The following is a 71926-nucleotide window of genomic DNA, read 5'->3' as shown; positions in this document are numbered from 1 at the left end:
AAGACAGAATGTTTTACATAACACTCAAGAATGGTCCTCCACAACCCGTGAAATACTGGAAAGCGTAGCAAGCAACGGCAAATAAAATGATACCAAACATAAAAAAAACGAACTGCACGAATCCTGAAGCACTTACTTCTGCAGCAAGTAATCCAACATTCAATGATTGCGTCAATTCCTGACCCTGACCCCTTTGGTACGAGTCCAAAACCCTTTCGCGAAAGCCATTGTCCTGCACGGGATGGGAGCCTTTCGTGCTGCAAGAGTTGCATGAATTTATGTTTATGTTGACGCAAGAATGGGCACGAAATGGCATGAGACAATGCTGGTGCCATTCATGAGCCCGGCAGGGCAAACAAAACCCACGCACGCGTTTGGATGACTCTGGATAGTTGTTCTGGAGTAACTTTTGCCAACAAAAAAAAAGTAATTCAATCCGAATGAGTTCACTGGAACAAAAGGATGGTCAGTTTACGTAACAATATAAATGATGGTAGGTCATGCAACTGCTTTTGCGGACTACATGGATTATTGACAGGAAAGTTCTACTGATTCGCTGAAATGTTCAATAAGTTGGTGAATATTTTGAACAGGTTTTCGCGTAAAAAAATTAAAGGATTCTAAAGAAAGGCTCAATATTATGAACCAAATTGCAGATGACAGCCGAACCTATTATGAACCAATTTTGCAAAAACTGTCAGGTAGATGTCTTAGTTAAACGCGCGATACACGATTCAACAACCTGACTCAGACACATCCACCAGCTGATTATAGTAATTTAATGCTTGCTTGCGGCCCTGAACAAGGTCCGTCCCCCTTCTATCCCCCCTTTTTTGCCCGCCCCTGTCAATCAGTCAATCAATCTGTGGCGACCACCAAGCAGTTCACTGACTTTAGCAATTGCTGACGGAACGGAACATTAGCGCTTGTCGTGTAGCCTGTCAATCGACTGATCGCAGGCTTGACGTCCAGCGTAAGCAGTTCCGAATCCGGTGGGCTAAACAATTAAGACGCCAAAGACGCACTTTTGTCTCGCTACCGCTCAGATCTAGATCCATACTATTTGATTTTGAAGCACCAAATAAACATCAAACAATGCCACGTGTAGCACGCTGGCTAGTGGTCGCCCCTATCTGGCTTTCGTTTCGAGGTTATGTGTATATATTTTGCGCCAAGTCTTTGGTCATCGTTTCAGCTGCATTCAAAACCATTTTCACAAAGCTGCAGCTGATGAAACAGCGATCCCAGGCTGCGGAATCTTTTTGCGTAAAGCAGGCCAACGCTGATAAGACTCTTTTCGTCGCCGTTGGCGGCCATCGCGTCATCGCGACCCCAGAGCTGCGGGAGGTTGGGTTCGATGGACCTAAAACACGAAGACTATGAACTGTCCCTTGCCTTTTCTCGATGCTCTAATCTGTGGTGGGTCCGTTGCACACAATAAGTACACGCCACTCGGGAAAAAGTCATGTAATGAAGAGCTGCTGCTTTCTTTTTTGTCTGAAGTGGTCTGAGACAATGTTCTAAAGTGGAACTGCTTCAGATGTTTAACAATTCTACAAAACGAAAGATTATTGCTTTGATTATGCTAGCTGAAGTGGATGGCTGTGGTTATCGTTTGCATAATATTATGCCAATAAAAACAAACCACATTACTGCAAACAAGGAAGTTATTGCAGAGAAGCATTACACAGAAGTAATAATCAGTACTTATGTTTACATTACATCTCCTATCAGCTACCGAACACATTAAAAATCCCGGTCCACGAGGGAAATGCGTACGTGCTAATAATATTGTTTTTAAAACATAGCTTGACTCGAGTAATTTGCAGTCGTCAATCGAGAGGTGCGATTCTGGTGTAATTTGTATTCTAAATCATACGTTTTTTTGAATAAGATGCGCTTTCTAGCAATAGAAATTCGAGTATCAATCACAAGCGATTAAAAAAAAGCTAGTGACAAGCTTTATCACTGTGTACTGCACTCCAAATCTACAAGGAAATTGAAACACTGAGCTTCAAGGGCGTGCAGGAGCTCAAATACATAAATATAATTCATTTATCAATTCCAAAGTTCTTCAACTTCCTCAGTTGATGGTTTATCACAACTTTTATAATTATGTGCTTTGAGATATTTGGATAAATGTAGCAACAACTTAAATGTTAAAGGAAACGATTGGATGTTGAGGGTATAATTAAAGACAATAATTTCTACTGCCTTGCATCAGAACCCTCCAAGCTCTAGAAACCGTACAAGGCAAACCTGTCCTCCAGGGAGTAGATTCAACAAGCCAAGAGCGCTCAACTCATCCTTGTCAAAGTTCGGATCCGATCCTCTCTTCTGCATTAACAAGTGCATATAACCGTAACAATATTTAATGCTTTAATTTGAGAATTAAACGTTACATGGAGCAAGTTTAGTTTCATAGCACAAATCACACTGTAAATTAATCTTTAATTCAACCTGACGGAGGTCACACAGAGTCGTGGATCCTAAAGTTTACGACACACAAGAAAAAAAGCATGGCAATCCGCATGCATGGGTGTGGAATAAGAAATGAGAGACACATAAATTCATTATCCAACCTGCAGATGTCCCTTACCGAGACTACCATTCGGAATCGTGACATTTTGCAAAAATCGATCGATTTCTGCGCAGGGTTTCATTTTTCATTCTTCCAAGAACCGCAACGGCCATGTCTCACGTTTCAATCGTACACCCTTCCTCTGCCCGACTGTCGCCAGACCTTGCCTCTTACATACGCCAGCCTAAAAAGCCCATAATTCACTTTCAATCGCGACACATCTTGCCACCACCGCAAGCTTTGCATTTCAAGTGCCCGTAGAAGAAGGTAACCGGAACGAAATGATGTCCCATTCCCCTCCGTCGTTTCTTATCATTTGTGGCCTCCTGCACGGAAGGAGGCACCATGCAAGCCATGAATGAATTTACGATTTCGAAACACGAACTTCCAATCAGTCGTCGTTTAAATTACCGATTACCGAGGCTGGACACAAGGACGCGTATTTAAAAAAAAAAAAAACAGGAACGAATCAAGATAGTACAGAGATCTACAATTTATTGATCAATTGCGAAGGATATGGACGAATCCTATGGGGCCACATAAATGCACTCTTGGGAATCTCTTGGGGGCTTTTTGGTGACGTGGAAGAAATTTGCATTCGTCCATCAGGTTAGCATCTGTGTCACACGTTTACGCCGAAAGGATGAATCATACTGACCGATGCACACGATTTTATGACATCCGAGGTTGATTCACTTTGGGAAAGTGATCGGTGCGGATTATTACATGGAATATTTGCGGTTTTAAACTGAAGTTGCGAGCGAAAGTGTAGATGATATGCGGGCTTTCGGATTGAATTTCCATTCGGCGTCATTCGCTCAATCATAGCTAGTAGAAGGTGGTGATCATCACAAATATCACCACTCATAGCGCCGTAACCACAGCCGTAAAGCAAAGCTGACTGTGGTTAGACAGTTTAGGGACCAATTACTGATATTAGAATCACCGCATGATCTTTAAACTCTGGCAATGTACGAACGGCAAAAATAAAACCAATTCAAACGCATAACACAGAATTGATGTACAGTGTTTAAAAATAAGTGCATCGATTCGCATTAACCTGCCCTTGAAGAATCGAAGAAACATGGCTGATAACATAATTGTGATGGATTAACCTTCCACGGACAATCGAAGCACATGCGAGCAGGATGCACTGCTTCTACTATATCAGCAATAACATTGCCTTGTTCTTAAAGGAAAAAAAGGAACTTCCTTTCGTACTTCTTTCTTTCTGAGACTTTTACAAAGCGCCTGCAAGAATTTGCCTTGTTTTCTTTTATTTAAAGTTCAATTTGCGTCTCGGTATGGCTGCACGATAAGCCATTCCACGGACAAGTTTACATTCTTGCTTCCTTTATTATCGTCATAACCGTTCGTTCGTCGTCATAATAATCAGTTATTTTGCGAGACGAGTAACATTTTGTGGTAAATTCCGTACACTGTATTTTTTTTTACAACCCTCATACGCCTCCGGCACCCATTGCCTGGTACACAATCCTAGCAAAGAGATTGGGAAGGATTTTATCTTCGGTCGGCGGTATACTTTGTTTTTTTTTTCCCGCACATCAGTGCTTTAAACATTCACTTGTTCTTCATTCGTGCTTCCTCGTTGTTGGTGAGTAATTTGCGGAGGAAAAAAAAACCAAAAGTTAGCTTCAGGCTGATTAATTAAATGAGCTAAAGAGTTACAAATCTCACACCATCTTACGCCACTGTCAAGAAGCAACAAGCTCTCCCGGTCAGATAATCAGAGCTAGTGCGCGATGCGAAAGCAAAAACCATTGCTCCAATGGGCAGTGGATTGACGATTGAAGGACAGCAGTTTTGCTGTGCACGTCTCGTCACCACCAATGCTGTACGCCGGATGTCCCTTGACAAGCCTTTAATGTCCAGCATCAAACAGCGATAAGAAGTATGGGATAAATCCGACTGACCGACCACATGGGGTGTCTCAACCACGGCAACAGATTCTGATTTTGCTGAGGCGCAAAAAAGATTTCCAGGGTATGGAAGTGTTTCGAAGAAACCTAGCACGAATGGTGAGGCGCCAGCCAGTACCAAATATGATAAGTAGAATGCTAATGCCAAGTGATTAGCGCGCAAAATAATAATAACAGTCATCAGTTCTAGCGCGAGAAAATAAAAATAAACTGATGACTTTATTCGAGGAGCTGTTAAAACGATAGCCGAACCATTGTGACGACTTGCATTGCAGAATGGCTTTGCAGGAGTGCTTTAAGTTACATTATAGAAGCTCATTGGAAAATAAGGAGCATAAAATACGAATATCCAAATAGATCTTAAAAAACACGAGTTTTACCCTTCTTTCATCGCACACGTGGCCAAGGACCCAACTGAACGAATGAATGCAAATTGTGCATTCAACCGTTGAACCTAAATGTGTGCTACCTATCCCAACCAGCCTCCCTCCCCTCATCGATTTTCCTTTCCACAAAACCACCTACCTAACGGCAAGTTTTGTGCACAACTTTTTATAACTTAATTTATAGAACAAATTATCAGCACCTCTGCATCTCCCAGAACGCAAAGGAGGCAGGGCGCTGGCAACCCCCCGAAGCAAACGAGCTGCAACATTCTCATTGCCTATTCCACGCACCTTTTTTGCTTACCAACCCGTTCCGTTATCGTCGATCAAACGTGAACACTAGGCTCGGGTGGAAAGGGAAAGACGACAACAAAAACTAGAGCCCGTTGACAAACGAGCGTTAACATGATTTATGCATGTGTGCGCATCTCAGATCGATCGAGAAAAACGGGGCTCGAAGGTGGTGAAAATTGGAACGAAACAGCTCATTGAGGGTGTGTTAAAAAGTGGGTTTCTATTCTTGCTTGCCCTTAGGACCCTAGTTTCCAGCTACATTGGGAGTAGTTGCGATGGGTCAGGTGTGATAAGGTTTAACATCATTCCTCTTTTTTCGTATTCTCCTTTATTTGGAGTTGTTTTCTGAAGCTTGCAAACAATGCTAAAATTGGCTCCAAATGAAAGAAAAGCGTCCAGAGCTAAGAATTAAATAGGATTAAGTGTTTAAAAATGTTTGGAGGATTGTATTTAATTAATGTAAATACAAAATAAAAGCAGAAGAGTACAGAAAAGCCTTCATATTCTACTCTGAGGTTCGCGTGAACTCTCGGAAAATAAGGCAATTTCATAACGAACACTGAAATGAAAATACCACATCGATTAAAAATCTACCACATGACAGAAGATGGATGACACACATACGTACTTTTAAGCCACAAGGATACGAAACAGATGGGACGGCCCGGTGGTGTAGGCGACATCAGCGTCGGTCTTCAATTGGCAGGACCGGGGTTCAAATCACATCCGGAAAGTCCCCTCCTTGTAAGGGCTGACTATCCAACTACGTGGTATCGGTAGTCTAGTTAGCCATTTGATTTGGCCAGCGTGAACTTAGAGGTCATTAAGCCAAGAAGAAGAATATACGAAACAATTGCACATGCAGTTCTCAAAAGATTAAGGATAAAACCCCCAAAGGAGCCAATTGATAAACTCTAGTGCAACATGTGGTTTTTGATCCTTTTTTTTCCATTGTTATCTCAAACATGGAAATGTCAATCCTGTCATAACGTAAGCCAGTAATGGCAAAAGGCTATCTCCCACCGTACGCGATAATGCCTGAGTTATGTCGTGTTAAAAGGATCCCGTGCGCTATTAACCTTCCCAGTTAAAACAAAGCCTTCCCGGTTCGATGTCAATGTGTCTGGACCATAAAGGAACGAGCTCTACATTTTACAATGCACAACCACGTACACACCATAAGCCGCAATCCTCTAGCTGAATGAGGTTTTATGCTTCGCTGCCATCCATTCTAGACCACCAGAGATCGGCCACCATCTGCTGTTCCGGGTGTCCTTCGTGGATTATTTTATCGCACAAAACATATTGAACCCTCGGCTGTCTATGTGCCTGTACGTTGTGCTAACATTTCACTGCACGGTTGAAAAATAACGCAAAAAGGACAAGCGTGAAAAGAAACGGGGAATGGCTCAGAAGAAGAAAAAAACCTCCACTAAGACATAACCCGATCCTGATGCGGTCCGGATCAAATCAGGATGCCCCATTTGCGCGACAGGCTTTGGGTCGGTCCCACACCCAGTTCTGCCGGCGAAACCAAAACGAAGTGTGCAACTTAAGCGACCGTGGATAGAGATCGCTAGATGGCACCGGCAGGCAGAGATATCGAAAACGATGACAACGTTCAATTAACAGTAATTGGATATCGTTCGCACGATAATCATCCGAATGCGTTTTTTGCCCTCGCGCGCACAACGCGGCGAGCCTGTGACTTTACAAACGGGTTACAAACATTAAAGTATCGGAGAACAAGCGAAAACAAAACAAAAAATCGCTCACACCACACAACGACGCTCCCGTTTGTTGCATTCATTGGCACAAAGCTGCAGCAAGACAAGCTTGTGTCCCGATAATCCCCGTCCGTAACGAAAAGGATCAGACTCGGAGCTCCGACGTAGCTCAGCGAATCGATTCGTAACGGTGGAAGGATTGTTTCTTTTAAGAAGCAAACTAACATCGATCGGGCTATCGATACTGTCCGTTGATCAGTCACCAAATATTGAACCCAACAACTTCCAAGACTGATCATTTTGGAGCGAGATAACGAAACGCTTCATTGCATAATCATTTCTTGTAAAGCACATTTAAGTAATTGCGCTTGTGCGATATGAATCATGCGCTCGTAACTGACCAAAATGAATATTCAAATTATCACTTCCACTTTAAAGCTTCCGGCAATAAATAATAACCATTTCCTGGGTTGCTCTCCACAGCTCCACACCATACTCTACAGTTTCGGCAATTCTCTGCGAACGCAATAAGACCACTCCATCTTTTCCTCAACTCGGCGAAGGAAACCTTTTCCAGATCGGAGCCTCCCCGGGTATTATTTTTCAATCAACAACAACCATCATTATCGAACGATTATCTACACGGGCTTCCTCCTCTGCCAGCTTCGGTACGAGGTATGAGCGATGCAGAAGCAGAAGAACTACCAACAAAAATGGGCTTCTTAATTTCCGTCTCCCGTCAGGCTCTAATGGTTGACCGCTACTGGTGCCTCGCGATACAAGTGCGGGTGCGGCTGCATATGTGTTTCGTCCGTTCTGTAGACCAACCAAAGCTGATCGCCCCACCCGGATGACTTCTAAACTTTGAAACGGGAGGATCGAATTTCGCACTGGGCGCCGGCACCAGCCCGAATCGGATCCTTTTTCCACACCGTCACTTCCTGATTCAGTAATCCAGAATTATCAAACTGGCAACGACACGCCTCAAAAATCCCTCACCAGTTTTGCTCTTTTCCTTCCCGCAAACTTCAGGACTCCGTTTCACTTAATTTGATTAGTAGAGGGCTCTCGCGCTTTTCAATTTTTTTTTTTCCCCGTAACAAATCAATGTTTTTATGTGCATCAAAATGTGCATCCAGCTAATGGTACTGGAAAGAGCGAACGATTCGATTGATCGTCTATTAAACCAGTATATGCTGTACATGGTCCACAGTTAATCGAACCCCAAACAGGAAGAATTCCACCCAGAAAAACTCGAAAACCATGCCAGCAGATATCACAACTCGCGGGGCAAGCAAAAAAAAAAGAAGAAAAAGCACACTAATCCAATTTCCCTATGTTTGTTGCAGCTGAACCACTGCAATGCATCTCTCGCTCGGCAACCTGGTAAAGATGGCCGCTATGTCTGCATTGATTGAACGTGTGCCCGGCGCTACGTGCTACGTGGTTAATTAAATTGAACTCAAACGGCACGAGCACGGCCAGTGCCATCATGTTTGGCCCAGTTCTTCCATCAAATGATGATGATTAGCAATAATTGTGCGATGGGAAATTGTTATGGGAAATCTGCTCGATTCCCCTTCGTACAGAGACACGGCTGATGTGTTTAGGAACGGTTCGACAGCAAACATTTTTAACTTCCTACTCGGCTATCATAAATTAGCGAGCTCTCGAGTGTGCTCAACTAGTTTCTAACAAGAACTTGGGAAATTAAGCCTTGGAAAACAACAACACAAGCCATTTATTAAAGACATTGTCTCAAGCAGGCCCGTTGCAAGTATCAAACTGGAACAATTCATTTCATTGTTGCCTGGCTGAGAACTAGAGCTTAAGTAGCCTCTCATCTAGTCAACGCTTAATGAAAATTAGCTTAATACGAAAACAAAGATATCAGATTATGACGCAAAGGTTAAATAGTTAGCATAATTTCTTCATTTTAAGTTTGTTTCCAAATAAATGCAATTCTCTCAACGCTTTCGCCGCGGCTCAATACGCCTCGCAAGGATTACAAACGAATTTCTCTTCTTTAAATTAACATTTTTGCTGCATTAGCATGCTCTTTACCTTCAGCTTTCCAACTTTCATTAGCAGAATTTGCTGTGTTTATCCTTCAACTCTTCGCGAACCATTATTTATTTGCTGAATCTGGTGATGCATCAACCCTCACTAGTATCACACTTTTCAGGCTCTGCACATCAATTTGCGATGAAACGTTGTCGACGGGACTGCAATTTATGTGCAATTTATAATCAAAATTGCCTCACTCACTCGGTAAACGAACTTCACAACTCCACAAAAGGCTCACTCAATAAAACTGCTGACTGTGCTGTAACCTTTTTGTTTTCGTAAAGGTTTCATCATTCGTTAAACTTCGACACACTGAACACAACAACGACAACAGTATTCCGATCACTTCGGCTTCTTTAGCTTCTTTTTCCGGCAAGGGAAATAATTCCTTCTCTCGGAAAATCTGCCACTCTGGGGGACAAAACTGGCACACACTGACACACGAAAAAAAAAAGGATGACGCACGTGTCGCTACCTCCTTTGCGTATGATATCAAACCGCACACAGACACAATAACTTTTGGGTGGTTTTTCGTAGCTTTCGGGGTTGGTAAAACGATGACACACGCGAAACACTAAAAAGCCCTAAACTGCCGACGACTGTGACGATAAAGCACACGCGCAAAAGAGGGGCTCAATCCCGCGGCGAGGGGTGGGTTGCTTTTAGAAAATCCTCACCGAACCCGGAACGCACGCACGCACGTGTGTGTGTCCCCGAGGTGTGTGAAGTTGGTTAGTTTGTGTTCACTTGATCGAAGCTCACGTTGCACTATAGCGGCCCGTTCGACTGCGCCATCGTCGAACCTACCAATTCGTAACGGTGCGCGAGCGTACGAACGAACGAACGCCAGCGTGAGCTCTCAGAGCGCGGAGTGCACAAGAGGCGTTGCAATCAACCCTGCCTGGTATATGTTGCCCGATCGCTCATGTTTATGTTTTTCAACCGAACGCCACGCTCACGCATTCGTCTTTATTTTCGCTGTCCATTGCCCCGGACTTGCCGTCCTGCTGGGCGTTATTGGGTGAGCTGTGGCTGGCTCGCGGTCACGGTCGACGGAACGGAGCTCACGGAGCAGCAGAGAGCTTACCATCCTCGAGCGGTGAGTTCTGTGTTGTTATGCTTTTACTTTTGGGCCCTGCATAAAACCAGCCGCATAAAATAGCGGCCGGTGTTTTTCAGAGCTCACTCTCACTCTCTCTCTTTCTCTCTCTCTCCATCGAATAACTCTTTTTGTGAGTGAACCCGGTTACGATCTATTAGGCTGCAGAGAGTTATGCTACGGTAAACATAAAGTTGGCCGACATAGATTTTGTTTTCTAATAGATTTTTTTGTCAAAAGTTGGATTTTTAAAGTAGGATTTGAGAGATAAAAACTTTGTACGCTATTGAACGTAAAAAATACAACTCCTAATTTCAAGATTCTAAGTCGTTTTCCACCGAAAAGAAAAATCAAACGCAATGCGGTACGTTCCTTCCCGTTTCTCATGCCTAGGAATTTCTGCACCAACATGTCGCTCCCCATTTGTGATTTGAAACAATCTCGACTCATATAAAATATTGTTCAACAGTAATACCTGGAACAATGAAATTCTCAACAGTTGTGGAAAATTCTTGTCAAGGATTTAATAACTGATTTTTTTAAAGACCCGAAATACACCTTCATATACATCAACGAGGATAAACGAAACAAAGAAGTCACCCTGAAAGAACAACCTTTTCCAATTCCAAAGACGCTCATTATTAACTGCATCCACTCTTCTGACGGTCATCTAAAATTACCTTTGAAGTAGACAAAGATGTGAACTTGAAACCAAGAAGACACACGTACCGAATAGAGTGGAACATACCGCATTGAATTAGAATCCAACCGACGAGGTTATTACAAGGAAGACTAATATCCTTTGACACCGAACGACGATTACCTCAGGCTAAGGCTGAACGGAACATTTCTCTTATTTGCACTGCACACTGTCCACCGAACTGCATCTTTGTGCAAATGTGTGCGCATAGAAGAACACGAAAAAATAAGTCTGTCCACCAACTGCATCAAGCTGCTGCAAGAGAAATGCACATACACCGGAGAGGACAGGTTAGGATGAATCTGTCAAAACAGGAAAAACAAACCGTAACAACTCGTCAGCCGCACCTCGTCGTCCGCAGCTTCCTTCGAGCTACACACCATCGGAACAGGGAGTGGATAAAAATAGTTCAACAGCGTGTAGTGTGGCTAGGTCAATGCACACAACCGACACTATTGCCGACTCACACCCGACACTCTAATGGCAACACCGTTTCGGTTCCTATATAGCAATCGTCATCATAGCCAGAGCTTCACTCCAACAACGTGTGTGCGCTAGATTAGCCAGTGTGCTGTTCCCTTACCCTATCCGTATGCCGGAAAATCGACTCGGCGAAGTACCGCGAAACGTCAGAGATGACGCAGATTCTTTGGGAGATTGGATTGTAGGGCCGGGTGACGATGAGTCATTGGATGAACATAAACTCGGATGCACTGTGCCTGGTTAGTAGCAACATTCGCAGGTCAACAGAGGCAAATTGTCAAGCAGCTCTAAGTGGCTCAACTCAGTTGGGAAGCTTGGAAACAGGAGACGCACTGCAAGCTGTAAATTGCATCTAAAGGTGCTGACTAACAATGCTACTACATGGTAGAGAGAGAGTATTAGATTTAATGATGATCTTCTTGAGATATGTTCAATATCGCCAACTAAATTTCAATTTCACATAAGGAATGGTCTCAAAAACTTCAATGTTTGAACGAGTTAGATTTGAAAATGGGGTTAGGCAAAAGCGGCGCTGGTTTTCACAGCAGGAGTTCAAATGTCATCCGGATCATCCCTCCGCAATGGTGACCAAACAGGACGTTAAACTAGGAAGGAAGATTTTAGGATCCATGTCTTCTTGAGATATCTTCAATATCTTCAAATAATCTTCGAAATTGTTTCATAAGGACCAAAGCCATTTCTTATCCAAGCCAAACCAAACATATATAATTTTCCATTTCATTTAAAAACACTCCCTTTAAAAGGATTACATCAATTTCAATCTTCTCTAATCTCACCCTAATGTCAAATATACGATTATTAATCTTCTAAGACCATCCATATCTTCACCAACAGTTTGTTGGTGACTACCGGAGTCATATGGCAAACTCAACACTGTCAAACTGTGAACACGATACTCTTTAACTCTCCCCATAACCGTTAAACCTAAAATAATCGACCGTATCGACCGTACAGGGATTGTTCTGTCGCAAACACACACACACACCCTCTTCTCATATTCTGCAATTTTTCTGCATCCGATCGATTGGCGACCCCTTTGCCAATATAAGCCGAGGATAAAAACTCGGCAGGCAAAACACATATTGCACATGACGCTTTTAAGCGCCCATTACGCCAAACATCCCACACGACACACCTCAGCCAGCTCACTCTCGAGGCTCCTGGGAACGGAACATGGGAAAATATAAGGATGAATGTTTCGGGTTCACAAGTTGCTGCTAAAACCGAAAGACACACAACAGCCTTGGCATTTGCGCAAACAAAATGCAATCAGAAGACCACACGCCCGGTGATGTGGACGGTGTGGCAGCATACGGTTTAATAAATAAATGGATTGTGACCCTTCGTGTGGACATCCGGTTTTCCGTATGCGGTCTTTGCGTTATTCTATAAATGCATCTAGCAGGAAAACTTAATAACGTATTCTGTCTTTCTCTCGCTCGCTCGGACTGTCAATGCATGAAGCATTAAGCTCAAGCTAATACAATTGTGCCTTATGAACTAGGAAAACACGGAAATGACTAGGGAAAGTTTATTAAATTCTTCATTTGTGCCGTGCGGAAGATATCGGATCTTTAATAAAGTTTTATTAGATGACTGAAAGATACATTAACTCATTATAATGCCATGGTTTGATAAGTAAAAAATCAATAGAAAAAAAGGCGTTTACCACTTACCGTAACGTTTCATGTGACTATTCCGTAATCAGCTTTAATGCGCACACACGATGGACTGAAGCGCAACCCTGTAAGAAGAAGAAGGGAATTATATATTTTTTTATTTACTCATGCAGGATACACGGTGATCAATGATAAGAATGCTTTCTTTCAGATTGCATGGACCGTTCATAAAGCGCAGCAAGCAGGCAAGCAAATGGCGACGGTCCATCCGTCAACGAATTGCCTTCGCATTGTCTCTCTTGCTCGTCTTTCTGGCGTCTGGCGAATAAAATTCCAATACCATTATCTTGTCACTGGGCAACCAATCGTTGATAGTGGCATAAAGACGACCGGATGTCCTTCCGGCAGGGTCTGAGGTACATGCGCAGCACGAGCAGCTTATGAAACCCTATCGTAAGTCTTGGTTTTGGTTTACTGGAAACCAAAAAACAAGGGGAGTCACGCGGTGCTCTTTCTCTTTTATGAGCATTAAATTTGACATCGATTCTTCTCAATACGAGATTATTTAACAGATTGCAACACCAAATGCAAGTAGATTAATGTCTTCTTAAATTCGCATTTGATTGCCCAAGAAACTTTCCGTATCGTTTCGTCCTATTTTCTACAAAATCATTTAAGTTATCTTATTATAAAAGTAACACTATCTATGTACATCCATACGAAGTTTGCGCCATCAATAGTTCGTCCAAGAGGAAGCCACTATTCATCATCGCATAGACAGCAGGAGAATCATTAGCATTGGCGGAACGCATTTCACGTTTGTCATACTAATCAATTTCTGGATTGTGTCGGTTTCATTTTTTCTGTCATTCGGCTAGTGTGGTACTGCAGCAACAGTACTGCATTGATGCATTTTGCAAACCCGTTAATGCGAACGAGCTGTTTGCTTTCACATTTGGACGTGTAAATGCAGAAATGCAAATGGGAAACGTGTCACTCGTCGTGCAGACGATTTCCTATGTGTTGGTCCATCTTACGGCTATTTCAATAACCACCAGAAGCATCACAATTCACCCTACACACTGACCTATACCACCTAATCAAAAACCTTATTACCTATCCGAATTTTTGTAACTTTTTCAAACCATCACGAACATCAGTACAACCAATATTTCACACGCTCCAATAAAGCCAGAACCAGTTTTATAGCTGCTTCCTGTGCTAATCTTATCGCACATATACGCCTTCTTCCTTGCCACGATTAATAAGCAGCAGACCCGCCCGACTGGGACGACTGGTGGAATTAAGTATGCAAATTCAGTGCGACCAGTGCCGTCTAGTGTATGCCGACGGTTGGTCACCGTAGTGCGTGGGTGCCATAGAATCTGTCTATCCACCTTTATAAGGATGGAATTGCGTACGCTGAAAGGCAATGGCCTCTGAGAGCCACACGATAAACAGCAGACAGTATGCCGTTTTTGACGCAGTAAAACTCCGTGATCTATATGGAAACGTGCCTTCCGTGGGACATTTATTACTAAAACTCGATTAGTTTTATGTTCGATAATAGCGCATATTAGTGTAAAACTGTGGGTAATGGCAATAATTTAAATATTTAATTTTCGGAGCATCCAGCTTTGAAGGTTATCTTAATCTGAGCAATGGAAGTATTCTTATAAAAGATTTATAATATAAAACTAACTTTAATAATAACGACGTTGCAATGTCGAATACCTTCCAGACTATCAGTTTGGTCGCTTAACACGACAGGCACGTTATAACAATTGCTGACGGGCGTAATTCTAACCATTCGTTCTGAGTGGGCTTTCTTTTGCGTTCGCACACCATAACGTGCCCCTGAACGAAAACAATTAGGTCAGCAAAATCTTCCCAGCCAGGGGAGACAAAAAACAACGAAAATCCCCGTTGCCGACTGTCTAGGGCGTAAGATTAAAACCTGTCACCTCGTAGCGTAATTGTGCGCTTTTTTCGTTTTCTCCTTCCCTTACGCAAGCTAGCAAAATGGGTTTTTCTACACTCACAGCGAGATGGTTGTGAATTTTCACGGTCAACCCACCGATGGTAGGTGTGTTATATGCCGGAATGAGCATGAACCAATTATCCAGCGCCCATGCACCCCGTACTAGCATGATAAGAGGTGACAACAACCAAAAAAAAGCATCCCCCTTTCTTGTCCGCCGAGAGCCTGTGGCCTGTGACAGCATCCTTAAATCCATGAAATATTCTCTCCTGCTGCTTTTGCTCAACGACTCCCTTCTTTCGCTCTCTTCAGAATGGTCCTTTTTTTGATCCCGTTTTGCGAAATAACGCTCTCCCAAGCGGACAAGCTGTCAGGCTTCGCGGAGTAAAGAGGGAAAACGCTTGGCAACTGTCAGACGAGCCAACAAAAAGGAGATCTGCGCGTTGTTATCCTTGCGAAAATTTTCGGGGTGGATGCTGTGTTCCTCCATGTTCTCTGCTTGTCGCTTTACCCTTTGTCCTTCTTCTCTCCTAGATATTCTTTTCCCTTCTGCTTGCTTTTGCTCATTGTACGAGTCAAAAAGGGACTAAGGACATCGCTTCATCTTGTGCTTCATCGATCGAAGTAGCGAATAGGAACTAAAAGATGCCGTTCGTTCGATGTTTGCATTTTACACAAGCTTGTCCTCTAAGGTGCGGAGCTACTAGCGTACGATTTTGCACTTCCTTTTCGATTCATTACGGTTTGCGGAAATAGGAAACATCCGGAGGGAACTAAAATAAACAATGATTTGATTCAATTCAATTGCCCGATGGTAAACTGGGACTCAGGGACGAGTACCACAATTGATGGCGTGATTAACCCACCTTACTCTTTGCGTTGTCTACGTGCTCTGCTGGCGCGGAACCCTTAAGCTGAGGCTGATAAACGGCTCGATGACGAACTGTTGGAGGTGTAAATTGGTGTCGGAATTCGGCAAACCGCGACGGAACCACGGTAGCCAGCACTGCGCATTAAATAAAGATTCGAAAGCTCTTCCACTCGAAGCCTATCGAAGCAAAACCACTCACACATACACTGCTCACACACAGAAAAACACACCGGGAGGACACTAAACACTAAGCAATTACGGGGCAAATGGAACTTTTTATCTTGTTATCTGCTAGCCCTCACTAGACTACCGACTTTCCCAACCGTGTACACCTTGCACACCACACTCAGACCACCGCCCGGACGCACCGAAAAGAGCCACCACAACGGTTTGGTTGGAGAAAAACGGCTTTCCCCCTACGGAAGGGGTGCGTCTTCCTCTGCACGCTCACACCGGATTCTGGAATTTTACACACCGTGCCAGACCAGAAAACAATGCACCTGTTAGTGGTCCGACCTTAAATTTGTTGATTTTGCAAGCGCACCACAAACAAAACACAGAGCCAACAGCGGAGCGAATACGCTTTGGCCGAAACGGACAAAACCTTCGCTGCCGTCTCGATTCTCTCACTACGCACACGAACGACACTTTCTCTCACACAGACGCAGCCTTTGGCTTTGCTTTTTATGCTGTTTTTTGAGCACCGATTTGACAGCTTTTTTCAGCTCGGCGACACTTTGCTCACAGTTGATTCGCATAAAATCACTTTAAATGTGCAATTTGTTCGTTTTTGCATGCTTTTCCGATTAGATAACACGGACAAAATCGTATATTATTGAGCAAAACTAATATAATACCACCCTACCATACCGTCGATGCTGTACGGTTTTTGTTTACGTTTACGTTACGTCATACCGAACGTCAAACTTACAATTGCAGGGTTCCTCGCTTAATACTAGCTACATGACGGGCTGCTGTTTGCTTTTTGAAAATGTATGTTTAAAAAAATCATTTCTTTTTTATTCATATGCTAGTTCTACACTAAATTAAATCAATTTCAATTGTTAGTGTGATTTCGTTACAAAACTTATCTTAAACTTAACGAGTCTAGTTTCTACCTTTGCAACCTTTGACCGAACAATAAATCAAATTCTGTAAGCGCAGTTTACACACAACTCCCTGCCCCGTTCGGTACAGTAACCGCCAAACCAACATACATTTTTTTGCAATACTTTGTTTCATGTGAAGCGGTCCAATGGTAGTTTTGGAAATTCCAATTACCAAAGACACAGAGACTGATTTAAAATCCTATCTAGACCGTCTCTTTAATTGAATGAATTGAAGCTGAAAATGGCAGACCACGACTCCTCTAGATACCATTTATAGTCGAATTTGTTTCTTTTTGTCGGATATTATAAAATAATGACCATCTAAATAGTCAAACACACATTCGCACACACACTGTTTGGGTTTGAATTTAAAGTTAAATAACTGTTATTTATTCGGACACCTATAATGTTGCTCTTAAATACATTAATTGCAATAAGTACAATAGAGATTATTGTATAGTGGAACATTCAATACTTTAAACAAAGCCATAACCAACTAAAAACACACCTTATCTTTCTCTCTGTCACTCTTGCATCTGCCATATATATGCACTGCCGTTAACTACTAATAGAATAAAATCACTGCCACCAGACTCTGCTGTAACGAGATAATATTGTACCTAGTAATGACACACTTTGTGAGATCTGGCAGCAACAACTAAAGGGTCGCATGCTTTGCAAATTTCTTTAAACAAATACTTTTTAAAATAATACAAAAAATTTGTCCGATCTCGCCCTATTTGGAAGACATTTGTCGTGGGACACCCAGGTGTATGGTAAATAGATTTAATAAGTACTTTAAAATTACTTCACATTGCTAATATTCTGTTTGGAAGACGTTGGTATAGCTTTCACGTGTTGTATAGGAGTATATCATTCATTACTTTGCCACGAGGCGCACGTTTGTATAATTAGCTTGATAATGTTGTAACAAAAACGATGCTCCGTGTAATCCGGTTCCCCATTTTGGAAGTAATCTGCCATAATTCTCCCCCCCCCCCCCTCCCCCCTCTCTCTTGCTATCGTAATGTCGTGTGGAATCTTGTGGAACACTTAATTTTGAATTTTGAATAGAATGCAAGCGAGAATCGGCAAAACTCTGGAAATAGAAGTAAATGCACCATCATCTGTCCCCAAAAATCTCCCATGGCATTCAGTAGTGGCCGCGTTGGCTTATTGTCGTTAGCACTATATAATTGATTCGATTGAAGTATTCACTACCGGATGTTCACGAGTACTTCTCGAACTTAACAGAACTTTACCGGCAATATTTTCCATTATCTCTTTTTTTAACTCTAGTGTAACTTAGCTGTTTTTTTTTCTCATTAATATCCTAGCAGATACGTTATGCTTAGCTCACTAGCTTTAAATATGTTGTGATTTTTTTTACTTTGTTCCTTCTATATAATATTTGTGTTCAATTTTGTGACTCCATCGTATGTATATTTGTATATAGGTGTATATGTCTGGAAGACTGACTGACTGTACTGCTTTTAATGCTTGCTTTAGTTTTTTTTTTTTTTTTGCATACTGCTCAACGTCCTACAACCCGCCCACCGGTGGATCTTTGATACTGTGTATATTTGCTTGCTAAGTTGTTAATACCACTAACAATGTACTATTTTGTTATAAGTTGCCTCCTCCAATCGTCTCAACACATTCTAACGCCCCTCACTTACATTAAGGAAGACATCAGATTAACGATTCAGTTTTCAATCCTAGCCCACACATACGAACCTCCCCCTTTCCCGCGCTTTCCGATATGTCGAAATTATGATGATGATGCTCGATGTTGATTTTGGAGGAATCGGTACAAGTTCACTATCTGGCCCGGCTGTCCAAAGCCAAGGCTACGTCCAATTTTGCTGCCTGTTCTAAACTTCTTTGTCACATCCGCGCGTTCGCCCTTCGTCGCAAGCCTCTTAGCTTAGCGTGTATCTTTTGTGCTTAACGGAAAGGTGAGTGAAACAGGTTTAACAACGTTTCGCGAGAGAAAATGGCCGATGAAATGTTACATGTAATTTTGTAATGGGTATACACTCTGTACAAACATCTCCTCGGGGACCTTAGAACGGTAACCCGATCTCGAACGCATGTATCAAAGCCGTACCCGAATCGTAGATGCCAACCACACAAAACAGCACACCGAGAAAGATGATGAAGTAATTGTAGGCCCGCTGCTTCTGATCCAACAGATGACCCTTCAGCTTCAGATGGAAGTAGCAGGGCCAAATAAAGCTTAACATCGTACCGGTGAAGCTGCCAATGAATCCCATCAGTATGGAAAAGTGTGGTATGAAAATGGCCATCATGATTGTGCCGAGAATGACGGCCAAACGCCATGCCAGGCCCCATACCTTCAGCTCCCCATCTAGTTCCCAAACGACCGGAAAGATCGTTTTCGGCTTGCCACGGAAAAACGCCCGCTCGAGCAACTCGCAGGCGGCAAAGAATGGCAACGGGTAGCTGAGGATGGCCTTAATCACCAGACAAAAGTTCACCAGACCCTTGAACCCGGGCGAGTGCAGATTGTTCGTGATGACCTGCTGCGTATCGTTCTGAAACGTCAGGAAGCAGATGTACCCGAACAGAGCCTTAAAGGCGGCCGCCGCTATATGCGACCAGTCGAGCATCCAGTTAAACTTGGACCGATCCTCCATGTTGCCCTCGAGCGTGGGCAGGAAGATTTGCGACGTGTAGGAGAAGACAATAACACCAAGTGAGATTGGAAAGTTCTCAAAGTCCATTCGCCACTTGACCTTACTCCAGCCCCAGTCGCCGATCTCCAGCAGGCAGTACCCGACGATGATTGCGTTGATCAGCAGATGGGCCATAGTGCACCAGAACGACAGCAGCGACACGTGATGTAGCGATTTCAGGAAGGCGAGCGGTAGCAGGAAGATACCGCACAGCATCATCCAGGACCGGGTGTCCAGGGCACCATCCGGGAACGAACCGGCCATCAGATCACCGCACACCACCACGTACAGGATGCAGGTCATGAGCAGTTCGATGATCTGCGCTATGCTAACGACCCGTGCTCCAATCTTCTTGCCGAAGCACACCTTCGCGATCGACACGTAGCTGTCCCGGACCCGTACCGGTTCACCCGTTTGTGGGTCCGGTTCGTACAGACACTGGACAAGAATCTTACCGGTGTAGCAGCAAATATGTGCAATTCCAACCATCGCGATAATCGCCCAGTAACCTCCACGAAGTACGGCAAACGGGAGTGACACGATGAACATTCCCTGGAATTGTTGGACATAGCTGTATGTTAGTGACTGCGTTATTGGTAATGTTTTATTGGGGTTGTGCGGAACCAACAGGATTCTTGTGCATAGAGTATTAGAATTGAAGTCCCAAAAAATCTGCTAAGAATCGTATTGCTTGTAAGGGGGAGATTAGAGAGATCAGCGTCATTCCATAGTATACTTACCACGCTCAAATATTGTCTAGAACAATAGCTTATTAAGATAGGTGGAAATTGAGGACATGCAATGGGAAGAACTAAAGAAAGCAGTGGCTAGCTTGCATAAAACATGGGATCCCTAGCATGATAAGGATCATTCCTACGGATCTTAGTATCACAATACCTGAATTGCATTGGTCACGTTCCAAGCCGCCTGATACTCATTTATCTTAGCCCCTCCGGGTGCTTCTCCTTCGCAACCTCCAGCAAAAGTACTGTCCGAACCAAACGACTGCACACTGCCCTGTCTGGAAAGGATGAAGATTGTTAACAACTGGTACAAATCTTCTTCTTCCGAGTTGGACAAACCTTGGAGGGTAGCCGCCCGCTTGGTAGCCATTTTCGAAATCACCCTGATTGAAACCCGTCTCCTGGTACTGGTTCGTACCGGGCTGTTCCGTTCCGTCCTCCTGGTAGTAGGCTTTCGGATTCGTGAACGGATTCAAGGGGTTCATCTCCGTCGTTCCACCAGTATCACCCGCGGCTAAAAAGGAGAAGCAAAATGGAAACTCCATTTAGATATGTCCTGAAGAGATGATGTGCCTACCACCTACCGTCCGTATCGGCGAAATGCACATTCTGTGGTCTTGAGGGGACTTGCGGTGGCGATCGCATACCACTAGAACCTCCGGGAGGTCCTCCAAAGCTATCCCCGGCCGGTTCTTCGTAGCCGTTCTGTTTCTGCTTGGCCGGAATCGTTTGACGCGCTGTTTGGAGGGCCACATTGAGCATGTTTTTCACCGGAGGCAATGGCACCGAGCGCAGATTATTGAGGAACGCCATAATTCGTTATTTTTCGCCAAAAATGGTTTTTTTTGGTTTAACAATGAACAATCGATTCTGGCTAGTGTCGGAACACAGGCACTCACACACTATATTCACACTAGAAAAAAAACACACACACACACACACTGTTGGGTTTTACACAGGCTGGAAGCCGGTGTATGGAAGACTTTTCAGTGATTTTGTAAACTTTCGGAACAATTACATCAATTTCTGTTCATCGTTAAACCTGTAGAAAGAAATCGCGAAAAACAATGAGAAAAACAATTTAATGTAATTTCATTACAGGCAGACAGCATCACTAGCTTGGCGCTTAAAAGAAACCTCGTGTCATTCGGAGAGAAAATCGGATGGTGGATGCTCATTTACGACGAGAGCAAATCACGCCTGGAGGCAGATATTGATTTTTTTACACCACCCAACCCGTCGCTCTAACGACGCTCCTTTCATGCTCCTGAGGAATAGTAATGGGAAGGGACAGAAAAGAGGACAAGAACTAATGCAAGGAAAAAAGGACTATGAGGACCTAGGACATCATGTGGTGCGAAAATTCAACTACGATAAAACGACCGTTGGGAAGTGAAGGCAAATTAAGGATTGATCGAATTGCTTGCCACCTTTGCCTTCGCTCCGTATACGTAATCACAGGACATGGGACATTCGAATGATTCCTTTCTATTTCTACCACTTACCATTACTCCGTTGGCGTTCGAAAATGGTTCTGCAAATCCTTCGGTGCACACTTTTATATCCCCCCGGAAACGTACCGGGTCTGGAACGGACTGGTGGAAAAACGGACACTTTCCCACTTTTCGGGCGGGTTTCAACTGGTTTCGCTAGCTTACTGGGTGATTTCTGTACGGGCGCTTTTTCACTCTCACTACCCTCGACCGATCAGTGTGCCATTTTGATGGAAAGTGAGGCACATTTGCTCTACTTCGGGGGCAGATAACTGGCCACACAGAGCGAGAGAGAGTGGGTGAGATAATGAGAGCATACAAGCAAGGATATGAAGCTGACAAGCCTGAAGAGAGTTGTGAGAATTTGTGCACCCCCGTTGGCGACCCGATTGGGGGTGGAAATGGTCCACGGATTATTATGACAGATAAACATTGGAGTGTCCTGTTTATTGGCGAGAGAAGTCTTAACACTGAGGACTAGTATGGGGACATTACAAGAGACATGCAATTGCATGCTTTCATTTTTCAAATTACATTTTTGAACCGTCTGTTTATAACGTTCGCTCAAGCTGCGGGAACCACGTGGACCCTTCGAAAAAAAAAAGCAAATTTACATAAACCAGAAAAATCCCCCAAAATCTCTAAAGGAGCATTTTAATTATCCTCCACCACTTCTTATGCTTTGTTTGCTTTGAACAAGATTGTTTGTTTAATTGCTATAACAAAAACATTTGAAGAAAAAAAAAACCACTCATGACACAATAAAATATGCTGCGATATTTCTGTCCTAAACACCCCTTACGAAGGTTACGCGTGTGTGTACTGATGGAGATGTTTGAAAACAAACTTCGATTCGATTCCTCGCCATCCCAAAACCTCGACCAATAACCGGTCGAACCGGTCGGTAGTAGTGTTTATTTGAAGTTCTTTTGAAATATGAACAGAGTATAACGAGACACTCTAATTAGTAAACAAAACGATGCGCCACTTTATATATATAAGCCCGGTTCGTCATCCGAACGCCATCAGATGATCAGTGGCTTCGGTGCGTTCAAGTGGTACGGAATTTTATCAACTGGGCAAAAATGAATCGTGTAATTTTAGTGAGTTTTGTGATCGTGTGCGTGTGTGGATATATATCGTCGGTCGATGGGATGCCTGCACGGAGGAAACACAACTCTTCGGAAGAGTCGAGTGAGGTGGAACCGATGGGTAGGGAGCGAGCAATGAGCAGGAAGGGTCCTGGGAATCGTCGTAAAGGGCATTCGTCTGAGGAACGGGGAGAGATGAAAATGAGCCGGCCACGACCACCTCCACGTAGGAGAAATAAGAATAAGAATAGGAACAGGAATCAAATGTCTTCCACGTCGACTAGTACCTCTACTACAACGGCTGTACCTGCTAGATCTACTACCACACTAACGGCATCTACTACACCAGCAACTTCTAGTCCCTCTAGTCCAGTAACATCATCTACTGCTCCTGCAACTTCAAGTTCTACTACTCCAGCAACTCCTAGTTCTACTAGTCCAGTAACATCATCTACTGCTCCATCAAGTTCAAGTTCTACTACCCCAGCGACATCGATAAGTACTACTTCCACTTCTACTACAACACCGGCTTCAACGTCAACTGTGTCTAGTACCTCCTCGTCGACTACTTCTTCATCTACTACATCAGCCACCAGTTCGACGACTTCCAGTTCTTCCTCAACGATATTGAACTCCGCCTCTACCACATCTCGCCCAGCAGCAGCAACGCCTTCAACCCGTCCACCTCGTGATAGTTTAATAATTCAATAAAGGACAACTACTCCAAGTACTAGTTCTGATACGTCAGTATCAACAGCCTCGGCAACTGGCCAAGCTGACCATCTTTTTTCATTACATCCAGCCTTAAAGTTCGACGACTTCCAGTCCCGCTCTTCTATCGATGGTGTGATAATTGACTACGCAAACTACGTTCTCACCTTGCATGCACAGCTGCATTGAGATATTTTCGCCAATAAATTGATAATAAAATATGGTTCACTTTATTAGTCGTTTAATGTGACTCGAACGTTCGAACAATTCAGGGGCACACTGTATCGTTGTTTCTTCTCCAAACTTCACTGTGTCACAATCACGTGCTAGCCAGCAGGTTGCCAACTTATACAAAACTAAACACAAAACGATCGTTTTAACTAGATCAAAGTGTAGAGTAGAATTTCCATTCCCGTTTTTCTGTACGCTTTGACCGTGGAAAGAGTAGGTTTATTTACATCTCGGACAGGACGAAATTTGCCCGGAAAATGCTACCTAATCTTACTTTTTCCTTCCAGCGGACCAATAAAGAAAAATAGGAACGAAATGCTACCCTTCTAAGGGAGATGACGTAAAAGACAGAAACACAGACAGTACACGCGTATTGGTCTAGATAATATATATATAGAGTTATAATAAAAATTAAACAATTTGCATCTACTAAACTGCAGTAAAGTGCAGCTGTTTTGGGGACGTTGTATGGGGCAACACTCTATCTCCTTCCTGGAAAACTGTCCATCCATTTTTGTGAGGAGTCGACGACTTAACGAATAAGCTAACAATAGTAAACTAGTAAAATAAATCAATAAAGATTACAGTTAAACGTTGCACGCCTTGTTTTCTGGGCGTGCGCCCTGTCCCTCTTGCACAGACCCTGTATGGCCAACCGCTCATCGCGTCTAGTATAGGGGGCATCCGTCACTCGGTATGTCTGTATAGAAACAATCGTATAATCAAGCGGTAATGTGTCCATCATCGGAAGGTCGTCAATGCCAGAGCAACCTAGGGAAAACGAAAAGACGACCAATCGGCGCACTCGGACAATTCGCGGCGCAGATCGATCGGTTCGCCTCATTCCAGCTCGAACTCTTTCTCCCAGCTTTCGTCCGAATTGGACGACGATGCTTCCGCTTCCTTCGAGAAGTGGTTCTTGTCCATCTTGAGCTGTTCCTTCTTTTTACCACCCGTTTGCTGCTGCTGCTGCTGTTGTGCTGTTCCTTTCTTACCCGTTTGTGTCTGTTGCTGCTGTTGCTGGTTCTTGTTATTTACATTCTTACCAGCATTCTGCACTTTGCCACCCTGAGGACCGGATTTGTTTGGCTGCTGTGTGGTTGCTTTTTGGTTGGTCGACGCTTTAGGATCTTTCTTTGCTGCTACTGTGGCCGTTGACTTGGCACCTTTTGCGTCACCAGCTTGAGCGGACACTTTCTTCTGCGTTTTTTGAGGTGTGCCTTCAATGTCGGATTGTATCAGCAACGATTCATCCACAATATCGAGCTTACCGATACTGGTCGTAAGCGATTTTTCACGTTCACGGATTTCCTGTTCGTATTCTTCCAGCAATCGCAGCTGTTCCTCTTCGGACAGCTCTATGTTCGTTGCGTCAAATTCAGGCACTTCCGCCCAAGCGAGATCATCCGCAATGGGGTACGATGGCGATGCTTCTTCCGGTTCGGTTGCTAGAGTGTGGCAACGAAAGCAGCGGTAAGTTAACTGTGCTGTAAGGGCTCTGAAAAGTACTTCTTTTCTAGCTGCATATTTGACGCCAAAGTACGGGCTTAGATGGGCGGTATCTATACCCTTTATCACTATGAATAGCATTTTCTTTTCTTCCCTCGAGCATATACTTCCGATATTGACTGTCCCGAATCTCAGAATCTTCACACTGGGGTGTGATATTTTGCAGCTTTGTTCTTCGATATGTCTGCCCAAATAGGAAACTAACGGATCCAGATTACTGGGAGACAGTGGAACAAAATATCCAATATTATTTTTTATAAACCATATCATTGTATCCGGTTTTACCTGGCGCACCAGCAAGGTGTAAGCCTGCGATTTTGAACTTCACTTGTTTAGTCGACTTTTACCCAAGGCAATATATGGTCGTTCTGGATTCTGCTTCTTCTTGGCTTAACGACCTATTAGGTCATGCCGGCCATCTAATGGTTTATGAGACTGGCTGATACCACGTAGTTAGATAGACAGTCCTCACTACGGGAGAACGGTCCGGATGGAATGGCCCCACCGCACCGATTCTATACACTTCCATATTCATGTTAACACCAGCATCAATGAAAACCAACGACATTTTACAATCAGTTTGGTTTATAACTTCAACCAAATTTTTTCAAAACCATTCTCAAGTTGACAACAGGGTTTTCAATTTTTCAAAACCATTCTCAAATGTTCAACTAAATGTATTACAGGATGCCATATTCCTGACGGAAGAACGTGCTGAGATGCAGGAAAATACCCCATAGACCGATTATATTGCAATTTTCACATGCGGTTCTTGGGCTTCCACTCAGCGGGTTTCATTCATTCATATCCATGTTCATTACCAAAAGACTTTTAAAATCGGACGGTACTTCGGCAATGATTGGACTAATATATATTACAGATCATTCTGAAGAGCGTAAAAAAATTGCCAGGTCGCCAATCCATTTCCAGAAAATTCGGTCCAGGGCTGCATTTCTCCATCCAGGGTTGCATTCAATATCCGCCGATTTCAACTCCACATTTACTTCACACCAATTATTGAGGATGGTTTGCACAGACTGTCCCTCAAAGGACCTTAGCATCCTAGTTAAAAATGTATCCCGCAGTTGTGGTTTTTGTTTGTGTTACTTAGAGCAAATTTGTCCTCTGCGGAAATCTGTCGTCTCTTGAAAAGCCCACAATTAACAGGATACGTTTTGCACGCCGTGGACGTATTGAGTAGAATTAGTAGGGTATGGAGAGCCAATATTATGCTTCGGATCCCGTATCATTTAAAAAAATAAAATAATTTTCTTACTATAGTAAGAAGATCTGTAATCTTCTAGTTATGAAAATTACCGTTACGTGTGATGGAAATTTGTCCAATTTTTCCGTCAAGCTGACACTACAATCTCAAGAGGCGTTACTGGCTTTCTGGACTTAGTGTGTCCATAGCCATATTATAAATCTCTTACAGGGCTCTTACATAGAGCCCTGTGTTAGTGCTTTGAGTTACTTCAACATGCCGTACATCGCACTTGGAACTAGCAGAGTCAAGAGCTCTATTTTTGCATGCCTCTATTATACTCCAAACCCGTCCGTTAGTGAAAAGAAAACATTCTTACCTTCTTCGATCGTCGCCCGCCGTGGTTGATCGGTTTGCACGATCGTTTTGTTTGGCGCACAGGTTTCCGTGTTGTTGAGTGCCGCTTTCGCCTTCCGTTCGGCCAATTCCGCATTCGCAATCGCATCCTCCAGCAACGCTTTCTTAAAGAGATATCTACAACATGGGTGTTCGAGAGGAAAACGATTTTCATTAACACATTTTCTTTTTTTGTTTTTCGCTTTTTCTAAGAAAATACTTACCGTTTCCAGAAATTCATGTGAGCAACTTTGGCAGGCACCAGTGTGACATACTTCTCGTTCAGTATCGTACTGCTCGCCAGATGCTTCGCTAGCCGTGGCTCGGTAAACTGTTCCTGCTCGACCACCTCCATCCAGCGCTTGTACTTTTCGCGCAGCTCGTCGGCCGGTTCTTCCAGGTAGGTGTCATCGTTTGCCTGCATCTCGGCCAGATGCTTGTAGAAACCGGTAAGTGTGAGCGTTCCATCGGCCGTTATTAGTACCGCTTCCGTTTCTTCGTCCTCCTCGAGCGATGGTACGAGCGCTTCCGTTACCTGGCCGAGGAAGCTGCTGAAGCTTTTCTTCATCGCACCGACGGCTGAGTCGGGCTCGCCCAGGTTAAGCGAACGTCCGATCGCTTCGCTAGCGCTCGATGCTTCGGTCTTGACGACTGTTGTTAGTTCGGTTAAATCATTCTTTACCGCTTCTAGGACTGAAGCGGACTGTAAAAAAACAGGTAAATTAATCATCAAAATCGAAACAAAGGCCGGGAGTTGTTGATAAATAAAGGCAATATCAAGCGATAACACAACTGTTTGCAAGTTGCTAAAATAGCTGATGCTTACCTTTGTACGTGCGGTATCTATCCACGAGCCCCACCAACTGGACGAGCTGACCGATGCAGTGCTTCCCGTGGGACTTGTCGGTGCATCCACGCTCTTTCCCTTCGATGGACTGGATGAAGTCGGTGCATCCGGTCCAATGGCCGATTCTTCGTTGGGACTGTAAGTTAAGAAATTACGATGAGGAAATTAATATTTCTCTGATAACACATTCCTACACACTTTCATCACCAACCTTTTATCTGCCATGTTGTGTCCCGCTGTACGTTGTGTGTTATTATTTACGCACGAAATATAGGGACAGCTGTGCAACGGGATGAGAGGAACACAAGCAACAGGAAGAGTGTGGCACACTTACGGGGAGGGGCAGTTACTGGGCAGGATTGTTTTTCTCAGTCTCGTCTTGCTTCTTATTTGGCAGCAATAAAGTAAGATTGGTAAAGCAAAGCGATCAGGAAATCAATTGGCCAGTAGCGGAATTGATTTTCACTTACACCGAACTGCGTTTGCAACCTGTACGCAATATGTACGCAAGCACTTTTTGTTTCTCGTTCTCTCACTCTCTGTCACTGGCCACACACCTCCCCAATATGCGTCGTCGTGTTATGATGGCTGGAAAAAGGGGATTCTAGCACACGATTAAGCGGATTCTGCTGTTGCTGCTTCTGGAATGGCTGAAAACGATGGTGCTCGGCTTGGCATTTTGTATCGCTGGCCGATTCTTTTACGTGACCACCCGAACGGAGCGGGACCAAAAATGTTGGTTTCACAATTTTGTAAATAAAGAGCACGTATGCCAGTGGAAAATCAGAACCAGTTTCTACGCACAACAAAGCGAATGACAGGTAAGTGCTTTTGAAGTGCACTGTGGCTTCTCCATCGTTCAGATTAGGTAAGAGTAAATACTTTATTTTCGTTAATAATTTTTTTATTAGTGCATATTAGTGCAAATAGTAGTTAAGGCCAAATATTGCTGGTGTACATAAAAACATACGCCACAGTGCCCATTTTACAACAAAAATTCATTTAAAAAACTTATTTTTGTTTTTTGTTGACATTTTCTCTGCCATCAAAGCGAAACGTCAAATCGTGTCCTCCACTGTACCTGTCATCCGATGATGCTACTGGATCTTTGTGAAACAAACAACACAACAGCAAACAAAACAACGCACTTGAGTGAGAATAAAACGGTTTCAATACAGTTATTACTGCAACAAATTGGAGCCACATCAATGGCCACAAACAGTCCGCTGAATGTGGCCCAGCCTGCCACGGCGTCGGGCCAAAAGGGCAAACAGAGCAATGGTGCGCTTGCCATATCGTGCGACATCATGGACGATCTGGCCAGTCGATTTATCATCAACGTGCCGGAGGAGGAGCGCAAAAATTTGATCCGCATCTGCTTCCAGATGGAGCTGGCACACTGGTTCTATTTGGATTTTTACTGTGCCGACAGTAAGCAAAAGTGTGGCATGAAACAGTTTGCGCAGCAGATGTTTAAGGTAAGCTTCTACTTTTCTTTTTCTTCGTGGTTTGTTAACACAAAAATGGTGTGTAAGGTTTTGTTTTCTGCTCTGTCTAATGGGGGGCTTATAGCACGTACCGTTTCTGCAACCGCACTGGACAAACGTGGACAGTGTGCTGGAGGACTGGAAGCAGTACAAGCTGACTGTACCGACGTACGGGGCGATACTGCTCTCGGAGGACATGAGGCACGTGCTGCTGGTACAATCGTACTGGGCCAAATCGTCGTGGGGCTTCCCGAAGGGAAAGATCAACGAAAACGAGGAACCGGTCAACTGTGCGATCCGCGAGGTGTACGAAGAGACGGGCTACGACATCCGCAAGCTGATCATACCGACCGAGTACATCGAAGTTAACATTAATTATCAGTTCACCCGACTGTATCTGGTGCCGGGTGTACCGCTGGAGACCGTGTTTGTGCCTAAAACGCGCAACGAAATCAAATGCTGCGAATGGTTTCCGGTGGATCTGCTGCCGGTAACGAAGCACGCCAGCATCGTGAAGGACAACCACAACCTGTCGGGCAATTCGTTCTTCATGATACTGCCGTTCGTGAAGCGGTTAAAAAAGTGGCTTGATTCGTACCACAGCGGTAAAGGTGCAGGGAAGGGGAAAGGGACGATGCTGCTGCACCAAGCAAATAACTCGCCCGTGCTTGGACGCGAGTCGACGGGCAAACAGCAGCAGCAGGGACAGAAACAGCAGCAGCGTCAGCGACACAAATCGATGGGAGAATTACAGCAACCTCATCCTCCGATTCAGATACTGCAAAGGGGTAAGGGCATGGCTGTTGGTACACCGAACGCCCATCAGCAGTCGGTCGCAACAAACAGCACTGCAAACCGTACCCAGCAACAGCAACAAAATCAAACGCCACGTGACGACCCATACCGGTCCCAGCGTGCCGCTAGTGTGGCGAACGAAAGTAACAATGAGTTTCGTTTTGGAATCGGAGAGGCCGGATCTGCAACGGCGAGCGGAACTTTACAGATGCCTGCCGCAAGCCACACAAATGAGCACGAAAGTAGGCCTTCCCTTTCAACGACTTCGAACGGCGGCCGGACGGAACGTGTGGTCGCAAGCCAAACGAAGCGGAAACTTTTTGCCAACGAGCTAAACCCACCAGACCAAACGCAACCAACAGCAGCAGCAGCAGCCGAAGCTGATTACACCAGACAGGACAATGAAACGGATGACGAGACGGACGAATATATATTGGATTGGATCTACGAGCAAAAGCGTATGGCTCATCTCAAACGCGATGTGGTGCAGTGGGTCACCTGGGGTTTAGACGCTGGACCGTTTGTGATTCCTAAGTGTACCGGAAACTTAAATTAATGGAATGAATCACCGGTTGGGACTACACTTCCACACGGAATGCATCAAATGAGTTATGAATAAACGGAACGGCGTTGACGACCATGCAAATGAAGTTCTACTTTATCACACAGCCAAAGTAGTCGTCTTTCACCATGGTAACTCTCAACGCCAAAAAGCAAAATATCGAAAATCGCAATCAATCTCAGTAATGTTTCATTCATGGTTGTATTTGTATTACGCGTTTACAATGCTATTTTTGGAGATTTTATTTAATGTCGTTTCTGTATTTAAGGAGGATATAGTTTAAAAATTTGTTATAGCCCACGTTTACAATATTACTTTCGTGTTTGTTTGTTGTCTTGCATTCACGTTTTATTTGCGATCGTAAAGCGATTAGGCGCAAAATTAAGACTATCGCCTTTCTTTTCATACAATTTCTCCCTTACCTCTCTCTTTCTCTCTCTCTCTCTCTCTCTCTCTCTCTCTCTGTCTGGCCTTCTATCTCTATGTGAGAATATGTATCCGTGTCCTGTGTGTTTGTGAGTTTTTTTTCTTTAGCAATAGAAACCCGTGTAAGTCGTTCCCGTTGTAGCATAATGATTTAAAAATTCTCCACAAACCTTTACCTAAATTTGGATCTCCGCACACCTCGTTATATCGTTATATTATGTACAATTTCGACAAATACGAAACTACTGCGACACTAGCACACTACTTACCGATTCAGAAAGAAACCAAAACCATATGGCGGGCGGAAACAACACAACTCGGTAAGTAGTTTGCTTCTTGCTTTCATTTCCGATGATCCTGATTCATCCTCCTGATCGTGATCATTAGAATTGTCTAAGTTTTGTGGTAAGTATAGTTTTGTCGCTACAACTGTAGCAACAGCATTATGCCCTTGTACTGTGCCACTAGCTCTCTCGGTTTCGAACAAAGCGCTAAAAAGCCAAGGATGCCAAGGCCAAGTCGGAAATCGAAGGGCTGGATTTATTCGTCAAGCAGCGGCTCGCCCGTATATGACATGTCTTATAGATTTGGGAGCGTTTTCTGATTAGCCAGGGTTGCCATCCTTGTTCAATCCTATCACTAGATTTTGTACAAAAAAGAACGATAGTCATTTTTGGGATGATTTGTGCTGCTAAAGAGATCTGAAAATAGGCCTAGATCGTCTTCGGCATCGTAAGGATTGTAGACTGAATTCCCCTATTCGATACTTATCTTATCAGCTACTTCACCTTAAAATTTGCAGCCTTTTGCTGACTGACTTTGAAGGAAGCTTTCACAGAGTGTGTTCAGTCCTTATCAAAAAGTCATATCTAACCTTATGAGCAGAAGTGTGAATTGTTTCGGACAAATTCCAAATTCCATCCAGACCATATTCGCATAGGACTGATTCGGAGGACTGATGGTCCAACTGTGTTTCAATAAGTCTTGTAACAGAATCGACGGCTGGTATGACCTTAACAGATCGTTAGTCCAGGGAGAGCTTAAAAAAATTCAAAAAGTTTAGACAATAGCTTATTCGATTTTGGTTTAGTCTACTTCTTAGCTTGACGAGCTCGGCTTGGCCTGATATTTTACTGTCAGTCCACACTACAGGGGGACGGTAACGAATTGGCATAGTCAAAATTGATCAAAATTAAAAAAATTGTCCTTTAAACACATAAAGCTGCGCAAGAAATTGCAACCCCATTTTTCCTCACAAGGAATTTTCCTTCAACACAACAAAAAAATGTTTACCAGATGTGAAAAAACCATTAAGAGGACAAACATTATGGCAACCCTGGTAGTAGCTATCAGTAAAGCTAAGTACTCCCCCTCTAATAGCTCAAACGGCTGATGATTGTACGATTCTGGGAAAGAGCTGTGACAGGAAGAGTCAAAAACAGGCTTCTTTATGCAACTTATTTACGCGTATAAGTGTGTGTGTGTATGTGTCTTTGTTTCATCTTGTTACTTTCTCTTGTGTCTCCTTTTATGTCCTAAACTACTACTAATTACTAGTTGACTACTTGTGTTTTGTTTTATTTTATTATAATATGCGAAAAAATGATTTAATGCAATACGCTTGCTTTAACAGACGCGTTATAACACTTTACTTTCCGTTACTAAAATAGCTTGCCCGTTTTTGTGTGTGTTTTTCCTCGGTTTCAGTGTAGTAGGAAAATAAAAAAAGAGAAAGAAGGAAAAAGTTTTAGGAAAGTAAAAGAAAAAAAGCACGACAGATAAGTGATAGGAAAGTGATAAAATAAACACATTACTAATCACGCTTCGAGCGCGATCGTTACATAGCTTGAACAGCCTCGTCCTATTTATATCACTTGAGTAATCAATTCATGACTGGTTTGCGAATGCAACTTTCTATGTTTTTTTTTGTCTCGTTCTTCTCTTGTTCTAAAGCTTTCCCAGTAAAGATTTTTTTTGTTGTTGCTTGGATCATTGTTTCCGCTTTCCGATAGATAGGCCCCTACGGTATTAGTGTTTAGTTGTTTGGTTGTTTTTTTGTTTAATGTTGTTTTGCTTATTGTAGAGTTTGTTTGCAGATGTTCTGTGGCTGTGTGTAATGTGCGTGTTTGCGTGTGTGGTTTGAAGATATGTACAAGTGTGGTTTGTGTTTGTGTGAGAGTAAGTGTGTGTGTGTGTCTATGTGTGTGTAGTAAGTAATTGTGCTTCTTCCGCTTTGCTTTACTATACTACTAGCTAAAGTTTTTTAAACTATTTCTTCCCCACACACACACACACTACCAAATTGTAACGAATGCTGCTTAAAACGTTTTGTTAGTATTTGTTTGTTTAAAATTTTCTTTTAAAAGCCAGGAAAAATTATGTTTTTCTTCCTCCGCTTCGCTTCCGCTTAAATATTCGAATGTGTTCAACAATATTTAAAAAGTTTTAGCTTTAGTTTTCATAACTGATGCATATAGTGGGTTTTTCTGTTTAAATTTTTGTTTCTTTATATTAAACGGTTCTCTTTCCGATTTGTTTTCTTTAAGTGTCCTGCGTACCTCTGTACTGGTTAGGTTTTTATTGAAACAATTTTTGTTATGGTTAAATGTTTCCAGATAAGGAGCCTGTAGTGTTGTGTGGTTCTTTGTTTGTTTGGATACTATTGCATTTGTTGCATCTTTGTAGAGGCTTTAGTACATTCGCTTCCATGTGTTTTATAGCTCGATAGATTAAGAGAAACCGTGGGTTTTTGCTGTTTTTTTTTGTGTTTGCTCTACTACTTTCGACCGTTTGCCACGCTGTACTAAAGATATGTTCATTCTATGTTGTGTGGTACAGCAGCATGTTTTTATTACACTTTACTTAAGTGTTTATGTTTTTAACTTCCCGAACCTGGATAGAGAGGATATAGAAGTAAAGTATATTGGGTTGGTTTTTTAAAAAAGTGGATTCTTTTTGCCTTTGCAAATTGCTAGAGAATGTGGTCCTTGTGCTTAAAGCCATTGGGTAGTTTCAGGTTTAGGTTACACGAGCTATGGAGGAAACTGTGATCGATAGATTGTTTGAAGTTTTTACATGAAATTCTACTAACTTCGGTTCGAACGATACTATTTCTCTAAACTAATTTGCTACCAAAAATGTAACCAAAGAGCAAAAAACAAACTCATTCCGCAGAAGTAGTGTAATGGATAGACTGACGTTAAATCGTTTTGTTCTACTGTGCTCTTTTTTTTCTTACTTTACGTTCGCTTCTTTTCGCTCCTTCTTGTACACTCACGATTGTTTTCTTGTAACGCAATCTTGTTTGAATTTGGTTTGTTTTACTTTCTATTTTCTAACGATTGTTTTCTGATTTAAAAGCTAGCGTTATCTTCGCTTGGATTTTTGTTTTTTTGTTTTTACTATTTTACTCTTTCCTCACACGTAAAGAAGGGGGTTTTACGGTAACGGTATGTTTATGCTTTCGTTTCCTTCTTTTTCTTTTTTGTTTTAGTTTAGTTTTGCTTTAGATGGTTCATTTGTTCGTTCTTGTTTTATTTATTCGTTTATTTTAAATGTTTTTTTTTTCTTCTTAGAGGCAAACAGGTTTGGACCCTTCAGCATCATTATCAGCATGTTTTGCAAGAGTGGATTATCTAAAAGTGTCGTGTTTGTTTCTTCTTTTCCACTTTGTTTGCCGTTCATCGCAATCAGCCGACACACGCGATGTTGATATCACTATTTACAGGCGGCAATTTTATTATGAAACATTGGTCTTGATTTGATTGATTTTGGGAAAGAATGAATCGTAATCGTCGTTTCTATTACTATTTTCGTGGGTTTTTCTTTTTCTAAAGAACTCTATTTGCAAATTGTGGGAGAAATATGTTTGCTAAACCAAAAGAAAAAAATATATTTACATTTATTACCCCTCTTTCTTCACCTTCGTTGGCAGCAAAGTCCATGCTGAGTCGTTAAGGGGGTATTTTATTTTACATTCTACATTCGATATTGCAGAAAAAAGGAGTTTTAGGTTTTGTTACTTTAGTGTTGCACTTTGCGTTTTGAAAAGAACCAAATCAAACACTAACGCTACTCGTTTGCTGTGTTTCTTTTAGTTTTCCTTCCGTTAATCTATTGTTTAATTCGATCGAGAGAGATGGGAGAGAGCATTTGCTAATATTCATTATCCATTTCCTTTCTTCGTCTTACTTTGCGAAAACGCACTTCCGTTTTATGACTGTACAAATGTTGCGCTTGTTGTTGTTTAAGTTTTTATTTATTTCCTTTTTTTATTTATATGTGTGACACACAACAACGTCTGTGTATTTTTTGCTATATACTGAGTGTACTAAGATACTTTTACTCTTTCTTCTTGCTTTTCGTCACAGTAATCACAGTAGAGAACGGTTTAACGGTTTAAAGAACCTTCGTGTGTTTCTTCTTCTAGCCACTATACTTCTTTTGATCTAATGCAAAGTTATATCGCTCTTTTGTTTTAAACTACTAAGTGCCATTATTCGATTTGTATGCATTACTTTTATCTATTTTTAATCTGTGAGTTTGCTTTGCTGTGCAGAAAATGCAGTTTTAATTAATTAGCTTAAACGTTGTTTACATGTTTTTTCTTTCCTCTTTCTTTCTTTTATATCACTTTCAGTAGTAGTTTGTTTTTGCTTTCTTCCTTTCCCGTTTTTCATCGTTAGAGTTTACTCTGAGTGGTTGAGTTGGTATTTTGCTTACAAGTATTTGCCCAATTTAGCCTAGCTGATTTAGATGATATTAATTTGAACAAACGTTTTTATTTAGTTTTACTTTACATTAAGCCGATTGGTTTACCGCTTTTCCCTACACACAATCGATAGAACGAGATGAAAACAATGCAAACATTCAACGAGAAACTAAAGGAAAAATTACTCTGTACCGGGTTATCTTTTCTTTTACCTTTTTGCTTAAAAGTTATGCACACGCTGGACACACAAAATTGCGATTGCAAAACGCTTTTAAAAACACTCGCCAACTCAAACCCAATTCCAGATTCGAGTACTATCACGGCACAGCGCTCAGTGGGTCGTGATTGTGTGTCTTTCGTTTGTCAGCAATATAAAAAAGTACTACAAAAAGAGTTTTTCTTTTCTTCTTCCAAGCGGCAATAGTAGCTGGGTTGAAGTAGAGTTAGTTGGAATTTGGTGGTTGTTTACCTCTAATGCTCGGCTGTACAATATTTACGTTGCTTTAATGTTTGATACTTTTTATGTGATTTTTCTCTCTGTCTGTGTTTGTTTACTGTTACTATTTCGTTTTTAATTTTTATTCCTCCCAAGGCGCATTATTGGGCCCGTTGCACTCGTCATTTGTGCGCATTGACGTTTTCAAAGTTCAATATGGCTCCGGAGACTGTATTTACTTTAATGTTTCACTGCTTTGTATGTGTTTTTAGGCAAATTTAGAGTGTAATTAGTGTGTTGGTTTTGTCATTTCTTTTCTTTATTTCCTTGCTGTGGTTGTGTGTTGATTGGCAAGCTTATTAAATGTGTACTAGAAAGCATGAGTGAATTTATTCATCTCTGTGTGGGTTGTGCTGGTTTGAATGTCTGTGGAAGGAGAATGTATTGTAAAAGGCACGAAACGGATGTGAAATGTGGTGGGAGAGGAAACAAAACAAACATTTGCCAAATTACTTGCAAAACGAAACAATTTCCTTGCACACTTTCTGCTGCGATGCCTGTCTGATGCAAAAGCCAGAAACAAAGTTGTAACGAATCCATTCTGCCTACTGATGTTGAATGGTTGAAGCGTATGCTCAAGGATGGCCGCAAGAATATGAAAACTTTTTTGCATATTTCTGTAACAGGTACAAAAACAGATTCCACATTCTAATGGACAGCCCTGATCGGTGATGGTTTTTCTTTTTGCTGCCCTGCTTAAGGAAGCTATTAAGAAACGTTTGCGAGAAAAACAAAAGCAAACAAAAGAAGAACCTACATAACAATCGTCACACATGTTTGCAAAAGTAAAAGCAAAGTAAAGCTGTGCTTGCTGCTAGACGAAACTCCTTCGCTCCTCTTACCCACCCGTCGTTCAAAAATAGTTTCGAGGCATTTGAGTTGCGTTAGTTATTGCTTACTATTCTTTGTGTTTGCTTCCGTGTTTTTTCTTCTATGTTTTGCTGTGTGTATGTGTCTTTTTTATGTTTGCTTTCTTCTTGTTTTACACGTTTTTCTTCTGTGTTCTACCAACATGTTAGTTTACCATAAAAAATGAAACATCGAAACAGGAAAACAACGCTACACATGCAAAAGTTTCGGAAAGGATTAGGGCTAACAAACAGATGTACGGTTTAAGTGAGAGATCTCCTTCTCGGCGATGGATTAAGTTCTAGAAAATAAGTGAAAGAATCTTAGTAGACGTAAGACAAAAAATGAGTGAGGAATCGAATTTGAAAAAAAAAGGAAATTAATTCCAACAAATAGTGACCCTGTTGTCACACAGCGTACACATCTAAGTGGTGTGTAATGTCGGAAGTAATGGTGGAACCTCTACTGCAATAAGTACAAATACACCGACGTCACGTTACACACACACGCACACAAACACTCACGGTTAGACGAAACGGTGCACGGTTTACACAGTTGTTCGCAGTTCTCAAACTCACTATCACAGTCTCATGTCCTCTTAAAATTACGTGCGGTTAGTGTGTGAGGGCACGATTGCCCAATAGAAATAGATTTCCTACAGTGGATGTGTTTGCTCTTTTTATAAGTATGTGTGTATTTGAGTGTCGGCAGCGTTTGGTAGAAGGATCGACCAGCACTGGTTGAATTGTTGTACTAAAAGTAACCGTTTTTTTTTTTTAGTACGTTGCATATTTTTCCTTCCTTATTTTATCTCGATTTTCTTGTCACTTTTGTTCGTCTTTTCTTTCTTCTTTATTTCGTTATTTACTTTTTTGCTTTTTTGTCTTCTTTGTTTTTCACTTTGTTTCTCTTCTCCGAGCGAGAGTACTTGTGTTTGAGTGGAGAGTTTTTAGATTAGACTTTTTATGTGTGCTTTAGAAAACAAAAAAACTCTACAAATCGTTATCTCAAGTGGAAGAGGTGCGCATAGCTTGGGTCTTGCTTTGGGCCAATGTGTACCAGCGAGGCGGTCAGTGAATGTTTTAGTCTTTTGTAGTTGGATTTTGTATGAGTGTGTGTGTGTGTGGTTTTTTGTTCAATTCTCGCATCTTCTGGGAGGCTCTAAAACGGGGAACAAACAGCCGTCAATATTGTGCAATATTTCCGCATTTCTTTATCCCCGCTTCACATAACACAAACACGCACCTTCTGGCTAATGTAGCCATCACATCAAACTGCTCGAAACTGCACGAATTTGAATGGTCCATAAGAAGCAGGCGTCTTTATGCATACTGCACTGAACACTGAACTGGTTCCCTCTTCGTACTGCTTCGTACATTGCCCTCCACCCATTTCGTTCTGCCCGCTGCACACCCGCCCCTCGTCCTTCTCTTCTTTCGCCGGCATGTGCCGGCTTGAGCTAGAGCATGAAAGCGAGAAAGCGAGCTTAGATTAAATATTATACATCGTCCTCGAGACTTTTCATGGCGAGCGAGGGTGAGGAAGCTTGCGACGGGGCAGCAGGTAATTGGAGTGGAGAAATTTGTTGCTGATGCTGCTGTTGCTGCAACTGTTGCTGCTGATGCTGCACGATCGCACCAAGCGTGGCCGGTGAGTGTAGCGGATGCATACCGACCTGTTGCATCACGTGCTGCTGCTGCTGTTGATGCAACGGATGCGCCTGGAACGGTTGCATCGGCGGTAATATCATCTTCTGCTGCATCGTCATCGAGTTGATGGCATGCGTTAATTGATCCAATTTCTTGTCCATCACAGATAGTTGCTGCTCGACCCGGTACAAACGTGCCCCGACCGTCATCGGTTTGATGTTGCCGACCCGATCGATGCCAGCGAGATAGCTGCCCGGTTTGCCGAGCGTTTGGTCGAGCCGGCGCTGCAGCTCCTTGATGCGCACCATCATGTTGAGGTGGCCCTGCGAGTACTGTTCGATCACGTCCCGCACGTCGTACGGTTTGCGCGCCTGCTGAAATTTACGCCGCGCGACAAAGTATTTGATTTTCCGGATCGCGCGTATCGCATTCCGGTGAGCTTCCGTCAGTCTGGTCAGAGAGGAAAAGGGAGGAAGAAAAAGAAACATGAAAAGAACGCATTACAGCTCATTAGCGTCTGGTGGGAAAGTGTGATTCCGTTAAGCGTTTTGTTTTTGTCTACTTCGACACTGATTGCTTCCTTTCGGCCGGGTTGAGCTACTGATACTACTTACTGCGTGACACGGGCCGGTTCCGGTTCGTCGTCCGGTTCCGGTTCGGCTTCCACCTCGTCGCTCGGTGCTTCCGTGACGGAACTGTTTTGGCTTACGAATACACCCCGGTTCGGATCGTTTCGCCGCGTTCGCAGCGGGGTACCTGAAGGGGAAAGCAAAGAGGGAAATATTTTTATTTCTATCGTTTTAATTGCTCGCCACATGCAAATTATAATAAACTAAAACCGATTTAGACACTTTCATTCATTTCTTTATAATAAAAATAGGTACATAGAGCTAGCTTTACAGTAAAGTTTTGTTGCTTTACTCTGCGAGTTGAATTAGCACACACAACCCCCCAAGAGCAACCTGCTTCGTTGTGGTTTCATTAAAAATAGATCATAATAGCACAATACGTGTGTGTTCCTGTGTCCCCCGCAGATGATTTAAATGTGAGCAAAGATAAAAACGCATGTTAAGCAATGAAAATTCTTCACTCTAATACGTTTAAATACGCCCGCCATGAATGCTGAACTCTTTGCGTGTCAACCGTGTCCGGTTTATGTCTGACAGGGGCTTGTTTTACAAGCTGCATTTTATGGTAAAAATGTGCTTGGTATTGCCCTTTTCTATATTTTGTTTTCATGATATTTTTTACCGTGTTTAGTGAGGTCTGCTTGGTGTGGTCACGCAACTAGAATTCGGACCAGTTGTGTGAAGGTAAATACACGCCTGTTTGTTTGAGCGTTCGTGCGTATGAGTAATTAACTGGAAGATATTTTCCACCCGCACGGCGTTTTTTGTAGTATTTGCGAATGAAAATACTATAGTTCTTATTCCTATTGTTTATAGGTGACACCAAGTTGAATGAACTCATGGTTTATGTAGATTATGACAAAAAATAATCTTTTTATTTTAAAATATTTTTTTGCATTCTACTGCACATCTACGATAATAAGAATCGGCTGCGAAATTGTACAAACAACTGGGCGTCTGCATTGCATAGATATCAGTGGAGACGCCTAGTCATTTGTAATATTGAATGGCGGAATTAATTTAAACCAATTAATGCTCTCAACATTTTTACAAATTTAAAATAAGAAAATAATAAGGGAATAAAGAAAAAATACTTTGACATTATGTTTCTCCTATACCCAAAATTCCAAAAACCTAAAAATCCTTCACTGGAATGGAGGCATCATAGCTTAAGCTGCTTTTTTTCTGATTGTTCGAGTAAATAATAAAGAAAAGACGAGTTCAAGTGCTGGTAGAAGCTACGGAAGAAGTACAACTTCATGACCAGAACGTTTGTATTTTCCCGAGGCTAGTTCGTAATCGAAAATGGTTCCATTTCGGCGTGTCCGAGTAGTTAGTTGGTGGAACGAAATTGACCAATTAATTAAGTGCTCGAATGGAAATGGTAGAAGGGTTTCTGGCATTTCGTTGCTGCATGAACAGCAAGGGTCATCATTCATCGTACGGCTGTTAACACCTTTATTACATATGCCAGCACAGACAGACGGCAACGGCCAACACGTTTCCTAATTCATCTGTTATGTTCCCCGATCGAGGAATTTATCGATGATTACTTCCGACATAGAAAATAAAGAAAAATAATGTTGGAAGAATGTGTGCCCCTTCCGCGCAATATTCGACAAAATTGTACGGAACAGAGAATGCAGGGAATGGGGTGATGTCGGGAAAATATGTTCACCACCATTTTCCCCCTCAACCCTATCATTTACCGTTTTCATGTGGAAAAGCGAAATGAATTCGGGTCACATTTTGTGTGTGTGTGTCTGTGACGGGCTTCGTGGAGTGAAAACATTTTATCGATACGATCAAACGGCACTGGAAACTGGACGCCGTTTCGGGAAAGCGGGTTTGATATTGTTGAGTATTTATAGGAAATTCTTTTCGCCAGAGCGTTGAATTGTTGACAACGGGTTTTTGTAGTGAGGAATTTTATTGAAAAATATTTTTTTATCAATCGATATCTAGCTGGAATCGATGAAAAGGACTGATCCAGGTTGTTATGCTATTCACGATATCCAGCAGGAATCGTGAATCGCAGCAGCCCCGGAAAATTATTTTAACTATTCGAATAGGTTTTTAAAACCCAAATTTTTAGATAAAATCGGAATTTTGTTATAGAAAATGTTATTTTTAATATTAAACCACTAATCCTTAAACACACTCACCTGCTGACCGTGGTTCCTCCATGTAGAAGACAACGTCACCATCGGATTCACTTTTTGTCAGCTCCGCCGGTCCACCGCCTCCTCCTCCCCCTCCGCCACCACCCCCTCCGGTTCCGCCTGGTGTGTTGGGTGTCCCCAGCGGTCCTCCATCCGTGCCACCGACGGCCGATTGAGCGAGTGCCGTCCCTTGGCTCCCACTAGCACCGGAAGCACAACTCACACCGGAAGCATTTGTGCCTGTCGTCGCGGCCGTCGCTGATGCCGCACCACCAGCCGCAGGCCCTACACCCGGCCCAGGGCCGGCACTGAGCGGTGGCTTCATCTGGGGCGCCTCCATACGGTTCCGGGACTTGCGCCGCTTCAGCACCGATGCACCGCGACGCGCCACCTGCACCATTAGGGTCTGAACCCGAATGTTTCGAATAAAGGACAACGAACAACGAACACATTGATACACACCGAGGAGCGCACGCACAACAGACGGGTGTTAGTTGCTGTGGGAAAAGCAAGCGTGCAAGCGAGCAGAAGGAATCGATTGCTGAAAGGTGCTAGGATAGGGGAGGAGAGAACATTCCCGAGGAGCTAAAGGGATGAAGGATGTGAGGTGGAAGAATGTGGGGACAATAGTGCCTGAAAGCAGATACATTCCTAGGGTGGAAATATGAAGGTTCTTATGGGTTTTTAATAAGCATTTCAATGAAGGTTTTAGCGAATACTTCATGGAGTTCACATTATTTCAATGGAGCACCGTCTTTATTCTGCAGACTTTTAAAGCTCAAGAAATAAATTTAAGATCGTTATTATTTTGTCTTGATGACTAGTTTTTTGTTGAAGAGCTTGAGGATTAAATGATTGTGTTTCATAAAGAAAATGAGTTTTCTCGTGCAGGTAGGATTTTAGTAAGATCTTTCGATAAGGAATTTCTTGTGGCACCCTCTAGTGGAAGAGCTCGTTGCTCTCATGATTACCTTAGCTGATCAAACAACTGTTTACTAAGTTGTTCCAACAATACAAGAACCTCCAATGTCTTAGGCCAAACAAACATGAGGTCATCTTCGACACAGATCATACAGGACATATTCAAATGAGAGCTTGACAATTGGTTGATTAATGCTCTCGACTGTGTCGCTCTGCTCAACAACTCCATTTATTTAGTTTTATCAGCATCCTACCCATAAATAAAGTTACTTTCACCAAAAGTTTTCCCGCAACAACAAACTTCTGCTCCAAAACCATGATGCGACAACGGAACGAGGAAAAAATATATCTATTGCATCGCCCCCAAAAGGTCTATGGAGATGGAATAAATGATTCCCGGAAAGCGAATACAAGCCACAACAGCAACAAAAACAGGCACATCGTTTGTCTTTGGAAATGGTAACGAAACACTACCACGAATTGGCATTTGCGAATTAATCTTTAATGGTTTGCCGAGTATGTGTGTGTGTTTTCCGTAAGATCTTTGTATCCAAAAACAAGGAAAATCGTCTTCGACCGACTGTTTCATACATATTGGGATTGGATTACAATTGGATTATCTACCCCGGGGATCCGTCAAATGTTTGTGCCAGCTTCCATTTCATTCTGTCCCCCCGTTCTTGATTGACTTGTCGGAAGACCCACTTGTCTTGCCCGAATGCGACCAGTTTCGTCAACGACCATCGGTACAAATCAATCAAACGGTGATCGGTTACAATTGATATATCATCACATTTTGCCGATGATAAAGTGCTGTTAGCGGTGGAGTTGCATACACATGCGACGTTGGTGAAGTGAAGCAGTAAACCTTTATCTTACTATCGGTGTTTGGGATGAGAACAGGTTAGTGGCTTTTTTTATTACTATAATTGTGTAGCTTTATTACTATAATTGTTTTATTACCTTTTGATGGTAGCTTTTTAATATAAAATTATATATTGTTAAGGCTTTTCATCTCTATTTTTAGTGGGAGCCTCGAGATTAAGAAAATTATTTTACAACACAAATAAAATACATATAAACCATTCATCCATACATGAAAAGTTTCTCCTTGAAACAATAATTGATTTAAGTATGCACTTTTGCTTAAATTCTCCTTTAATAATTTTCAAAGAATCAAACCTGTGCTACATTTACCAACATATGCATAACAGTGTGTTTAACCACGATCCTTTTACCCGACTCAATCTTAAAATGCTATACACAACTGTTGCATTGTAACAAATGGAATATATTTAAGGAATTTTCACCCACCAAGCAGCAAGCAACGTTTTCAAAAGAGTTTTTCTCTCTTTGCGCTGGCTAGCTTGGTAACATTCCAAAAATTCCGTCCAACTTTCGAGCCGGAATTTCAAATGGAAAGAAGACAGTTTGAAACTGTAAACCTGGTTTTTTCCCCTTGTTTGCTATGAAATATGACAAGACATAGCTACAAAGGAACACAAATCCACTTCACCAACGCAACAAGTTTCACATGTATGAAAGAGGGAGCAATGCACACTTTCCAGAGAGAAAATGGAAATTTTAAAACACAAAAAGAAAGAAACAAGCGTCACAGAGTAGATAATGGAGAAGCGAAAAAAGACACTAACTGTGACGGTGTGAAACACAGCACAGCAAACACTGTTGTTTTGTCTTTCTGCATTATTTGCTACATGCGGACCATCTTCTTCAGTACCGTGTTAACTTCCCTGCACAAAAGCATGAAAAATAAATTTCCCCCCAATTTTTCCACAAAATAGGGAAAATATGGAAAACCAAAATGATAGTTGTAAAAGAAGAAAGAAACCCCTTTTATGTGTTCCTTTTTGCCACGCTTTTCCTGACACCTGGTTTTCAGATTTTCCTTAACTCTCTCCAAAAAAAAAATGCGAACAAACAATAAAGAAGACGAAAATGGTTGTAATAATTCGTCTTTCGAATGCTGGGGGAATGGGAAGGAAAAAAGCTAATGTGTCTGGGAGGAAAAAAAAAGTTTTCCCTTCTTTCACGGCACGGCAGGTTCCCCGATGTTCCCCGATGTTCCCTGATAGCATGGAAAAAGTGAGAGTTTTTCTTTCAATTTCCCAACCCTCTCTCACTGGCCTCGTGTAACATCTGAACGAAATTTGTCTGCAGGCTGTCAGCTGTCGCTGCAGGATTCCGGCCCAACCGGCCTGGGAAAATGTGTTTTCCTTTCCATAGGGTGGAAGGCAGTTTCCGGGAATCGGCACAACCAACGTTCACCGCCCAACCTTCGGCGGTGCGCGAAACCTTCTCAATATCACACCGGAAGTTTTTCATCATCACCACCACCACCACCGCAATTGCCTACGTTGCCACCGTCATCGTGATCGTCATGAATGTGGCCACAACAAAGTTCTCCCTCACAGGTTTCTTCTTTTGTTGTGACGGAAAGTAAAAGGAACATCATAAGCCATTTTTGCTATGCAATGGTTGGTTGTTTTGTGTTTATTGGCTAGCAGCTAGCAGCTCCCCAAACCACACATGCACACAAACACTAAGCGTTGAGTTTTCCTTTTGAGAACCGTTGCTTTTCCCTACTTTTCAAATTATCAGTTCGCGTTTGCCGCCTCGGGATGGAAGGTGGGATAGTAGAAAATGAAGTCAAGATTTTATTTTCCACACTGACAGGTGCGCCTAGCTTGCGATGTCTTAGGTAGGAGAGTAGACATATAGGACCCGTCGTGCGGAAAATGGCAAATTGAAAAAGAGACGTGAAGCCCACCCACCACAAATGTGATGCAAAAGGCAAACAAATACAACGCCTTTTAGGCAGGGAGGGAGAAGTCTTTCTTCATTTCCGTAACGATCTATACGTGCACAACCTTAAAGTCTCTGTTTCAGCCTCAGAAAGAAATGTGTTTTCCTTAGCCTTTTTCAGTGCATTCAACCCTACCCATTTGATGCGCTTTTCGTTCAGGGAAAAATGGATGTTTATCTTTTTTTTTTCAACCCATTCACACAGGGGAAAAACACGTTTTCCACACAATAAAAGAGAATTTAAGATGCTGCACACTGCTTTAAATCCAGTAAAAGCTCGTTAACGAATTGCGTTGAAACATACCACAAGCGAGGTTGCCTTTTCGCTTCTGGTGAATGATCATTTTCCCGAGAAAAATAAACAAGCGAATCGGTACATTACCCACTGAGCAGTTCTTCGGAACATGTTCCTACCAAAGATGATGATAGAAACGGATCAACATTAGACACACACACACAGCGGCGATGTATCTTTTTTCCATCGATGGTGAACATATTCTGGAAAAAAAATATTATATTTCACTGTCTCCTTATTTCTTGCAACTTTCCTCGTCGAAAAAACGACCACGAAGCGAATGCGAAGGACTTATCAAGCATAAAATTCACTCACAGAAAAACGAGCAGCAACAAATCGCAGATGATGATTTGATCCAGTGGCTTTTTTTACGACTCTGGAAGCAAGCTAGCTGTATTAATATCCACTCAGCGCTATCCTTCTGATCTGTACGTGATGAATGAAACCGTGCATGAGTGTTGGCGTTGTCGGTGTTGAGAGATGTAAGGGTTGCAAACACTGGAAGCATCCAAAACCATGACCTTAGTTAGGGGGTTGTTACAAGCTAGCGTTAGCGTTGTTACTAATTTCCCTGCCAACAAATATACAGATAAGGAGAGAGGGAGAGAGAGATAGGTGGAATGCATAATGCCCTTGATATGAAAAGGGCACGTTGCATTTCTACTGCAAACTCCACTGCCTGACATAGTTTACAACTGCCAGGCATTCGGTGGAAAATACCCCCAAAATGGAAATTAATTCTCTCGAAAGCCTATTTGAATGTAGCTGCCGGCCAGGTTGGTAGGCGCGTATTTTAAAATAATTTTGTGTTGTGAAGGATTTGCGCCGAAAATGGTGCAAATTTATTTGGAAACTTTAGTAAGCTGCAGGCTGAATGAGTTTTGCATCTATAAAGCCTTGTTTTAGGAAAAGTTTCGTTTCCATGCATGTAGAATTAAATTATAAACGTTTTCAACTGGAAACAAATATATTCATTTGCACAGCAAAAAGTACATGTGATCATGTTCGAAGGATAAAATATTTGCTCGTTAAAATTAAAACCAATCGCTTCATTCGATGTCCACTTTATATTTATAATTTAAAATAAAGGGTATAAACACACGGAATCGAACACGATGGAACAGGATTCAAATCGTCCTTCATGAAGCTTCTACCAGAAGAATCAACGACATCGCCGCTAGGTTGGCCTTGTGTGAATTAGTTTCATCATAAGTTCGATAATATTACTTGAACAGATATCCATCCTGATATCATCCTGGAATAGATCTTTTCTTGAAGAAAAATGCTGAGTACATTTGTGGTCATAATTCAACTATTCCACCATATAATCTGCTAATAAACGGCATTGTGTATCATAGTGAAGCTCGTATTATCGGTGTAGAATTTACTCTCCTTGTGAAAGTCGAGAACCGCATCGACAGTGGCCAGAAAAGAATATAGTTCCTTCCTAGCCATTTTTGAACTGACTCAAGCTGGTCTTGTTCTTGCTAATCTTGGCCATGGCTTTAGAATCCTTAGAAACGGCGGATTTTATCCCTTTCTGCATGGTTCACCAACTCTTGCCTGGATGACGCTGTTGTTCATAACACTCCTAGTGTGAGAATTTCGCACTGGCTGTAGTAACGACTCCTTGGGGTACTGGCCCCTTTTTTGCGGAGCGAGTCGATATTCATAGCTGATTTTGAGCAAACAAGTTGACTTATTCTCTCAGCAGTACCATTACTTGTGATCTTTAAACCCGCAATCAATTGCCAAGCTTATGCAGCCAGAAATGCTGAATACCTGATCCAAACAAAGAAACAGCTCAGTGTTCGCTACAATAACAGAGCAAAAGAATAATAATCCGATTCCTTTGTTTACATACGGATAGCTTGATGTGATCAAAATCAAATATCAATTGCACGTATCAGCTTCAATCAAATCAGATTAACGCATTAAAAAAACATACACATATACCACATGTGCACATTCTATCGGCTCAGAGCATCGAAAAGTACAAAAGTCCGTCAACAAAAGATGTATAACCGACGTAAAAAAGTAAAAGAAAAAATGCCCGCCGAGAAAAACGGTAACGCGCATTGATCAAAGCACTTTCACAATGAAATCAATTTTATCGCAATCGAATGCTAAGGAAACAAAACCAATCTGTATTCTTTTTCGGCTTTTTTTCCACAGTGTTTTGACTCTTCTTCTGGGAAAATTTTCAAGAGCTGAATCGAAACGCGATGCAAAGCAAATCGAAACCCCGCGGGCAAGGTTTTGCCCTGAAGCCGGGATAAGGCTTGTTGGGCGAGTTTTCCTTTCTTCAAAACAATGAAGCAACAACCATTATTCTAATTCAATCCTCCAACACTGTTGAGGTCCTCGGTAGAGCGAGAGAAAGAACGAAAAGGCAAAAGAGAGGAACAATGCTTGAAGGAAAGAAATCCATTGGAGCTTTTAAACAGAAAATGTAAAATGCATTCTGAGATATGATGGAAAACACAGCCACACAGGGCAATTTATGTGTTTGGTGCTCGCGTGTACGCCACAACCCCTCCGATCTCTTGCTCTTTCGCCCATTTTCATCCGCAGTGCTGGCTCGCTAATGGTATTGCCATTCTTCGCAACAACGGGCGGGAAAAAGGTTTGCCATGTTTTGTATCGAATATTGTGATTTGAATAATTCATCACTGCAAGTAGGAAGCGTAAGCATCGCAAAAATGGCACAGCGAATGAACACAGAACCGAAATAAAACACTTCATCCGATACTTTTTATCCCTCACGATGGTGGCACCGGTGGGTTTCGGGCTGCGTAAGTGTAAATAATAAAAACAAACAAACCACACACATACCAATAATGTTCTGGTTGCGTTCTGGCATTGCTGACATTTTTTTCCCACCCCACAGTGGGTTGCCATCGCTTGGTGGTTTCTGCAAACCAAAGCCTATAATAAAAACACAACATCGAAACCACTTTGCAAAGCTGTCAAAATTTAAATTTCATCACAAAAACTGCCCCCTGCTTTGTTCTTCCATTTTCTTTCTCCACTTTTTTGTTGTTTGCTTCATGTTGCCAATTTGCCTTTTGGCAAAGCATGGTCTTTTAGACGAAGCACAGAAGGGGAACTGACGCGATTTCGACGGGAGACGCAGTTGTTTGATTGAGAGTTTGTGTTTGATTGATTGATTGGTTTATGCGTTTTCCCATCACTTACTTGCTTGTCGGCCCACAGAACCATTTTACGGAGCAAAAGCTCTGACTCCGAAAAGAGAGGAAACAAAAAGCTGGGATTGGGTTGTGCAATTGTAAAACAATATGCCCCGCGGTTCTGGAAGTAATTTTCCAACGAACATCTTTGTGTCTCATTTGCGTAGAATGGATCATTCTGGGGTGGTATGCTGTAGTCGTGTAATCAGATACCGACAGGCAACGCAGAACGCGAACGCTCCTCGTACGCTGTAGAACGAAACGCGAAACGGTACGGTAATTTGTGTGCCTGTCCGTGTGGGCCACACGGAAATAGATTGATTCCAAAAGCGTGGGAATCGGTGCAGTGGAGTTGCGTTGCACGCCTAGTATAGACGAGCATAGCGATTGGAAAGAAAATAATTGGATTGCGTTACGCGAATGTGCATCTGTTAGCTGCACGATAATGAGCTTGCTGGTTGCGTATACCGTGTGATCGTGATCGTTGTACTAAAACGATTTAGTACAGATTGAATTGATGGATTTTAGATTTAAAAACTGACACATTCCGTCCTGTTTTCAGTACTGTTTCACCCTCGGGGAAGTTCGGGACTCGATGCAATGTATGCAAAAGCAGTCAAAGCACAACATACCTTCAATCAACGGCAAGCACAATCCAACTACATCCACTAACATAACGCACAATCACATAGTCAACATTCAATACTAACAACACATACATTCAACACATTCAACAACGGAACAAGCAGTGGAAGGGTTAGGGTACATTCCATGTACTACAAAGCACGGGCTTTCCCATCTCACGATCTCTATACAGCTATTGTGGTTGCTGGTGCTAACAATAGGGACAAACACTCAAACATTAAGGAGGTTTTTTTCGGGGAGGATTTTACTTCCGGGGTGGTTCCCTCCCCCTGGAATGGATATGGGTTTTGTTTTTGTGTTTGAAAGATCTAATTACAGAGTGCAGATTGCTGAGAGACATCATAAAAGGACCCTTTACCCTTTTTGTTATGTTTGAAAGCGGATAATTGAGAGAAAAGTGTTTTTTCCACTTAACGTATTAACGGCACAATAAAAAGGTTTTTGATTTTTTTCTGGTTAAAATTCATGAATGAATAGAATAAAACTAAGGTAAAGAAATAATGGAGGTGCAAGGGTGATGTTCAGTCATAGAGCAACTTTCTGTACAATGAAATCTGAGCTGAGAAATTGTACTTCTTTTGGCCATGAGCTAATATTTATGGACAGCTGTTGTTTATGCTGTCTGTTCTAATCTCAGCTGAGATCTCTACATATTTGTATAATATAGTTACTCATGTACTGCTCTCACTTCAAGTAAAATAAACACGTTTTCTAATGTAACTTAAAAAAGGGATCTAAAATCCAAATTCGACGACAAGGTGCCTCAAAAGAAACAATAATAATTAGAGTAATAGTAAATTTGAAAGGAAAATATCTAAATTTTTCATCTCAGAACTAATTTATTGTGACACATCAAAATGATGTTCAAAATAAAAAAAATATGCCTTAAACAAAAAAGTAATGAATGTTTCCTTTTGATCTAAAACACCGACCAGCAAGGATCAAAAACAAACCGTTCGATAGGAAAGGGAAAAGAAAACAACAAAAAAAGTGGAAGTAAACCACGGGCGACACAAAACTCAAACACTCACAAAACGCCGCACCGTCGCAAAAATTCTGAAGCCCGCGAAGGATAGAAACCGACACAGAACCACCCTAAAGGTATGCAATCTCGTGTAGGGAAATGCAAATTGCCAGGAAAGTACCACCAAAACATACAAACGTACACCGCTAAACATCGCACTCACTTTGCCCAACTGCGAGGGAAGGGCGGTGCTGCTGCTGCCGTTGTTGTTGCCGTTGTCGTTCGACTTGACGTAGATCTGCCAGGTGGCGTCACTGTGGAAGCTCTTGTCGGCGGCGTAACAGCGCCACAGGCACTGGATCAGCATGGCGGCGGCCGGTATCTGCCGGTTGAAGTGCTTCTGGCGCTGCTTCTGTTGTACTTTTAAGGCGAAACCGGATCCCAGGATACCCTTTTAGTGCACGGGACGAGACAAAGCAGAAAAAAAAACAAAAAGAAAAGGAAGGAATAAAGAACGCTGAAAGATTTGGGCAAGAACTGCTACTTACGGCCGGCAGTGCGAAGAACGAGATTGCGAACACACTAAAGCAGGAGGCAACGATCTTGCCCATCCACGTTTGCGGCACGGTATCACCGTACCCGATCGTTGTCACGGTGATGACGCCCCACCAGAGCGCATCGGCATAGCTGGCAAAGTCTGCCTTCCCGTCCGGGCCCAACACATCCTTCTCGGCCAGATACACAAAGTACGAGCTAAAGATAAGCCCCAGGAACCCGATGTACAGTGTGGTAATCAGCTCCTGTGGGAAGTAGAATTAGAGGCAAACCGGGGGATATGCAGTACATCAGATATTCATAACCTAATCTATCTTCCGGACATCGATGAGAGAGGATTTATCTGAGAGCATCCGCCCTGCCTTACCTGCCGATGGATAAAGACGACCGATCCGAGCAATCGCCAGGTACCACCCTGTCGGTCCACGTGCAGCATGCGAAGTATTTGAAGGAAGCGGATGCCTCGGATGGCACTCGTTGCAAACACCTGACCATTTGAGCCGACGGACAGCACAACCATAGACGCTACGACTACAATAAGATCTGCAACGAAACAAAACAACAATTGCAAATGTGAGTTTTGAATGAGTGTTGCCGAGCTCGTAACCGTAATAGAGTTCCTGGAGAGCGTGAAAAAGAGTGTTTGATGTTGCGCCTAAATTCCGGAGGGTAACCAAGACGCTAACCTTATCCCGGAGTTCAATCCAAGCATCGCTTTTCGGGCTGATAGATAAAGTTTTGATGAGATAGAGAACAACATTTGTCCCAAAAACTAGCGAAGTATTTCTTAACTTTTTGCACGAAGTAAAAAAGAAGTTCCTACTCTGTCTGTTTGGACAAATGTCCTCACACAGGTTTACCATACGCATTTGCATAAAGCTTTTGGAAACTTTCACTTGGACTGTAGAGTCTAGTGTACGTTTCGATTGCACGCCAGCTAGTAATGCTTTCGGTGCGGAATGACTTTTCCACACCAGATGGCGACAGACAGCCATCATCTTCGCTAGACACTGACAAATGGATGCTTTCAATTTGTGCCACGGAAACGGATGGATGGATGAAGGAATTGTGCCATGCCTTTCCACCTCAAATTGTACGCATCTTGCTCAACAATGGACTCATCGTGCTACCATCGTTCCGAGATGACAAATGAAGTCGTTCTCTCCCGTTGAACTTTGCAGGATATAAATTTGTTCTATAAATTTGCTGACACACGGGTATCATTTGTTGAATGTTATTAAAGGAACGGGGAAAAATGTAAAACTCCGAGCGCAAATTGATTAAATCATCCTCAGCGACGACACACAATTTGTACTTGGTGGGACTTGTTGCTGATGCGTCGTTATCTTTTTTTAGAAAAAAAAACTTATTGAAGATATTTTACGAAAAAATTAAATTACCTTACAGGTGTGTTATCCGTTAATGGGACCTTTATTTGCACTAGAAACCTTTCCCGGAATAACACCTTTTTCGATCGTATCTTACTCCACATTAAGCGATTGTGATGCGTCATCAGAAACGGTTTTAGGGTGGTAAAGGAACGAATTGCAGTAAAACATCGATTCACTTCCAAATGCTGCTTCGCTCGATAACAGCTTGCCTGGTGCAACCGAATGACATTAGTTTCATCAAAACCGGTGTCCAATCGCTGGCTTCCCAACATCCCAACCATTACCCGATTGTAATCATCATAAAATTGGTACAAAATGTAACCCAACTTGCAACAGCTCGGTTAACGGTTTCAATTATCCTGTTTTCCCACTGTAGCATTCCCATCATGTGTACGGGTGTCGTCCAACGATTGGAGGATAAGTTTTAAAATTGTTTTCAATTAATCGAGAAATCGTGGGCACTTGCCAAAAAGGGAAAAAATCCCTCCAATTCTCGGTAAAGAGTTGTGATTTTGTACAAACTTTCAAAACCGCACAAAGCAGCAAATTCGAAGGGTCGAAAACCACTTTCTTTCTAGCACGAAAATGGTGTCCTGTTGGTGTGATTTGGGTGAGGCCTTGTAATGTTGGGATGATGTCGCTTAAATTAGAGTCACGCCAATTTCAACCGTGCTTAGCCAAAAAACAAGGGAAATGATTTTCCCCTCGAGAGATGGAGGAGGTGAACGAAAACCCAAACTACAAAACACGCATGACATTGTCATAAAATGAATGTTCTTCAATTTTTTCGGGCTTATCGTCCGTTCCTTTGCGTGTCGCTGACTGTCGGTCGTTTTTTGATGCGTATTTCATGTTTTCTATTGCACGCAGTTTAATCACCGTGTTTGGCTATGTTTTTCCCGTTCACCACTATTTGACAAGTCATATTTTTTGCCTAGCTTCCCGTTTCGCATTGTGCGCCACCAACCTTGCCACACGGTAGCATCGTAATTTGTGGCGTTGTTGCCATTTATTTTCGGTTGAATTCTTTCTCTCGCTCACCCACCCAGGACAGGTATGATGCTCGATTTGGCAGCAAATTAGCTTCCGACAATCGGCGGGAATGACAGACGGGACCGACCGGTCGTGAAAAGCAATGGAAGGGAATCGTATTGAATAAATGAAACTAGGCGGTAAATGGCGACAATTTTACGGAACGTCATCATCGGCACACCTAAAGATGTGTCACCGTGGGTGAGTTGCTTTGTTCCGGTTTGTTTGTATCCCAAAACCGTAAAAAACTTCCAGCAGAAAATATAACGCAAAACGCACTTGCGAGGTAGGAGAAAAATCTGATGGAGACGCCTGGTCGTTCATGGTACTAAATTGATTGTGAACGTTTTTTCTTCTCTTTGTTCGCTGATAAAAGCTTCCCTGACCTAATTTCAATTTCTTACGACGCTATACACCTGCTGCTGCCTAGCCTTGAGCTAAAACCCCACATCAACAGCTTATCTGTGGTTTTATTTTATTTGAACTACCGTGACAATCCCCCTCGGTTCCTGGGAGTGGATAAATTGGCCATATCTCTCACCATCTCGCATCGCACCGGAACCCGTACCCGTGTCAACAAAGCACCCGGTGCTCACCGAAATAGATGAAGCTGATTGACAAATATTGACCCTTTAATTGTGCTTCCCATGCCTTGAAAACATCGCCAGATGGTTCTATAAAGTTAAGCTTCCGGTTAAGATAATGGTTTGGTGCGGAGGAGGAAAAATTGGACCACGACTGCATAACGATCGTACCATCTACATCCGGCAAACATCATTACCGTGGCAAGGGACATTCGGTCTTTGTGTCAGCTTTTGGGGCACAACTACACCCGACCGTCAACTGCTTCGGTGCGGTAAATATTTACCTATCAACGCTCCTGCTACATTTGCCTGCGAGTGGTCGTGGTCACTGGGAAAGGAAAGTTTTATTTGTCCAAATATTCTTACTACGCCCATCTGTTCCTGTACTAATTTTAGCTCCATAAAAACAATCCTCAAAACACACCGTCGTAGAAGCGGTGTACGAAAGCAAAAAAAAAAGCTCCTAATAAAGCTGCACCATTACCGGAAACTATGACAGCGTAATGACAGTGTTTTGCAATCGTCCCCTTTTTTATGCCTTTCAATTACTGTCAAAATATTTGCCAATGCTCAAAGCAGCGCATCGGACCTAATGCACACCACGCCTGACTGATGATGGACTGCAGTGCAATATTTTTGGTGAACGTAAAACTTTTATGACGCGCATCGTGCATCGGCGGCACACATGCACTCTTGCAGGACGATGGTGATCACTGGCGCACGGGATCGTGACGTAAAGCAAGTGCCATTTCTGTGGGGAGCTATAATTTTAAAAGTAAACTCTCAAATGTGCACCGACCGTTTTGCGCAAAGCAAACAGACCACTGCACGGCCATCAACTCGTTGTGTTTTATCTGCACTCAGCAGTTGCATTCGGTGCGGTAAATCGTAACATTCTTCCTTTAATTAGAAAGAGGAAAACTTTACGGGAAATGACATTTTAACGGTTGGATGGTAATGTTTGCCGAACCAAACAACCACTGTTACGTGTGATTTTATTTGCTGCATGAGAGTTATGCGTTGAATAATCAAAGATGCAAATAAACATTATTGATATATTCTTTTGTTTTCAGAAAAGGGAAAGCCGTATAATTTGTACCGAATTAATATAAATGTAAAAAGCTCTACCTTCTTAGTGATGCCATTCGTTATTGTACTCTGCCATCACTGTATCCTATGTACACGGTTTACTCCTCATAAAAATGTTTATCCCCAAGCCTCAAATCGACCACTCGATATTAAAGCAGCAGCGTCATAAGAAAGCCTAACAAGCTTAGCGACAAGCGAAAAATAAAACTTGTGTCCCGCAAAGAAAGCCAAACAAAGTGACAAATTGTAAACGTTTAAATGCAAAGAAACTGTGCAAGAAAAACAAAAACTACACCTCCAGTAGAAATGTGCCACAAGAAGAAGGAAAAATGAAGGATCTGTGACTACAACAACGTAAGAAAATACCCACTCGATTGAAACAAAGACAACAAAGCAACAAAACACAAAATACAAAGCGTACAAAGTGGGTAACAGAGTGGATGGAAAATCTCAACCAGGGAAAAACGTTTCTATATTCCTTTTTTTTTTTTTTGGATGGTTGAATACTCTCAGCTGTTGCAGGCTTTGTGTGTCGAAATTGGATAGAACAACAGAGACGTGACCGGAACGAAATCAAAGAGACGAGGGCGTCGAGACTCGTCTGATGCGCCCTCCGCTAGGACTGGCACCCTGGCTGTGGGTCTTGGGAAAAAAGCTGAGGGGAGGCTTTCCCCATTCTCAAATTTGATTGTTATTTCTCTGGTCTGCCCTTTTGAGGTTATTTCTAGTGATGGTGGTGGTGGTTGTGGTACTTGTTGCTTTGCGTGTTGGGATCCTTGGGCATCCCCGTTTACTCACGACCGCTTGGTGGGGAATGGGATGAGTAAAGTAAAAGTTTTCAATTATATTAAAACCCCAAAAAGCAGCAAAAACATTTCCACAATTGAGTGTTTTTGTTTATCTTTCTGTTGATCTAATTTTGCAATGCGATAAGTGCAAATAAATCGCATGGTTGGAGAATGGAGAGAGAGAGAGTTAGCAAGCTCTTTTTTGCGATCATAATTTTCCATTATGAATTCTATTTTCTTCATCAATCAGCAAATTTTATAAAACTTAGCCGAACAATTAAGACATTTTCCATGAGTCATCTACATCAACATCTACCAGATTTGCTGCCCACGATAGTTCTTCAATTATTTCCTCGCTCAATTATATCCCAACTCTACGCTCCAAATTCGTTTGACTTTTCTGTTTCTTCTCACCCCGAAAAAAAAGCAAGAAAATAAAAAAAGGAAACGGCAAGGAAAACCTTCCACTAAATCCGTACATAAGCCGAACGAAAGAAACGAATTAGCCTCGAGAAATTCACCAGAAAGCAAAACATGCTATCCCATGCCCCCTAAAGTCCGTTTTCAGTACAATCAAGCGCCGTTATCGTGCTGCGAAGGGTGAGGGAGCGCAGAGTGAAAAACACGCGGAAAAAAAAGTAACTTTACCATTCATATTTTCCCGTATAATATTTTTCGTTGCTCGGAGTTTTTGGAATTTTCTTTTATGGAGCTTGTTCCTTACGTTCTTAGCAGAGCAGTTAGCCGTTGAAACGGAGCACGGCACCAAGCAACGGTAGGGCTGAAAAGGGGTAGAACTTTTCAGCAACTCAAATTGAAATGCTAATGAGTACGAGGTTCTCGGGAAAAGAAAAAGAGAGCTCCACACGAAAGGATGACCTCTGGCACTCATGGGGGTTTCCAATTGTTTTTCTTGCTCCTTGTTTTCTGCCTTCCTTTCTACACTACGCTCGAGGTAAAATGCTCCATTAAATGCAGCAGAACATATGCTTTGAGGGCGATTTTTTTTTTGTAGGAACATCCGTGTGAAATTGGAGTGTTGGAGACTCGTCTAGAGCGACCTCTCAGACAACCGTTTCGATCTGAAGGTTTGAGTGGTAAATTTGCTTGGACCTTGCCGTTAAGACCAGCCTGCGTAGTGCTAGTGCACCTACTCATGAATAATTCATGAGATTTATCCAACCTCGCCAAACTCAGCGCAGTGGACTTCCCGAAATGTTCTAATGGAATGGACACATCTGTCGTACAAGCCGCTATTGTCCATTCGTAAAGAAAAGGTCGAATCACTGTGTTTCGTGCTGCCTTGTTCGGCGAAAGGTGCCACTTTCGCATTCAAAGCCTCCGACCGGCTGCACTCCACCCTTGTGCTCAACTTCAGCCGAGTTCCGGTGGGTTTTTGGTGAAGCAAGCTTTGAAGAAGCGCCCTGGCGTGACAGCGGAACCCAGTGCGAAAACTCCACCGGTGCTGCTGTGTGAGTGATTCCGTACCACAACGGTGTGGTTAAATGATGAGCAAAACCATTTATACCGGTACAACGCCTCCAACGGCCACACATCGGTGCTGAGCAATTATTTATGCACAAGCTGCGGCGTACCCTTAAATTGCCACTCATTTATTAGCTCATCGGTGTGGCGCGGTGGGACGTGGTTTGGGGGACGGGTGTGTACGGGACATTAGCACCTGCTCGGGATTTAAGAACTAGCCGCAGCGAGAAGAAACCTAGCGGCCAAATTATTCCATTCAGTGTCGAACCAGTGTAGGAGGTCCTCGGAAACACCGGAAAGTAGCCTCAGTAGCCTTGGTCGCATATTAATGCACACTACCGTAAGGTTCCGTAAAACAAGAACCGGAACCAGAGTGGGCGAATAAAACAAAAAAGAAGAGGGGGAAAAACACAGATCACAACCGGAATTAACGCGCAAAGCTCCAGAAGCAAAGAAGAAATAAATAAAAGTATCACAGCACTAAAGCACTCCGGGTAGCATTGAAGAGCATTCTACTAGTAGGTGACTTCCCTGGGTGAATGTTTGCTGCTTCAAACTGCATGTGGTCTACCTGGCTAAAGCTGCGGTTAAATATGTACGAGTGTATGCATTTGAAATCGAAGTGTCGTGTTTTAATTTAGTTTCTAATGAATTTGAAATTAGAAACCGAACCGAACACCAGCTGAGCAAGGTACATTTCGAGCACGACGAGTACGACCAAAAAAGGGTAAGGTAGGTGTGCACTCAAGACAATCGTTTCTGGTGGTAAGTTTGCACTCTTGAAGCATCGTATCGAAGGAAAACTTACCTATAATACAGATTGGTTTGCGGATGAAGCGTAACCGACCGCAGAAGCCCATATACTTCGAACGGCAGCCGGCGGACCATAGCCGGACCAGGTACTCGACACCGAAGAACACCACCAGACAGATCTCCATCCAGAATAAGGTCTCGTTCGCGAACTTACTGTACTCGTCTATCGTCGACAATACGCTAAATATCAGACACACTAACACAAGCAGAAATCTGTAATTAAAAGAAGAAAAGCAAGCGGAAGGGAAGAAACGAGAAAGAAATTGTTAATTAAATAATGATGGCGAAAGGGGAAGAGTTTTATAAGAAATGCTATAAAAAAAAATTATGGTCCGATGCACTCCAATCATAGTTAATGCTAAGAAATACTTATCTTTTGATTGATTTTTGATACTACAAAAAGTTTGTTAAGGGTTCTGTCTAGAACATGAATGGTTCCTCCCTTCAGGCAGTGCTACACTACTCTCAGTTTCTGTGGAACTAGATTGATCTTAACTTAATGTATTCAAACAAGAATATTTCTTTCGATTGAACAACTTTTACTTTATCTGTGAACATAATAAATATTTTTTAAGACTTATTTCACAGCTTGACCCCAATAATACCAATGGGATTCTTTCTTGGTGACTTAACGACTTTCTAAGCTTACGTCGGTAGTCTAATAAGAAGGAACAGAGCGGATGAGACTGCCTCTTATCATTGCAACGATCATGTGTAAGTACTACATTTTTTAGTCAATTTCCCAGAAAGCTTTTCCTTTTATTCTAATTAAACACACATCTAGAGACTCTTTAGTAATAGAACGAATTGTACATCATGTGGCAACAATGTTTCTAATCTAATTTTTATTTCATCTCAATTTTTCATTACCTTGATGCCCATAAATCGCCTAACAACACGCAGCGTAATTTTTAATATGAGAATGGTGCTTCTTTTCTAGACAATCGTGTTCCCTAGCATCGACTTACGCTTCCCTCTGCTCGATTCTGATTGCTTTGCCCTCGATAGGGCAAAGTGCAAGAAATGGTGGACGGATGGTTTTATGACTCTCTCCAGCATCTGCACGGGCACGTGCAAAAATAAAGCAGTCCTTCATCATCTTTATAGCCCGGACGGACGTGGACTGAGCGTGTCACACTACTTTTACACTTTTACGAGACACTCGTGGTTGCATCGGAAAGCGCCCGAACTGTCACAATTTCGCTGATGATCACGACGGACAATCTGACGCGCAACCATTTTACGAGCGCGCTCTCGGAGGTTTTAAACGGAATCGCATGGCGTTTAATGGTGCTTTGTTTGAAATCTTAAAGCGTATCGGTCGCTTCTCGCTGGGAGGAAACATATTTTATCTGTTTTCCTACCCTGAATGTAGGTGCGTGTGTGCGCTCGTTGGCCTTAGTTCACAGTCACATGCTTGTTGAACCGTTCCGCGACGGAAGCGGAATACATAATGTGGCTGAAAATAGAATTTCAATCATATTTCACTCGCTTCATAAACACGTTTGCTTGAGCATAACGGGTGGGAGTGGTGGACGGGCTGGTAAATGTCATTGCCGTTGCCCTGTTTTTTTTCACAAGCCCTTACCCTACCAACCAAGTCAGCTGATTTACCTTCGCTTGCTAAGCTGTGACGGTTGTACCGAAAGCAGAGCGTTGATCCTTAAAAAGGATTGGCTGCACTATGTTTTGAAGGGGATACAACACAAGAACAATGGTAGGAGAGCTTCTCGAAGTGAATATCATCTCGCTTCAAACGGAAGATCTAAGATGTAGCAGCAGTAGCAGCAGCAAGACAACTTACGGTTAGCAAAAACCCAATTTTCACTTGGGGAAAGAACAACTAGCCTAATAAGAGCGAGCAACGATAACGGAAGAACACTTATCCTACCGGATATACGGGGAAATTGTCTTGCATGGCTTTGTCCGCCAGACTCGCTTCTTCCTCTCTAATCTTAAAACCGGCATTTTCCACAACACAAGAGCGCTTTCCCAGGGGAGAGACACACGAAGCCTTTACAGTCTCGTTCATATGGCACCTTAACGGGCCGTTTGTACCGGTTAAAGTCCGGGTTTTGAAAGCTAAGTATTACCCTGCTGTCAGCTCGTTCGCTGTGTACGGGGTGTGCGGGCTAGCTGACGATGACGACGGGCCTGGTGACGACTCGCTCGCTGACAGACGATGATGTGCCGTTGGAGCAACAGGCCATGGCTGAGTTTTTGTGCTACCGAGTCGTATCATGGAGCTGACATTTGCTGTCAGGAAGCTGAAGGGCAGTCGTTTGTGCCGAAAAAGAAATAAATACACGAGGGTAGAAGGTTGATGATAAGGGTGCCAGTGGTAGACTGTGTTTTTTGATGCAGAGCTAGTACGGTAGCAGGGTGAGGTTTTGTTTTACTAACGAACACTGACACGACGGGTTGATGGTGTGTTGTACAGTGCTTGTCATACATATTTGCACAATATAATCAGAAAGTAGTTCAAAGCAATTAAAGTAAATATCTCACAGAAAAACTAGAGTGAAATATGGAAATATGTTCTAGACGTTCAATAATACGGTTGTCATTTTGTTTCAAGTATTTTTCTCTAAAATCTAATAGTTTTAGGGATATTTACTAATGATATCTTTTAATAGAACAATCTAAAAATATCTCACAGGAGGGTTGAAATTTCAAGTGAAAAACAAATGCAAAACTAGACAAAACTTTGTAGAAAATTTATTAAATTTTAAATGTGCATTAATAACTTAGAGATTCTGCATCAGGTACGCCAGGAACTGTTGCAACAAAAGCATTGAGTTGCGTGTAATTTTTCATGTGAAAATGAATTTCCAAAAGTACTGCTTTGAACTTTTTAATAAATGGCAAGCCTTCAACGCATTTGTTCGCACCGGTAAACAATATTGCAAAAATAATATTCGATTGAAGCACACATACAAAGATCACAGCCATTATTCATCAGTTTCCAATTCAGACGATTAATTAATCGATTTCCTCTGTTCCGGAACACACCATATTTACGTAGCGAAATGTGTGTGAATTGTCTTTTTATTGATAAAACAACCAACTAACCAGCCAGCCAACCTATCTGTCCATCATGATTACGTGATTGAAGGTTTATTTTGTGCCCAGCCCAGCTCACGGCAAACGTACGCACTGCAAATGACGTTTTAATTTCGTTTAATATTTTAATTGCTGGACGAAGTGTTGTTGCGCCGAACGGAATCGATTGACCTCATTGGCGGTGGAAATGAGTGTATATGCTTCTGTTATATTCTGTTCGATTTTTGACCTGCAATGTGTTCGTCTTTTGTCACGAAACTGATGAATCATAGCAGCTTTAAAAAATGGACCAGCAAAAATGCTTTAAAATTGACGTTCAATTTTAGCTTAGAAAATGATGTACCGTTCTGTTCTGTTTTATTTGAGCTTCTAAAATAAAAAATATAGTAAAAGATTAATTCTACCAATTACACGTTAAGCGAACGTAGGTTGCATCCTTCAAGACTACATTTGCTCTGCTCGAAATACATCGAATCCTATCCAAAGCAGGCAGATCCACTGACTGGATGCACATTAATTTTAGATTAATGTAATGGAATGGATGGCGGGCGCCGGATCTCGTGTCGAATCGAATCAACGACGAACGGAACGGAGCACAACGTTCCGCAGATCTCGATTTGCGTACGCGAACGATAAGCAAACGGTTGGGATGGGAAGGTATTTGCGAAACGAACTGGCAACGTAACGCAGTTAGTAACCGAACGGTAGATGCTCCACCAAGTTGGTGGAAAAAGGGGACTGGCGGATGGGAAGAAAAGCAAGGAATGGATCGCATCCGGTTTGGATAAAATCTTCTCCTTTTGGCTTTGACTGACGTGCTTCTTTCAAGTAACGATACAACAGTGTATCAGCAGAGAGGCCAAAATAAAATACAAATAATTACAAAAAATACTTCAACCTGCCTGCCCTGCTTTTGAGCATTTGCTCTTACTTTATCAACGTCATCTTTTCTTTTAATGTTTAAAATAAATTAATTTCCATTTAGCTATATAATATCCCATGGTGCTCTTTCACCAATCTGTTTAACAAACACGACCGTTTATCTTGCAAAACCGGACAAGGAACGTTCTCCCAACCAGGTGCACAACCAGGTGGAAATACTGGATGAAATCGAGCGTAACACACGTAATATGCCAGATTTACTCTACCGGTGCAAAAATTCCTTCACTATTGAATTTAAATCCTTTGCCCAGATGGGAAACTGTTGGGAACCATCCGTTACCGACCTTCTTCTTACTGTTGAAAGATTACCGAGAGATTACTGTGCTAAGCACACCCGTTGAAGAGTGATTTGTTTCAACCCCTTCCCGCTTATTGCACCGATTCATCCCGTTTCCAAAATCAATCGAAAAGGATATTTACGAGCCGAGGATCGTTGATGGATACAGGGCCGATCGGTGTACTGATTGCAGCACCGGGTTGAAAGGTGAAACGCGCGGTTCAAAAGCGGAGCAGCAAAAACAAAGTGAAAATCGATACCGATGAGAAAATTGAACGCAGAACATGTTTTGAAAGTTATGCATACCTTGGGTTTCGCCGAAGGATTTAGAAGGTTTGTGGATTAGATTATTAGGCGCGGTGGAAGCCAGCTTAAAGTTAGACATTTTAGAGCATCTTCATAAACTAAAAGTTTTGCCACTCGTTAGTTTAATAAATTTTATAGCGAGAGCACTATAAAATGCTTCGGAAGCATCGTCTTGACAGTTTGGAATGTTTATCTTGAAAGTGTAGTTGAAGTTGAAGAATGGTTGAAGTTCTCAACAACTTTTTTTTCTTTTTTTCTCCGTAACAACACATTCCTACGGGACAAAAACGATTATTTCTCACAACTATCTGCTTAATCCTCAACAAAGGAAAGCGAACGTTGAGAGCAAGATCATTATAATTCTCGTTTGAAACCGATCCACTACCACTCACACGGTGACTTCCTGGAACGACTCTTTTTTGCATAACGCTACCCTTGTTCTATGCCATTTCCTCACGGTTTACGTTCCGTTTCCGGATGCAATTAAAATTACATTCACCAGTCAAAACCAGTCTGAGAGGGTGGGTAAGTGCATGTACTTCACCCGAAAAAAAAAGGGAGGAAGCTTTTTCCGGGAGAAAAGCAGCTTTACACCGCAGATACGGGAACAGATAACAAGAATCTGCCATTAATTAATGCCACGTGTGTTGCTGTAAGCGAGGGAAGAAAGCCTGACAAACATCGAACACTGTACCGTGCTTGAAAATAGAATTCATTTAAATGCTCCCTTCTTTGTTGTGTAAAATATTTTATGAGTAAAATCAGGTACAACTTTTCATGCGGCCTTCAAACCACAACAACGCTTTATTTGTGCACCTGGGCAGAGCTTAGTAGCTAACCACAATTATCCTGTTAGGTAGTTTATTAATTAAACCACCTTGCCTGTATAGATTATGCACGTCTTAGCTCACCCATAGCAGACAAGCGAGAAGGAATCACTTCTATCCAACGATACAGTTTAATCGCACATGGGTAGAGAGTCCTCCGAAGCAGTAAGACTTTGTAACCCAATTTATGAGATTATTAAACAGGAATAGTTGCTACTATGTTTAACGTCCTTAGTGAGGTAAGAAGGTTTGTAAGAAGGCAGAATAGTAAAGCATTTTCCGCGACAGGCAATGAAATACTGCCCTGTGTGAGAAGTACCTATAAAACCTGCCTCCAAGCAAAGTGCTTGAAGAAAAATCGAGAATGTAAGTTCCTTGAGCTTTTAAAGTTTGTAGAAGAAAAACAATCTGTACCATACTTACACTGAAAAGTGATACACAAAACACAGCCATCCGCCGGGATGCTCAAGAAAGACGTAGAATCGCTCCTGCACAGTTTTTCCCCGTCGATGATGGAAAACGTATTTGGCTTTAAATGCTTGGTCGATCGGCAACGCGATCGGATAGTACGGGTTCGGCACGCCAAGATTTTTCCCCCCACCACTAGATGCTCCACCAGCCCCGCCACCACCACTGCCACCACCGCCCGTCACGCCGCTACCGCTTCCCAGCCCAATGGAGACGCCCGGTAGCTCATTCACATCGTCATCAATGTCGACGTCGTCGTCATCATCGTCCACCACGATATTGCCCTGGCTCGCACCAACTCCGTCCAGTATGTCGTTCGAGCGTGACCGCGATCGGCTACGGTTTTTGCGCCTCATCGGTGTCGGTACCCGTTTATGGTGCGGTTCGAAGGCTCGCGCCGGCTTCCCGGGCCGAAACCGGCGCAGAAACTTGAGGGCACGGGGCGAGGAAGAGGAACACGAGGATGCGCCCGGATGGAGCGGTGCCTTGTGCGGATCACCCGCATTCAGCTCAGTCGTTTCGATGGCCGACTCCACATCGTCGACCAGATCGTCCTCGGAACCTTGCAGCGTCCGGTAGCTGATCATGCCGCTGGACGACACGCCACCACCACCGCCGGAGTTTGCACACGGGCTGGGGCTTTGCGTTTGTACCGATCCGCCACCCATCGTGATCCCGTTGCTCCCCGCGCTCGGACTCGCCGATATGGCCGACCGGCTGCCGGTGCCGAGCAGGTTCGTCGTCTCCTTGACCGGTGACTTGAGCACGCTCAGCACGAGATCGTCGCAGGCGGGCCCGCTACCACCCGGCCGTAGCTGCTGGTCGTCCATCGCGAACGAACCGAGCCCGCGGGCGATCATGATCGGTGGCAGTGCCACGGTGGCACCGCTGTACTGGTGAATGTTCCCGTAGGAGTAGTGGCGCTTGCCGAGTTGCTGGTGTTGCTGGTGCTGCAGCTGCTGATGCTGCTGCTGCTGCTGTAGTTGGTGCGCTTTCGCTTCCTGCTGCTGCAACCGTAGATTGCGTGACTGCCGGTAGAGATTCTCCTGCTCGCCTCTGTTCATTGTTATCGTGGTGGTTGCGCTCAGCACGACCGACAACATTTGGCGGTATCGTTCTGCAGGTTGCTAGCCGCGAATCGGCCCATTCGCGATCGATACACCGCCGACCCGATCCGGCATGGCCGACAGCGAACACTCACAAAAGCCACCGATCGTACCACTGCGCACACTGTCTTGCAACCCTTCGCTTCCCAAAGGTCTGTAAAGCGTTCCTCGTACGTTCACTTTCAACTTCTGCTGCTGCTGCTTCCTGTTGCACTACGGTTGCCGGTGCTAACACTGTCAACATTATTCCGAAATTGTGTGGTTTGAAAACGGGCACACTATTTACAGGCGGCTCATTACACACGCACGTCGACAGCTTTGCAGGTCATTAATTCACACACACACACAGTGTCACCTTGTGGAGTCTTCGAACCGTTACGCAAGCTTTTACAAACCACAAGAACCAGCAGATCAATGATGCCTTCTAATGGCGTTTGTGGGCGGAAGATTTGTGCTTCGTAAAATTAACCTTACCAATTTCCCATCTCCCACACCAAAAAAGCACACACACACACTCCGTTCCAATTTTCTTAACTTGCTTTCACTCGACTCCGCTTCGAATTCGAGATACCCGTGTTGTCTCTTCGGTGTAAGCTGTTTCGACCGTTTCTTTCGTTTTGTTTTCCTCTGCTGGAGCTTTCGCTATTCGTTTCACAATCTATTCCATCCCGTCCTCGGGTCGAGTGTTTGTGCGCACGAACGAGAAACAAATTAATGGTAGCTTTTCTTTACGCCCTTTCCCGGCGATGCGATGCAAGAAAATCCTGCGAGATCGAGTGAAGATAATTAGAAAAAGTGTTAATCAACTTAAATTTTTTGTTCGCACTTCCCAAGTCGGTTCGGGTTTATGTTCTCGAGCTGACACACCATTAAGCCACTTTCGGATGGAGGGGTTATTTCATGTGTACGTTTTGACAAGATAGAAAGAGTTTTGGATCAATAAGAAGGATTTTTGCAGTACGTTGAATGTGGAAAATTGTACCTTTGCGAGATGAATTATAGAACGATCTAATTATAAGAATTTTTATCGATGGAATTCAACCGAAAATTTCTTTTATACGGACACAATGATCGTCCATAAGCTACTCACTCTTAGTTAAAACTAAATTTTGAAATTCAAACAAACATATAGTTCCTACGAATCCAAGCAAAGCGCTGTATACTTAAGAGTAGATATTGATGGCAAAAGCAGCAACTTGTTACAGAAGCGGCCAACTAAATTCGCCAAATCAATCCCATTTTCCTCGAAGTCTTCATCGTGATTTGCAACGGTTCGATTACGTTTCGCTTTTCGCTACACAAAATTGCAAATGATTGAGATGAGAAGTTTTTGAACATCCCTGACCGTTACCGTATGATTGATTGTTGCTCTAAAACCCATCTCAGCTATTTTGATTCCGAACCGATTCCGTTTACTGGGAATTTTGCCCCGCGCTACACTATATTTCACCCTCAATTATAGATCCATGGACTGGACGGTACCGGTGAGGGTGATTTATATTCTCACTGGTTGAAGATGATGTGCCGAACTTTTCGTTCCATTGTGATGGTGGAAATGTGTGCAAGAAATGCGTATTTCCCATGGTTTTACACAGAAGGCAAGCCAATGCTAAAGAGACAACCAGCTGTCGTTGTTTGCTACCGAATACTGGCCCATCCATAATGTAACACGCAGCACATGAAGCCGTGAAAAATCGAACGTAAACACAGTGGATAGTCGTAAATCATGGAAAATTACCATTATCCGTGATCGCGTGCTCTGCGCTCACTTTACAGCCATGCTCCTGACTAGCCGTGTAGCAGTGGGTTCTGATCTCCCACCCCGTTTTTTCCCTATGGGAGGCGTAAAGTGGCGATCAACAAAATGTTTCCAACTCCCTCCAACCCATCTCTCGTGAGAATTGCTTCGGTAAGGGTGAAAACAATGCAACGAACGGAAACAGCAAAGCAATACAAAGCGCAGCAGTGTTTCGTGTTTCTCTTTGATTGGCCAGATTCTGGTAGCGCCCAGCAAACCCGCGAGACTTTGTTTCCACGTGCAAGCTAATGTTTTGACCTCGAAGGTATTACACCCAGCACTCACCGCTCCCTCCTTACTTTTCTACCACTTTCTCCAACTTTTAGTTCATCGATCGAATAATGCAGCGAACCCCTTTCTTCTCGACAAAGAACTTCACCGTTGGGTGGCTACTTTTCAATAGATAGCTTTCACCGGGAATGATTTATTCAAGGTGTAAGTTTAGCTTCCGGACACCAAAACAAAAAAAAAAAGGAAAAAGTTTCGTGCAGTATCGATTACGTTCCAGCGTATCCTTTACCTCGAACCTCTAGCACCTTTGTTAGGAAGGCACTTTTACCCAGCTTAAATCGACACCCGAACGTGATCGCCAGTGTCAGCTCTCACCATTTTTGTAAAGGTATTTAGGATTCTTTAAAAATGTTCCGGTTTTTTCTCTCTCCCCGTCTATCTTGTACACTCTTTCTAAAGTATCTAGCAAAAGTTTCAATAATTGATGAGCTTGTTGAAACTTTTCTCAGCAGCTACATGCCCGCGTTTGGTGGGAAGGGAGTATGTATCGCAACCCGCCGGGTACGGGAGTGCTCAAGGTGGAAAGGCAAAAGGTTCAAACGCCTAACTGTAATATGCTTGAGTAAGAGTTTTTACGCCATTTTAATTGATTCGTGGAATTACGGTAGCTCTGAAGACCTTTTTTTATTTCAATTTGTTTCTTCAGCAAATCCATTTCTAATTTCTGTTAGAATGAAATTAATTTTGTTCAATAAATGTAGCTTCTTTATAGCACACAGAAGGAAAAATAGCAATTATCTTCTTGTTGTGTGGTTTTGTTTCAATGTGAGCTTCATAAAAAGGACCGACCGGCTTCTTAAAGTAACTCATTAAATACGAAAATAAAACACTAATTGATCCTTACGAACAGTAGCCTGCATGACATTTTCTTAGAGCGCTTCCATACCATTAAGTGACCCAAATCTTATTAGTCGCAATTAATTATGGTTCAAAATAATGATAAATCATGAACGAACGAGGGATGCAGCAAACGGTTTAAAGTCTTTGTGAGGCATGTTTTGCTTATTAAACTTATTAAACAAACCGAAGGTTACCTGTCACAATGTACAAAGCACGAAACACCCTTAAGCTTATTATTTTTTAAGCGAGGGGAAAAAATTTACAACGCACATCCTGCAGCTTTACGCACGTCAATTAGCTTCATCGATGTACACGGCTGTATCTTGTTTGTTTTTTTGTTTTTGTGATTTTATTTTTCCACCCTGGAGCACAGCACCTTTGCCGGTAATTACTTTGATACGATTCAAAATGAAAAAAATAAAACCGATCGTCGGCCCTTTTTTCCCGGAGGAAAAACACTTTTTTTTGTCCATTTTAAGAACCCTGACAATGTGAAGGATTCAATTAACGGTCGCAGCATTCGCACGAAACACTTGAGCAAAAGCCTTTTGTTTTGCCATGGTAGAGTTTTTGTTTCCCAAATTCTACCACGTGCACGTCCCATCCACTGCCGGAAGGTGGCAAGAAATGCTTTGTTACCAGCGTGGGAAATTAAAACTTAAAAACGCAACCTAAACAGTGCTTCCAGCGACAGCCAGAAGAGCACGCGCGTGCAGTGAGAACGCTGCTTTATTTTGTTTGTTTGTTTGCTTTGGTCGTTGAAACTTAAGCAAAGAAATCTTTGCCGTTGGGTTACTTGAATGCAGTTTGTGCTTTTAAGCCTGCGTGGAAGGATAAATATTTTAATTAAGTGCTTTTTCATTTTCATTTTTGATATTTAGGCTTACATCACTAGCGATTGAAGTACTTGGAAAGTTAAAATTAAAATTTATTTTTATAAAAAAAATGGGCGAATTTAGAAAATTTATTTTTGTTCAGAAAAACGGACCATGAAAAAAGCTACATACACAAACCACGATGTTAAGCTCCCACATCAAACCGTTGTCTAAAATTAAGCATAAAATCAATGAACAATTATTGATGCAAATTCTGGAAATTCCATACATGAATCAAACAATACATAACAGCAACAAAAAACTCTCCCCATTGTCTAGCGAACATGACGGAAGTTAATAGCCAAACAGCTAGCCCGATTGGCCGGTTGATGAATGGGCAATGCACATGCACCGTCATTATCGGTGCATAACTAACGCCTGCTAAGCTGCAATTCTATTTTCCAAGCACTTGCTCCAAAAATATCCATTGCTTCGTATCGTGGGCACGTCGGATTTGATAAATCAATTTTTTGATCCTTATCTCGATCAATCTCCAAACCTTTCAGAGTGTGTGTGCTTTCGTGATAAAACATGATTTGCATGCATCGTGGAACGGGAGAGAAAGAGGGAGAGAGGGGATGGGGATAAAATGTTCCAAATTTCAATGGTGGATTGTGAAATTGCCTACATTCAGGCGTTATTTAGTTATTTTAAGCCATGTGTCATGCACATTGATTTTAGTATCCATCGCTAGAAGTTATCGTGTTTTGAGCAGGAGCGTGCTGATAGCATATAGTACAAAGCCATATTGAAGTTAAAAACATGAATTTTCAATTCACCTCGCAACCGCTAAAGCCACTCAGCTAAGCTTAATTTCACAAAAATACACCCAGGACAGCTTCGAATGGAATTTAAAGCTTTTATTGTGAGTCATAAAAAGGTATCTCTTTCTACACGAAATGAAGTAAATGATTATCTTCTAGGCAATCTTTTCCACCTCCTCCTCCGACCATAAAACCTCCCCCAATCCTAGAGCGGACTAGAAAACGGTTTACCGTCGTCGGGCGGGCTGCCGACGACAAAAGGCGAGGAATAAATTGTATCTAATAAATTATAAAACATAGATAATGCTCATAAAATTCAATCTCTTAAGCAAAGCATTCCCCCGAGACATTCCGGCACACTCCCACAAGGGAAAAACGTTTAGCATCCGGTGTCTTCATTCACTTCAAAATAAAAAAAGCTCTCACTCATTCATTCACTCAGGGAAGGAAACCTTTCGCTTCAAAATTTGTCATTATTTGTCATTTGGTCTATCTTGGACAAGGATTTAACGCAAGCTTCCCCTTCGTCAGGCTTGTAACTGTGAATTCAACCATCCACCTTTAACAACCCTTGCGCAACCCCCACCAAAGCTGAACGACCTTTATCTGTCTCCAAGTGAAATGTAGCCCAAAGATACACACGCACAGTGAGAGAAAGACCCCAAAGAGCGAGACAGGGACAAAGAGGGCGGAAGGCTGGCGAAAAGCGTACCCACCGAAGCACACTAATTTATTATTCAATTTGCTTTCATTATTCATAATCTCGTTCCCGCGCCTTAAAAGCTTTCGTGATATCTGGCGGGGACGATTTAAAATCCTACACCCAAGCCCCCAACCCAGTCGAGGGGCGAATTATTGCCGACCGTGCACGTCAGTGGTCTGACAGCCCAACGTGCCACCACATTTGGAGACATTGGAAGTTATGGTTACTCCCCATGAGAAAAAAAAGAGCCTTAGAACCCTGCTCATGATTGGGTACTTAAATCGTACAACATCAATAAATCAGGCTTAATCTCGTAGTCGAATATCGCACATACAACCACAAACAGAGAAGCACTCAAACGCGCGTACACACACACACGTGCGCATACGGTGCTCATTAAATCATGCGGGATGGTGTGTATGGCGTGTGTTTCCCTTAATTATTTTCCACGTCAAAACACGGCCCAGACGGCATACGGCGCTTCACTAATGACAGTACAGAAGCACACATGTCACAGCAGACAATTCGTTGGTTTTCTCCGCATTTCTTTATTCTGTTTTCACTTCTTTTGCGCGTCGGACCGATTACAATAGCAGCAATGCTGGCTGCGAAATCGACGACGGATGAGTGACTCTGACGAGCGAAACATCCCCTGACGGACGTACTTCGCAGCTTATTAGTGAAGGCGTTTGACAGATGAACGGCTCATCTCGGTACACATGCGAACACATCCTGACTCACAGCAGGCTTCGCGTACCCTAACAAAAACTGGTAGTGCAGCCTGTAGGCCCAGCCTGGGACGATATACGACAAGCAAAAGTCAAACCGTACAGCCGGTCATCTTGATGGAATTCTGTTTTGTTTGCATTTTTCTGGTAGAATTTTTCATCATTCTACAACGCGTGCGGATTGAATGGTGCGCCCCCCGCTTATCTGACAACACCGGCCTCGGGTGTATTGGTCTTGACACGCACCGTTCTATGTTATTGCTTTGCCGCCTTACTTGCTCGCTTCCATGCTAGCTTCTCAGTTTCCTATCATTCAAATCCTTACCATCTCCGAGCGGATCTTGTTCCATCCTAAATAACGCTGTCGTTTGCACGCTGACATTCTATACCCGCCGGGAAGGTGTATCATAACGTTTCGTTTCTTTCTGCCCAGCCCAGCTGAAATAATACCCAGCCGCACAGATATACTGCTGGGCAGCATTTTCGCACGCTACTGTTCTTGTTTGATTGAACCCTTCACAGACATTGACGGTATGGTGTCTTTGATGGCTTCAGATGGGTACGTACAGATTTGTCTGCGGGAAAATAGCAGCGGGCAGGCGAGTTGAACTGTCGTCAAAGACAAAGAAATCACAAACAGAGCAACACAGGACACGGGAGGTCGGCCGAGAACATCGAAAAGTTTTCGGGCCCATAACATGATAATGGTTGTACCGTACCGTTGGATACGCATTTATGAACACAATGCACAGACGTTGTGACTAACGGTGGGAAAGTTTGGTCGCTTCTGCTGG

General features: G+C 42.7%; 4 protein-coding genes across 4 annotated transcripts; 1 reads left to right on the top strand and 3 right to left on the bottom strand.

Moving 5' to 3' along the window:
* Positions 1 to 18923: 18923 nt before the first annotated feature.
* Positions 18924 to 21149, bottom strand: LOC126568067 (vesicular inhibitory amino acid transporter). Its single transcript, XM_050224476.1, has 4 exons — positions 20905 to 21149; positions 20660 to 20834; positions 20475 to 20598; positions 18924 to 20129 (listed from the first exon to the last, which is right to left on the bottom strand). Exons 1-4 carry the CDS (start codon positions 21131 to 21133, stop codon positions 18945 to 18947), a joined length of 1713 nt encoding a protein of 570 aa, XP_050080433.1. The 5' UTR covers positions 21134 to 21149; the 3' UTR covers positions 18924 to 18944.
* Positions 21150 to 24592: 3443 nt separating this feature from the next.
* On the bottom strand, positions 24593 to 28029 carry LOC126568192 (BSD domain-containing protein 1-like). The gene is made up of 5 exons (XM_050224633.1): positions 28014 to 28029; positions 27782 to 27938; positions 27180 to 27658; positions 26939 to 27093; positions 24593 to 25294 (listed from the first exon to the last, which is right to left on the bottom strand). Exons 1-5 carry the CDS (start codon positions 28025 to 28027, stop codon positions 24687 to 24689), a joined length of 1413 nt encoding a protein of 470 aa, XP_050080590.1. The 5' UTR covers positions 28028 to 28029; the 3' UTR covers positions 24593 to 24686.
* A 977-nt stretch (positions 28030 to 29006) lies between these two features.
* Positions 29007 to 30640, top strand: LOC126567634 (m7GpppN-mRNA hydrolase). Its single transcript, XM_050223853.1, has 2 exons — positions 29007 to 29280; positions 29375 to 30640. The coding sequence occupies exons 1-2, from the start codon at positions 29011 to 29013 to the stop codon at positions 30638 to 30640; spliced, it is 1536 nt and encodes a 511-aa protein (XP_050079810.1). The 5' UTR covers positions 29007 to 29010.
* Positions 30641 to 38595: 7955 nt separating this feature from the next.
* On the bottom strand, positions 38596 to 65171 carry LOC126567831 (potassium voltage-gated channel subfamily KQT member 4-like). Its single transcript, XM_050224145.1, has 8 exons — positions 63983 to 65171; positions 58140 to 58357; positions 51330 to 51505; positions 50956 to 51207; positions 50631 to 50858; positions 41572 to 41974; positions 39392 to 39533; positions 38596 to 39227 (listed from the first exon to the last, which is right to left on the bottom strand). Exons 1-8 carry the CDS (start codon positions 65128 to 65130, stop codon positions 38627 to 38629), a joined length of 3168 nt encoding a protein of 1055 aa, XP_050080102.1. The 5' UTR covers positions 65131 to 65171; the 3' UTR covers positions 38596 to 38626.
* Between the last annotated feature and the right edge of the window lie 6755 nt (positions 65172 to 71926).

The sequence above is a fragment of the Anopheles maculipalpis genome, chromosome 2RL (genome assembly GCF_943734695.1).
Source record: "Anopheles maculipalpis chromosome 2RL, idAnoMacuDA_375_x, whole genome shotgun sequence".
Classification (NCBI taxonomy): Eukaryota; Metazoa; Arthropoda; class Insecta; order Diptera; family Culicidae; genus Anopheles; species Anopheles maculipalpis.
Note: the sequence above shows the minus strand (reverse complement) of the source record. Positions and strands in the feature narration are given on the sequence as shown.

Excerpts from the sequence above, each read along its gene's own strand:
- LOC126568067 (XM_050224476.1), bottom strand. The coding sequence starts at position 21,133 with ATGGCGTTCCTCAATAATCTGCGCTCGGTGCCATTGCCTCCGGTGAAA. Across the intron at positions 20,835-20,904 it reads GCATTTCGCCGATACGGACG|CCGCGGGTGATACTGGTGGA; the intron begins GTAGGTGGTAGG and ends TCTCCTTTTTAG. Across the intron at positions 20,599-20,659 it reads GCGGGCGGCTACCCTCCAAG|ACAGGGCAGTGTGCAGTCGT; the intron begins GTTTGTCCAACT and ends CATCCTTTCCAG.
- LOC126568192 (XM_050224633.1), bottom strand. Across the intron at positions 27,659-27,781 it reads TAGATACCGCACGTACAAAG|TCCGCTTCAGTCCTAGAAGC; the intron begins GTAAGCATCAGC and ends GTTTTTTTACAG. Across the intron at positions 27,094-27,179 it reads CACATGAATTTCTGGAAACG|ATATCTCTTTAAGAAAGCGT; the intron begins GTAAGTATTTTC and ends CCCATGTTGTAG.
- LOC126567634 (XM_050223853.1), top strand. The coding sequence starts at position 29,011 with ATGGCCACAAACAGTCCGCTGAATGTGGCCCAGCCTGCCACGGCGTCG. Across the intron at positions 29,281-29,374 it reads TTGCGCAGCAGATGTTTAAG|CACGTACCGTTTCTGCAACC; the intron begins GTAAGCTTCTAC and ends GGGGGCTTATAG.
- LOC126567831 (XM_050224145.1), bottom strand. The coding sequence starts at position 65,130 with ATGTTGTCGGTCGTGCTGAGCGCAACCACCACGATAACAATGAACAGA. Across the intron at positions 51,208-51,329 it reads TCGTCTTTATCCATCGGCAG|GAGCTGATTACCACACTGTA; the intron begins GTAAGGCAGGGC and ends TACTTCCCACAG. Across the intron at positions 41,975-50,630 it reads TTCCCTCGCAGTTGGGCAAA|ACCCTAATGGTGCAGGTGGC; the intron begins GTGAGTGCGATG and ends ATTCGGGTTCAG.